This window comes from Rhipicephalus microplus, chromosome 8, assembly GCF_043290135.1.
Source record: "Rhipicephalus microplus isolate Deutch F79 chromosome 8, USDA_Rmic, whole genome shotgun sequence".
Classification (NCBI taxonomy): Eukaryota; Metazoa; Arthropoda; class Arachnida; order Ixodida; family Ixodidae; genus Rhipicephalus; species Rhipicephalus microplus.
In genome coordinates this window covers 87,536,188-87,606,039 of record NC_134707.1, presented here as the reverse complement: position 1 = coordinate 87,606,039, position 69,852 = coordinate 87,536,188, and the positions used below count along the sequence as shown (strand labels likewise).

General features: G+C 46.7%; 2 protein-coding genes across 5 annotated transcripts; both read right to left on the bottom strand.

Annotated features, from left to right (window-relative positions):
- Window positions 1-12,182: 12,182 nt before the first annotated feature.
- Window positions 12,183-20,962, bottom strand: LOC119182871 (uncharacterized). 4 transcript variants are annotated; one of them, XM_075872269.1, is made up of 14 exons: window positions 20,816-20,962; window positions 18,125-18,310; window positions 17,507-17,668; window positions 17,221-17,295; window positions 16,473-16,541; window positions 16,244-16,396; window positions 15,797-15,853; window positions 15,551-15,715; window positions 14,991-15,056; window positions 14,845-14,913; window positions 13,704-13,924; window positions 13,450-13,609; window positions 12,592-12,720; window positions 12,183-12,307 (listed from the first exon to the last, which is right to left on the bottom strand). In XM_075872269.1, the coding sequence occupies exons 1-14, from the start codon at window positions 20,820-20,822 to the stop codon at window positions 12,258-12,260; spliced, it is 1,569 nt and encodes a 522-aa protein (XP_075728384.1). In that variant the 5' UTR covers window positions 20,823-20,962; the 3' UTR covers window positions 12,183-12,257. The 4 variants fall into 4 exon arrangements, with proteins under 4 accessions (XP_075728384.1, XP_075728386.1, XP_075728387.1 ...); XM_075872271.1 differs by lacking the exon at window positions 14,991-15,056; XM_075872272.1 differs by lacking the exons at window positions 14,845-14,913; window positions 14,991-15,056.
- A 25,926-nt stretch (window positions 20,963-46,888) lies between these two features.
- On the bottom strand, window positions 46,889-50,680 carry LOC119176359 (uncharacterized). The gene is made up of 8 exons (XM_037427604.2): window positions 50,568-50,680; window positions 49,923-50,020; window positions 49,499-49,835; window positions 49,108-49,244; window positions 48,376-48,514; window positions 48,224-48,298; window positions 47,347-47,467; window positions 46,889-46,999 (listed from the first exon to the last, which is right to left on the bottom strand). Exons 3-8 carry the CDS (start codon window positions 49,746-49,748, stop codon window positions 46,966-46,968), a joined length of 756 nt encoding a protein of 251 aa, XP_037283501.2. The 5' UTR covers window positions 49,749-49,835; window positions 49,923-50,020; window positions 50,568-50,680; the 3' UTR covers window positions 46,889-46,965.
- Between the last annotated feature and the right edge of the window lie 19,172 nt (window positions 50,681-69,852).

The window sequence follows — 69,852 nt, the reverse complement described above, 5'->3', positions numbered from 1 at the left end:
TGCGTATGATGCACGATGTGGCTCCGCCGGGACAGGTGGGACATAGCTGGAAGGCGGAACTTGGAGAGCCTGTCGTACTTCGTTTCTGACAAGACTGCAAATAGACCCTGCAGTAGGTTGGGACTGTCACTGAATCTTTTGTAGTTCGTCGCGCACCACCGATGGAATGAGATCGCAAAGAGACTCGATGTTGATGTTGCCTGCCGCACCTCCGATCTGACCTATTGACGAAGCGGCACTCACTTGCCGGTCGTACACAGTAGAGCGCTGCTGCAGCACTTGCTCCATGGTTGTGGCTTCGGTCAAAAATTCCGCCACGGTCTTTGGGGGACAGCGAACGAGGCCAGCAAAAAGCTGCTCCTTCACTCCTCGCATTAAATGACGGACCTTCTTTTCTTCGGCCATGTCGGGGTCAGCTTGACGAAAGAGGCTCGTCATGTCCTCGACGTACATCATGACGCTTTCATTCGGCATTTGGAGGCGCGACTGAATCTCTCGCTCGGCTCGTTCGCGGCGATCGGGATTGGCCCAACTTGCCAGCAGGTATCGACGAAAGACGCTCCACGAGGGAAAAGGCTCACGGTTTTCGTACCAAGTACGAGCGCCGTCCTCCAAGCTGAAATACACGTTCCTCATTTTGTCGAAGTCGGTCCAATCATTGTAATCCGAAACTCGTTCGAACTGGGCCAGCCAGTCTTCGACATCCTCCAAGATGGAACCGTGGAACACCTTCGGCACACGTGGCTTCCACAGCGTATGATGCGTAGTCGCACCGCCTTCCTGTGCGTTGGAGGCTGCAGCGCCTTCCATAGCGTTCGGGGGTGCGACAGACGTCATCTCAGGAAGAGGTCCACGTCCTCGGAGTCCCCGGCTTGAGCGGTGGACAGGTCTTGTCACTGCAGGTACAGGGATACCTGGAGGCGTTTGGAACATCGGCTGGGGGTTACCCAGCATCTCCACCAGTTGTCACGTGCTACAAAAGGTCTTCAACTAGGAAGAACTGAGCCGGCGGGGAGACGCACCGAAAAACTGGCAAGATGGCTGCTTCAATAATAAACAACTGGCCAGAGCACGTGCTGCCCCAGAACATCGTCTTCCATTCTCGCGGGCAGCCATGGCTTGCGCTCGCCGTAACTAGCGGCCAAGTGGCAATATATAATTATTTAATAATGCTGCCTCAGCTGATGTGAATGAACAATCTTGGCATTTGAATAAATTGACTCTTGTTGAATTAAAGACTTGAGCATGCTGTTTCTTCATCGCACATGCACACACACAAAAAAAAATCAGGGGTGGAGCAGTTGCACCATTTGCGCCCAACCACCCCTGCTGCGCCAAACTTGCCTATCAGTGCCGTACTGCACTGCAGCATCAGAATTCAGCTGCAAAGCGTAAGAGCGATCAAGTGCCATGCCCGTAAACGTGGCTGAAACATTGTCTTTTTGTTTTATCAAAATGGTTTCAGTTTCGGTTTCATACAGGCTGTGACCGCTCCAGAAACAGCCTTGAACTTTCATTCTAAGGGTGTTGATTGCGATTGCTCTGCGTGAGCAATCAGAGTAGGCATCGGCACGAATAGCTCGTGAAGCTCACGTATATGTACTGCGCTCTCAACACGAAGAGACTGCAAGAAGACTGCGAAGAGACTGTAACACACACACACACACTCTCAGGTAAAGTCACTTTAACAAAAGTAAAAATGAGTGATTTGATACTGGAATATTGCAACGGCTCTCTTCTACATACTGTGTGAGGAAAAAAAATGAAAAAAATATGCTATTATAATACAAACAACTAATATGGATACAGTACGTCCAAAAAAAGATCAAGGAAACAGTCATTTCAGAGGGGCAAAAGCATTTCATTTGAGACTATATTGACAATGTTAGCGGGTAACCTATTCCAGTCTTGGATAGTTTTGGGTAAGAATGATTTCTTCTGTCTGGCGTGGAACCTTGCGTACTTTTCGCTTATGATCCATGCGATGTGACCTATAGTGAGGCTTCATTATATACATGTTTCTCTGTATATTAATCATACCATAGTATATCAAATGAAAAATATTCAGGTGAAGCTTCCTGCGTCGTTATATCAGGGTATCCCACTTAAGTTCTTCCTTGGTTCTTGTTCCACTGAAATTACGGGTGTATTGACGGGACACAAACCTCACACCGAGATTCTGAACTCATTCAAGTTTGTTAGCGGTCATTGTGAATTTTTTTCACCTCGAGGGCAAAGGAATGAACGGTACAGAAACAAATCGCAATGTCACGCAAAGAACGGCAAGCAGCTTTAAATTTTCAGCGCACACTTTAAGTAGAAGGCACGCTCGAAATGAGCATACATGGGATGGGCACGCCCAAACAACTGTCACGGCTCGACACTTAAAGCAACTGGTCTTTCATTCTCAAAGAGAAAGAACAAGACGAGCGCAAACAACTGTCATAATTCTTACTTGTTTGTGTATGAGCAGTGCGCTCTTTTCGTAAAAGCAGCCCAGCAGTGAGTGAAATTACATTCGTGCTCTCTTTAACTACTGTAATTTCAAAGCAAACTTGCGCAGGAAGCACAGGTGGCACAAAGCGTCTGAATCGCGGGGTAAGTGCGCGCGAGTAAGCCACCACGCGAGAGAACATCCGTACACATTTTGGCACAAAGCGTCTGAATCGCGGGGTAAGCGCGCGTGAGTAAGCCACCACGCGAGAGAACATCCGTACACATTTTGACCCCCCCCATGTAGATGCACGCCCATAGTGACGCGGGAGGGGGGAGAAGGGGATGCGTGGCAGGATGACCTTTAGAGCCCGCGCCCAACGTGTGCCCATCGTGCCATTTCGCTACTGATGATGAAAATGCGCTGAAGTTGCGGAGCTGTGACTACCGCTAGCGGTACTTTTTGTAAATAAATGGCTCGCCGTAAGAAGTAGGAGGAGGTTCGCCTTGTAATTTAGTGGATAATGTCCGTGTGCTAAAGAGCACAAGGTCGCTGGTTCGAACTCCCATCCGGGATCTTTTTCGTCTTGTTTCATTTCTTTGCAATATGTTGGTATATGTCAAAGGTTCGTGATGTGAATTAAGGGAGTAGACTTGATGTTGAGATGATACTGTTGATTCTACCGAATTTCTTGCCTGGAAACTGAAGTTCAGATTACAGCAACACACCGGCATATATAGCGGGGAACAGAGCGTCGGCCTTCAATCAACTGACAAGTGTATAAGCGCATTGGCATTCCTTGAGATGCCGTCGAATATTCCAGTCTGATCATGGGATGTCCCACAAGCTCTGGAATAATCTCGAGTGTTCTCGTCTTGCGCTCAATCTTAACAGAATTATCTACAATGGTTGTAAACGTTGCGCTGAGCCTTCCTGACAGGCTTTGTGGGTGAAAAGCGAATGGAACAAAAGTGAAGATAAGAAACGACCATGGAAATATATTTTACAATGTCATATCCGTGTCAGATATGTAGTGAGGAATGTGTAGTGGAGATAGGCTTGTGCTAGCGCTGAGTATGCGACGCTGAATGTGAAGGTACTGTTGACTGGGTGGATCCAGTCAACAGTACGGTGTCACGGGATGCGGAGGCGCGAGGTCTTCCAAGTCTGCTGTTTGCAGTAACAGGGAATACAAATGTCAATGTTAAGGCTAATTGAGGTGGATGGAAGGTTAAGGACGACATGTGCCGTGGATGGTGTCGGCCAGGAGTCGTGGAATCGGAATACTACCGCGAGGCCGACGTGGCGAAGCACTGGTATGCTTCGATGGTGATGAAGCTGGTGGTGGGGTGGCTGACATGTTGGTGGGCGCAGTTTTCGCTGCAGTAACGCCTCATAAGGCCGTACGGCATCGCTTTTGGGCGTGAAGTCATGGCGACTGCCAGGAACCGTTTGATAGTTCTGCAGGAGGCACTTGTCTGTTGACAACATACTTTATGTTGGTGGCAGCAGTGTTGCCACTGGTGCCCATTTTTCGCCATATTGGCAAATTATGGAGACTCGTGGTGACCTAAGGTTATGAATGGCGACACAAGTAATTTTTGGCGATTTTCGACTTTGTTTTCGACTGAGCTATGCATTCTATAATCAATACCATACGGGCGACATTTTTCTATTTTTTCCCTTTTTAGACCAGCCAGTAAAAGGCGCACTTTAGGTGTAATTCAGTAAGTTTGCCCTGCTTCTCCAGTGTATTACTTCAGCAAGATCCTGGCACCACTAGCACGCTGGCGCGACCTCCAGCAATAGTGAAATTTCGGTCTACGGACTGCTTCGCATGCCGAAACACGGTGGTGTTCAACTAAGTACTATAGGTGCTTTAGCAGCTTTAAGCTTCTCCTACTGCCCTGAATTTCTTGTGAACTTTTTTACTGCTATAGAGCCCCCTAGTTTGGCATGTAGGGTTTAAATTTGTTATTAACATACTTTCCAGGCCAGTAAAGAAGTTGGCATTTTTTGGCCAGCTTTCAGAAACGGTCCTGAGGCGAATGTGTAGCGTAAGCAAGACTGCTCAGAAAGCGTGGTGTGGTTGTGGTGATGGTTACACAGTACTATTAAGTTGTTCAATTATTGCACGCAAACCCCAGGTGGTCTAAATTTCCGGAGCCCTCCACTACCGCGTCTCTCATAATCATATAGTGGTTTGGGGACGTTAAACCCCACATATCAATCAATTATCGCACGCACGATTCCACTGCAAATTCTTAATTTAGAGAGGCTCTGCATGTCGTCCCTGTCTTGTTGTAGCAACTCGCCGTATCTGAAACCATCAAAAACTTCTGTTTAGAGGCAGAAGCATTCAGGGATGCTGCTGATGAGTACATGCCCTTTTTTAACAAGTGCTTGATGGTGAAACAGGTGATGCGACTGGCATTGAAAACCGTCAATACTGTTAGGGGTTATGAATGGTACTGTACTCTACGGGGCTACACATAATTAGCAATATTTTTGAAGGGCACACCACACAGGTAGAGTGGCGACTTTTTTTGTAATATCTGTAGTGAAATGGCAACTTTTGGCTACATATTTCATCCGTAATTGTGCGAATTTAACTTGAAAGCCAATGGCAGCTCTGGTGGGAAGCCAGGACGGGTGGCACGAAGTGGCGGGAGCTCGCATTGAAGGTAGGCTTGAGTAGGCCCATGTAGGCGCACGACGCTGTTTGTATTCCTGAAGGTTCTTTTCGGCAACCCTAGGAGAGTCTCGGGAGAAAATTGGTCTCGACATGATCCTGTCAAATGGCTCTATCCACTCGTGAAAAAATTCTTTGCATATGGCCAGAAGAATTGATTTGAGCGCTGGAAATTCGCGGAGCTAATGTGAGCTGCGGCAGCAGTGGTAAAGGCGCCTTGCCTGGATTGCGTTTTTAGATAAAAGCGAAATCAGTTTTAAAAAAATTTAGCTGCTCGCTTTACATGATGTATGATTCCATTTATCTCTATCGCAGTCATTGCTTTTCCCTCACGGGAAAACAGACTGTTTTGTATCGGTAGAGAAACTTGTGCACAAACCTCAAATTGGGACATCTTGAGCTGGTCCTCCGGAATGGGTCTGTGATGTCACTGTATGGATGTGTGACTCTGAGGCATATTTCTCGTGCCAGTCCCAGCTGAGGGTTCGAGTGAGGGTTCCTTGTCTTACCAAGAGATAATTAAAGCTACTGTGCTAAATATTAGAGTGATATATAAAATGAATATGCTTGTAGTATCAGTTCACTGGAAGTTGTATTAATAAGTTATATAAAGTACTGAGCTCTTTTCTTAAATGAACAACACACAACACATCATCAGGTCAACTGTGTCAGTACACAGCGGAAATGCCTGGACTCATTGTCACAAACCGGAACAGAACAGAACAATTACATGACAAGAACTCGCAGACACAGCTACAATATTGCTGACAGAGGATTGTCTCCTGTTAATTCCTTGCATGAATTCACATTGTGTAAAAGTATAACATGTTATAAAAGCAAACGAGAAAAAAAAACATGCACGGAAATGAGCTGAGGCCTGACAATAGCGTATCACAGTAATTATGTTAAGGAAAGGATTTTCGATTATGCTCATGAAATAAAAAAGCAGGTATATGCTCGAGTGAGCTTCTGCTATTCAGCAAAATCACAATCAAAACAATGATTTCAGTGACAAAACATCATCTTGACAATGTACTGGCTCAAGTGACCTTATGTTTCAAGACTATGAACACTGCAACATATCATTAAGAGAAAATGAATGGAAGACAACAAAGCAATGTCAAAAACGTACTGGCCCATAATCACAGTTCATCCATTTACACTTGCCAAAGATCAGTGAAAGTATTTGTGCCACACATTATCTATCGGCATCTCTTGTTTTGGTGCAATGGCATAGCTTTGTCATAACTTCACGATTGGCCATGGTTGTCCAGTTGGCAGCCATGCATTTTGTTTTCAGTTATAGTTTACTCACACTCAGTGACATTGGGTACTGAGTGGTCTGCACACTCGCGTACCCTTGCACAAATAAAGTTTTGTGCGCTGTTCATTCTTTCACGTTCTCGGAAACAGTACTAAGTGCAGCAAATGTGAAAATGTCTGTAAATTATTCAGAACTTGCATGATTATTTTATTAGGGAGTAATGACGGACTGGTTGTGTAGCGATTGGGAAAAGTTAGGAAATTCTAAGCCTCCTGAAAAGTGAAGCAATAGTCAGGGAATCAACTTACAGAGAGACATTTCAGGGAAAACAACTTTTTTAGGTGTTGCTGTTATCTAGGTGGGGTACAAACAAACTCTCATCCCAGCGACAATATCCTCTGAGTAACGACGACTTGAGCGTGTCCTCCAGAACGGGTCTGTTGACGTCACTGTATGGCTGTGTGACTTTTAGGCATTTTTCCCGTTTCACTGCCAGTTGAGGGTTCAAATGAGACTTCCTTATCTTACCAATAGATAATTAAAGCTTCTGCGGTAAATATTAGAGTGACATGTAAAATGAATGTGCTTGTTGCATCAAAACTATTGGAAGTATATTAAGAGGGTACAGAGTGGTCTGCACACACGCGTACCCTTGCACGAATAGAGTTGTGTGAGCTGTTCATTCTTTCACGTTCATGGAAAAAGTGTTCAGGGCTGCAACTGTGAAAATCTCTGTGGAATATTCAGATTTCGTATGATTATTTCATTAGGGAGTAATGACTGACTGGGTGTCTAGCAACTGGGAAAATTCTGGGAATTCTGAGTCACCGGAAAAGTGAAGGAATAGTCAGGGAATTCCCTAACGTAGTGAGGCATGTCAGGGAAAACGACTTTCTTGTGTGTTGATGTTGTCTAGGTTGTGTACGAACTCGCATTCCAGCGACAATATCTTCTGAGTAACGACGACTTGAGCTGGTCCTCCAAAAATGGTCTGTTGATGTCACTGTATAGCTCTGTGACCTTTAGGCACATTTCCCGTGCCAGTGCAAGCTGAGGGTTTGAATGAGGCTTCCTTATCTTACCAACAATAATTAAAGCTTCTGTGTTAAATATTAGAGTGAAATGTAAAATGAATGTGCTTGTTGCAACAAACCACTGAAAGCTATATTGACAGGGTGCCGAGTGGTTTCACACTTGCGTACCCTTCCATGAATAAAGTTGTGTGCGCTGTTCGTTCTTTCACGTTCACGGAAACAGTGCTGCAACTGTGAAAATGTCTGTAGAATATTCAGAATTTGTATGAAGATTTCATTAGGTAGTAATGACTGACTGGGTGTCTAGCAACTGGGGAAAGTCTGGGAATTCTGAGCCACCAAAAAAGTGAAGGAATAGTGAGGGAATTCACTAAGAGGGTGAGTCATGTCAGGGAAAGCTTCTTCGTTGGGTGTTGATGTTGTCTAGGTGGTGTACAAACTCGCATTTAGAACGGGTCTGTTGACGTCACTGTGTGGCTGTGTGACTCTTAGGCATATTTCCTGTGCCAGTGCCAGCTAAGGGTTCGAATGAGGCTTCCTTATCTTACCAAGAGATAATTAAAGCTTCTGTGGTAAATATTAGAGTGAAATGTAAAGTGAATGTGCTTGTTGGATCAAACCACTGGAAGTTATATTGACAGGGTACTGAGTGGTCTACACGCTCGCGTACCCTTGCACAAGTACAGTTGTGTGCGCTGTTCATTCTTGCACGTTCACGGAATCAGTGCTCAGCGCTGCAACTGTGAAAATGTCTGTAAAATATTCAGAATTTGTATGATTATTTTATGAGGGAGTAATGATTTACTGGGTGTCTAGAAACTGTGAAAAGTCTGGGAATTCTGAGCCACTGGAAACGGGAAGGAAAGCGAAGTAATAGTCAGGGAATTCACCAACAGAGTGAGACATGTTGGGTAAACAGACTTTCTTGGGTGTTGATGTTGTCCAGGTGGTGTACAAACAAACTCGCATTCCCGCGACAATATCCTCTGAGTAATGCCGAGCAACGTCACGGGCTATAATTTTGCACACGGCGAATGAGCCAGACAGAACCGCAGTCGGCGAGTAGCCGAAAGGAGTGAAGGCACAGCGTCGGCGCACTCACCATGCGACATTTGTTTCCTCGCGTAGTGCACGACTTGATGAAACATATCTTTGCTTTAGTTGCCAAAGCCATATCGGATCGCACTACGCGTTGGAATTTTTCTGCCCAGCATGGTTGCTGCTTCTTCTCGGCCTAATTTCAACTTGCACCTACTATCGCCGCGTCAGCCTCCGGGAAGCGGATGGGACAAGCGAGTGACAGCGACAGTGAAGATACTCATGCTTACTATCTGAGCAGTGAGGACTTTTCAGATGACGGTTTCCAACCTGTGCTGAGCCGCAAAGCGAAGAGGAAGAACATGAGGACATCCTCATCCTCAGCTATTCAAACTGTAAGTGAAGCGCCAAAATCGAACACTTATACCTTCCTGTTTCTGCCTGCACTTCCTACCGTCAGCATGAAACGCCTTAAGAGACAGTCTGTGTCGAGGTCTCTGGAAACGCTCGAGCCAAATGAGATCACGGACATAAGAGTGAACGCCAGAAAGAATATACTGTGCGTTGGGCATTCTGCGCAGTGTAACTGACTTGGACGGCAACCAGGTGTGCTCTCATGTTCCCTTGGGATGTGATGTAGTAACTAGCGTGATCCACGACATAGATGTGGCTATTTCCAATAGTGACTTACAATTTCTTGTCAAGTCAACAACTGATACTCCAATTGTTGTCACCGGCTAGGCAAGTCTCGCTATGTGAAGATTGTGTTTAAGAGCACATCACTCCCCTCATGTGAAGGTGGGGTACTTCAGACATGCTGTGCGGCCTTTCATTCCAAAGCCTCTCCAGTGCCGTAAATGCATGAAACTTGGACATGTGAGCAGCGTCTGCGAGAATTCAGTGGTATGCCACCGCTGCGCCGAGTCCCATGAAGCGGATAAGTGTGTCGCAACTGTCAAGAAATGCTCTAATTGCAATGGATCCCATGAAACCACATCGAAGGACTGCCCGCAGATTCAGAAGGAAATTGCTATCTTGAAGGAGATGGTGCGCGATCACTCATCTCATCGAGAAGCCGCAGCTAAAGTCAGAAGGCGTCATTCACGTCGACGTCGGTCTTCAAGGATGCCCGCTACCTCCTCGACACGTTTGCCAGATCCCTCATCAGTACCACCCCCTTTGCCTCCCAGACCACATGCCGTGGGAAAGGCTGTAAAGGACAAAGCCTGTGAGCATACCCTAACTGCGACAAAGTGGCCTGCGCTACAAAAGGAAGCAGCATCAAGCGAACCGAAGGAGTTTCATGACGGCCAGTCCGCGATCCCGGTTCGAGATCTTTCCATCCAAGACAGGCAAGTGACTGCAATCGTGCAATCATTAATTGCCACGATTCACACGTTACTGAGCAGCATACAATCTGCGTCTGCTAAGAGTGCACTGCAAATACTGAATGCACTGAATCCAGTTCTTGCTAACATCGTATAAGCACAATGGCTCAACAAAATCTCATCTTCCGCACTGAAGTTAAATGTGCGTCGATTTTTCAGTGGAATGCCAGAGGCATGAAGTCCCGTATCTCGGACTTTCGCCAATTGTTCAGGTCAATCGATTCCCTATACTTGTCATATGTGAACCAAACGTATCAACGCCTTATAGATTGTCCGGTTATGAAACTTTTTGTTCAGCTGCTTGCGAAGAACGAAGCAAAGTAATTAATTGTTTACATTCGCACAGACTTGACTTATCTTTTGCACCCAATAAGTTCAAATGACGACAATCAGTACGTGTGTCTTTGTGTAAAGAAGAATGCAGTTTCGTTCACGCTTATTGGTGGATATATATCTCCGTCATCGCGATTTGACTGCGACAGATTAAAAGACATCCTAATGAGGACCGATAGGCCTTGGATCATTACCGGTGACTTCAACGCCCATCACATGCTTTGGGGGAGCACTAGGATGAATGCCAGGAGCCGGAACATTGTTACATTCGCTTCCGATTACGACCTCTCCATCATGAACGATGGTACCCCAACATATCTGCGGGGTCTCATGTATGGCAGTTGCCTTGACCTGACATTGGTTTCACGGTGCTTCTCTCACAAAGTTAAATGGTTTGCGATATTAAGACTCATGGGAGTGATCACATACCCACCTACGTGACGATCGATGGTATCATAAAAAATTTCTCTTCCGGTGTTTTAATTGGCACTGACTGGTTGATGTTTACATCGCGTGTTGAGGACGCTTGCCAAGAAGGCCTCACCTGCAGCCTGGAAAATACCATAGCGGAAGCTATGCAAGCGTCCAAATGTAAATTACCATTTTCGTCTAAAATAACACAGTTTGACATCGAACTGTAAAGATTACGAGCTATACGAAGGCGTGCTTACCGACGATACAGACGCACAAGATCAATTTACGACCTGATGGAAGCAAGACGGCTCCAGAAAAAGATTCAACGACGCATTCACAAGCTGGAGAGCGAACGCTGGAAAGCATTCTGCGAATCTCTAGAGCCTCATAAACCGCTGTCATATATCTGGAGAACAGTTCGTGGTCTTCGCTCCTCTCCTCAACAACGGCACCCTTTTAAAGCTTTGGCACTCCATCATGGATAAACAGACCTCGAGGTGGCTGAAGAATTTTGCACGAGAGTTGTTGGGAATATTATGAACGAGAGCATCGACGCTGTGATCATTCCTGAGATGCGATTACCAGAAATGGACATTCCATTCACCATGGAAGAACTGGAAGGTGCGTTAGTCGCTTCTAAACGCATGTCATCGCCAGGTCCTGATGGTATTACTTATAGTGCGTTGGGACACCTTGGACAAAAAGCCAAAAAAGAACTTTTAGCATGCTTCAACAACTCCTGGCTCAGCGGCAGTGTTCCCCGAGAATGTAAAATAAGTCGATTAATACCACTTTTGAAATCGGGAAAATCACCATTGGACTTGTTAGCGTATCACCCTATTGCCCTCGCAAGCTGCCTCGGAAAAGTGATGAAAAGAATGGTTCTATTTCGTCTGGAGTGGTATTTGGAACGATACACCAAATACCCTTCTTGCATGGCAGGCTTTCGTCGGGGCCGCTCCTCCATCGACTGTGTCCTTGACTTATCGACATTTGTTCAGCAAGAAAAAAGTCGCAAGCGCATATCAGTGGCACTCTTTCTTGACGTGAAGGGTGCATATGATAATGTAGCTCACGATGCCATCCTCACTTCCCTCGCAGCAATGGGCATTGGTGGACGAATGTTTCAATAGATAAAAGGTTATATAACTGGCAGGGGTTTCTTTGTGCAAACATATGAGGGTACAACTACTGAACATTACACCTACTGCGGAGTACCTCAGCCCAGACAACGCTCCGACAACCTGAGGTTGTCCTGAGGATGACCTACACCGTACGAAAGTATGACCTGAGGAAGCCCTCAAATGAACCTCAAGTGGTCCTAAACCAGTCCGTTTGTCCGGCCTCAGATCGTCCTCAGGGCATCCAGAAAAGAGCACATTATGATGAGTCTAGTACTTTTTGAGGACGAAGCATACAAGACCTAGGCACTCATCAGACCTTACGAAAAGTTGCTCTAATTCTTCTTTTGGAGCGCTGAAATGACAACTGATCAATCAAAAGTGCCTGAACATGCACACTCTTTAAAGCACTGCCTGTGAGGTTTCAGTAACAATTTCTTCAAGTATAGCAATAAAAACAGCAATGCACAGAAAACATGTTTATTTTCAGGAATGAAACTTGGCAGTTTTCACTAGATGAGACTTCTTGCCCTGTGCCTTCAGAGGTCTTCATCCGATGGGCTTGACAACGCGACACTTTGAAGACATTCTGTAGTAATAGAAAGCAGCATATCTTGAAGCACAAGTGAATTTAGAGTATCAATAAGAATATTAAGACAATAACAGCATGCCAGATTTGAAAGCATAAAATGAAAATTATATTACCATAATGTGCAGGTACGAACTAGCCATTATATAATGGTGAAAATGATTTATATAGTTCATGCTTGCATACACATCAAAATTCGAGTAAGGCAAGAAAATTATTTAAACTATAACAGCAAAAGTATCATATGTTATGATAGCTTCAACAGCACAGATAATAAAACTCACCCTCATGGTGAGTGCGAGAAGTTCTTAAGCGCTGCTTCTGGAGCTTTTCCCCAGCATGCCGAAGCCACACTTTAATCACACACTCGATGTCATTTTTTTTTGTTTCCGGAAAATTTCGCCTCACGGCCTCTGAAAAAGTACAAAGTTCATAAAACAGGAATTACACAAACATAATACATTAATATAATGCTACATAGGTTGTTTGAAGAAGTACCTCTAGTCAGCATGATCGACATTTTGATAGGTGGGCACATCATCATTAAAGGTCCTTGCCATCCTTCCCCATGTTAATTTCAAGAGTACTGACATTGACACTATGTGTTGCATTACAAGAAGAACACCACGAAGAAGACATCATTGTAACTTTTTTGAAACCTAGCATGCAAAGAATGATGAGGCGCCTTTGACGAAAATACGTCCATGTATGAAAATGTTGACCAGCTTGTCTTAGGTACTTATTCCTGTTTAGAGATCCTCAGTGATCACTATGAGCTTCCATCTGTTAGTTTTCATCTGTACATAAGATTTCCACTACAGTTAAGAATGCCTAGTAGTGCTACCTGATAATAACTTCTGCAAGTAGTGAATGCTTGCGTATGTGTGCCATGCAAGTATACTAGTGTGCTTGAAGAAGCTGCAGGGTTTCTTACTGACAACAGATATTTCATGCTAAAAATTTTCCACGTTTAAGCACATAATTTTAATTAGCAAGCATCCTAAAAAATTTAATGCTTTCATGAAAAGATTGTTCTTTTGCTATTGACTTCAAATGAAAGATAATGTGGATAACAGACTTAGAAATGTCTGTACTCAAACACGGCTCTTGCAGCACATGGTGTTGTGAAACAAATTACTCACTGCAAATGACATCTGTGACACCTAGATCCACAAACTTCCTTTTGCCTTTTTGGCCTGCCCAGCTGAACTGCACAGCAACCTCAAGGCTTAGCAGAAGCTCCAGCATCCTCCTGGCTGCTGCCCCAAAAGTTGAGCCACCAAGGCCAGCAAGCTGCTGTATCTGTAAAGTTTTGAGGTCATTATTTTTTTTAGAAGAGTAGCTTAATGCAGTGACTAGAAAAAAAAATTATAGAAAAATATAATGAATGACGTACAAGCTTTAGCTTAATGTTGCCATCAGCAGCAAGTCTCCCCTCAAGACTTAGAAATTGGTCAATATCCTTGACCGGTGTCAAAACCACATCATCATTTGTCTCATCTTGAAGCCTCACTGTTGTGTTGAAAAGGTGCTGCTGCATGGCATCAACCTGTCGTCCCAGCTGCTCTAGCCTCATCAGGATAGTTTGCGAAATTCGCATGAGTTGACGCACGTATTCTGTAAAGACGTGTTCATGAAGTAATAGCGCTGAATTGCAACATATAAAATGGCAAAAGCTGAGATAACATTGAAAATGAGAAGTGCTACTAAACACAGCAAAACAAGCACACAGTTGTTTATGGCTTCTCTGCACATTATTGTCGGTTTTAGAAATTTGTGCCTACATGGCTTCAGTTATTTTGTTAGCATGCTCAGTGATGCCTTTTTAGGACCTGAATACGCATGCAGAGTTGACACTGAGATGAAGCACCTTCATTGCGTGCTGTGATTCAGTGTACCCATATATTTACAACCTAGTTTTCAACAAAAACTTGGAATAAGTTCAGAAAAATTGTTGAAAGTTAGGTTATTAAGTGAATTTGTGAAAAATAGAATAAGCAGAAACAGATACTTTAATGTTTTAAGCACTGAAACAATGTGTGACCAGACCATACATATAACAGTTGCCATAGTTTTTGCAGCAAAGTGATGCCACTATCACTTTCCCAACGAAAGCAAAAAAAAAATGTTTAAAATATAACTCTTCATTTATGGGGTAAAAGCGTGCTCATCGCCATCAAAGTGACACACAGTCCTCATTTCCACTGTGATCAAGAGGCATGTTCTCTACACTAAATAGGCGACAACAGTTGTTTATGAATTAAAAGTATTAATTGTGGCACCTTCGCTTCAATTTTTCTGAGACATCAGGTATTTACACTTGATAAAGCAACTACAGTTAGTACATTGTTCCGAAATTGCAAATAAGCAATTATGCTGCTTACGACTGGCACAGCTATAAGACAAAACGTTTTGCTTAGCACTTGCAAAGATTTTAATCTAAAGAGAAAAAAAACTGTATTCCCTAGACAATAAATACAAAGATTGTCTTCACCTCTGAAGTGGCACCCGGGTAAGAAAGCTTTAATGTTACTTACCAGGAGGTGAGCTTCTATTGCTAGAGGGGAAGCCTAATGAAGACCCATGGGTATTATTGTGTGCAGTCCCTACAGAAGCATAGATGAAGGTTTTAAGATGCACTTCTAAAAACTAGCTCTGAACATTTCATCGAAAGTATTCTTACATGAAGGGCCTTGCTGACTACTGTTATGTTGCTGCAACACTTGCCTTTCAAGGTTGTCTGCATGCTCTGTAAGTGACAGTTCCTACAAGTGACAGTTGCCATTGTTTTTGCTACAAAGTGATGCCACTGTCATTTCTGTCTACTGAAAAAAAAATATTTTTTTTTTGATTATGGGGTAAAAGCGTGCTCATTGCCATCGAAGTGACACGCAGTTTTCTCATTTCCACTGCGATCAAGAGGCATGTTCTGTACACCAAAAAGGTGATAACAGTTGTTTATGTATTAAAGCTTTAATTACTGGCACCTTAGCTTCAATTTTTCTGAGACAACAGGCATTTACACTTGATAAAGCAACTACATTTGGTACATTGTTCCGAAATTGCAAATAAGCACCCTATGTTGTTTACCACTGGTGCAGCTATCAGACGAAACGTGTTGCTTAGCACTTGCAAACCTTTATAACGTACAGGCAAAAACACTTTGTATTCCCCAAACAATGAATATAAAGGTAGTCTGCATCACAATAGGTGCCGATCTAAGGAAGCTCTAATGTTACTTACCAAAAGGTATGCTTCTAGTGCTAGGGGAATTGGAAGGTGTGTGTCTACTGGTAGGAGAATTCCTGATGACATTTTGCCCCTCATTATATCCTGCTCTCTGAGCAGGCATAGATGATGTTGAGGGAAAGCCTAAGCCAGGCTCGTGGCAATTATTGGGTGCAGTCCCTGCAGAAGCATAGATGAGCCTTTTAAGCTGCACAATTCTAAAAACAGCCCCTGAGCATTTTATCAAAAATACCGTCTTACATGAAGCCCCTTGCTGACTGCTGTAATGCTGCTGAAATGGTGGCCCTTCAAGATTGTCTGCATAAAAAAGAAAAGGGACAAGAATCAGAGTGATGGGACAGTTATTTTGGCCAGTTACGCGAAGCTCCCACCATCTTTCCATCAACACTTGCTGCAAAGCTTTAGTTGCAAAGTGATGCAAAGCTTTAGTTGTTCCAGAGTTTAGAAGGCTGGAACTACATTTACACTTGACACACCAACTACAGTTAGTAAGTTGCTCCAAAACTGAAAAGAAGCATCCATGCCATTTAGCTCTACCATAGCTTTAGACTAAACATATTGCTTAGCATATGGAAAACTTGGTGCCTAAAGTAAAATAACAACTTGCATACATAACACACAATAAATATGAAGGTAGACTTCACACGTAAAGTGACACCCATGGAAGGCAGCTTTTGTATCACTTACCCAGAGGTCTGCAGTTGTTGCTGTATGAACCTCTGTAAACATTTTGACCCTCAGGTGATGCCATTCTCGGTGAAGGGGCTCTTTGTGATGGCCTAATGCCTGCTGGTGAACTGGAGTCGAACGCAGGCACTTCACTGATATTGGATCTAGTCACTGCAGAAACATAAGTGAAGCTTTGAAATGTAATTCTACACATGCACTTTGAGCTGTTCATCAAACATAGTCTTACATAAAGCCCCTTCCTGGCCTGTGGTGCGATGCTGCTGCAGTGGTTGCCGCCCTGCCTTGTCTGCATACCCTGTTAGAAAACAGAGGCAAGAAAAAATCAGCGGGTAATGGGACAGTAGAATAGTCATGTGAAGATTAGACAAATTTTCCATTGTTTCTTCATGGCTCCTGAAAACCTGCAAACCTTGCATGAAATCAGCTCCGTCTACAACATAATCAAAGTTACAAATCTGTGCAGTGAGAATGATATAAAAAATGAATTTCAAGCGCTAGCATCACTCTGTCGTGGAATACTCAACACCAAGCAAAGGGCAAGTGTCCAAATTCGATACGACCCTGGGTATTTCTCTTCTCAGTTTTAATTTTTTGTGTCTATCAGTTACTTTTTCATGTCCATCAGGCCACTGATGGCCATGGCGACCCCACTCAATGCAAGAACGGGTGTTCAAGAGCTGCTCTAAAACTGATGTGCATGGTTTACGTACAATATCCCCTTTGGCAAAAACTCTTGGTTGGAAGCGAGTACTTAAATGCGTGCTGACATTCTCAGTTATCGCAGGTCAGAAGCATGTCATATGCTATTTGACATGACATTTTGGAAAGGAAAATGAAAAGTAAATAGAGGTTAACATGGAGTTATTAACCAGTTTGCCACCCTGCATAGGGGTGTAGAAAAAGGGGTTGTAAAGAGGAGAGATAAATAAAATAGCAAGAAAAAAAAACAGGATTTTATCCCAGAAGCATATCACCTTCATGTTCCAATGACCGTGGCTGGGTGGGCAGTGGCCGATTCTCTAAATTTCTTGGTCGCTTGTGTTTTCTCCCTAAGAAAGCAAGCCAGAATCAGCATTTCACAGCCCTAAAGCCAGATAACCCAGTGTTACTTTTGGCGGTAGATAACAGAAAACAGTGTGAGCAATTCCGTGGGGCTATCATTGTAAAATAGGCATTGCAGGATGTAAAAAGATTCAATACTATTAAAAAACATAAGTACAAGCAGTTCACTTTACGTAAAGTTCAAAAATGGTGTTATACGTCTTATCATTGAAGCTGGAGGTGATGGTGCCCCTTCATCATCTTCAGACTCATAGGATCTCTTATTTTTTTTTCTTCTGCCTTTCCCAAGTTCTGCCTCGCCGTCCAAGTTGGATCCATTTTCTACCCTTGGCAGATTTGCCCGTGCTTCGGCATATGTATCTGCAGAAAGAAGGGCAACAACTACTAATTAAATGATAAGCATGATCATTTCTCAGATCTGTCACACATAACAAGTAGAACTCCAATTCCTTTGCATAAGTCATTACCAAGCAGGTACTAAGAGTCACCCATGATATTAAAATGGATCATTTAAATTTTGCTGCAATGACAGCTGACATGCAAGTATTCACAAAATATGAGATACTTGATTTCGCATAATTGTTCTTTTTTTCCTGATATTCTCGAAGCTATCTTCTGATATTCTTCGAAGCCATCTTCTGATATCTTTTCCTGATATTCTCGAACCCATCTAAACTTTTAAGAAGTTACTTTGATCTAAAGTGGCAATTAGAGTTACAATGCTGAAATTGCAGTTTATTACATACCTTTTACTTCATTGCTGACCAAATCGCTGAAAAACGTGCAGTAAAACAGCATAAATAAGGAATAATTTACCAAATTCTCGGACAACAGTGCAAGGCACTTCTATCCAGTCAGCCCCTGGAGTCGCTTTCGCCTTCAACAAACTATGTACATATTTAGTTTGTCGAGGCCACAGGCAGCCGTCGCCTTTCAGCCAACTTTTGAGGATGATCCCAGATGTATCATCCTCTTCTGGGAAGAGAACGACAACGTATTGACCTTGCAAAAGAAAGAGAAGCCAAATTCAAATTCTGTATACATTCTGACACAGTTGTGAAAGTTTATTACATGTGCACTGTAGCATGCAAAAGAGGGAAAACAATGCTTTTCCTTTTCAAATACACTTTCAGGCATTTCTGTGAGATGTTCTTCAGAGGCCAATACCGCAGACTAGAAGGCTGAGACACTGAGTAAATTCCCAGTATGGAGGAAGGGCATGGCAGAGAATAAAAATCTTCACACTTGAGGAACTTCCTTCCAATTATGCATGGCTCACCGCACGGGAGATGAGCAAAATTGTCAATAACGACGATTGACCCATCACTTAGCCTACAGCACCCATTTCTCTTTTCAGCTCTAAGAATGACATTGCCAGGCAATGTTACTTTTTTAAACTCGGGGCCTCGGCATGGAGCAACAAGTGGCCCGTCAGCATGCTCTGCAGCAAATACGACATGGCTTTCAGTTTTCTTATGCCTCAGAGGACGGTGTGCCTGCTCAGCAAGCCTGTTGCAAAGTTGCTCCAAGGGAAGGTCTGGCTTTCTCAGCATTCTCTTTAACGAGGACATATGGTTTTCAAATGGGAAGGCACTCCATGAGTCCAAGGGGCCAAGGTGTGTAACATCATCTGCCAAATGACACAGGCCATGCACATTGTGTGAAACATGCTCTTTGCCATAAATGCTTATGAATGTCCGGATAAAAAACTTGAGCATGTTTCCGGCATACTCTATCTCACTTGCAGGTGCAGCTGGTGTGGAAAGAACAGAGATCCCCACATGTAAAGCTAAGAAGTTCTTGTACATGTGTGCAGGAATCAGTGATGACAAAACAACGGGTCCTCCATATAAAAGAAAAAAGCGAAACTCAGTCGCTTTCCACCGATCAAGTTCAGCAATGCTCCTCGGCTTTCGGCTAAAATCACATGGAACACACCGTGCAATTTGAGAATTTTTTTCCGACATCTCAAGACGCACTTTGCTTCCAAGTCTGGTCACTTTTGGGCCACGTACCCACAGTGTCAAGAGCTTGTTCATGACACCCAAGCACACAAGGTGCATGTAATCTAATGGTATATCTTTCACTAGGTCAAAAGGAAGTTCCTCAAGAATACTTTCGCCTGTGTGATGCTCCTCCTGGACTTTTAAGCGAAAGCTGTCATCTGTTCGCTTGCGAGCATTGACGTTTGGGAAGCACACCCTGCCCTCACAGTAGACACCTTTTACGTCACATTTGGTGCAGCTGTAATAGCCTGTGTGGCTTCTGACATATAATACAAATGCCTTTGCTGGTGCATCACATATGAGGGCATACAAGCTAACAGGAATTGCAGTTTCTCCAATGGTAATCCCTGTTGTGATAGCAGCATTTATGTCACAAACAAATGGTCGCAAAAAATCATTCGCGTTGTTGGGCTTGCTGCTTCCGAAAAAAACACCCACTATAAATGGTGCTTTGTCCTCCAAATTACTTATGCGTCCCAGTATGCACCAAAATTGGCCCCGTGAACTTTTTGAAACCGGCAGACCGTCAATGTTGAAGCTAAGCTTCAAAATTCTTGGTAGTTCTGCACAATCTTGCAGCACTCGCTGTAGGCCTGCACTGAGGCCGAAATGATGGTATTTCCCGCCGGCCAGCTGCAACACTTCCAGGCACTTCTTGGGCGTCTGTAACAATGCCCTTGCAGTTGAAGGGAGCGCGCTGAAGCATTCGTGGGACTGTAGTACTCTCAAGAGCGATGTAACTGAAGTGTGCGATGCGCGAGATTGTAAGGCCCACGCTTGCAGTCTCTCACGAAAGGCCAGCAAGCTGTCCACACTGCCGCGTTCACAAACTTGCTCTTCGTTACTCCCAGTCGGTGCCAATTCGAAAGAATCCCTCTGCCTCACCTGCGAGGTCGCCGAAGTCGAAGCCGCAGCGCTGCTGTCATGGAAGGCACGCCGTTCGAAGTCTGTGTGATCGTGAGGCACAGAAACACTGCAGCCGCTGGGGTAGCACGCGTCGCCAGAAATCAAAACGTGTCCTTGGGGCACATCCGTTTCTGGAACGATCGAGGAGTGTGCCGAAGGCCGTTCTCTGTCATGAACACAAAGGCGACGATGGCCGTCTTCGAGGTCGACCGCACAAGCCTCGGAGGGCAAGTCGCTCTCTCTTTCGGCGTTGCGGGAATCTCGGTCAACGTACCGCGTGTCATTTATGACATCGGCCTCACTGTCAATAAGCTGAAAACTAGCATTGACGCGCCGATTAATTTCACGCCGAAATTTGCGATCCGCGCTCTCAGCCATCTTGAACAGCACAGAGCACAGTAGAATGGTGGCTAGACCAAAGAACACCCACCACCAGAACACGTTGTTAGGCTAGTCAGTTGGTTTGTACATACATACATGAATAAGCAGTAAAGATATACAGCGCGAGGCTGAAAATCAACTGTCCTCTCTTTTTTTATTTATTTACCTTTGCGGCTTACAACTTCAATATGAAAATTTAACAGAAGACACTCACCTGGCATGCTTACGATTCTTTGAGGGCTTCTGCGAGAAGCTTCCTCTATGGCGAGAAGTGTTGTATTGGAATGTTGACTCGACCAATGACTCGACTTGACTTACTGCAGGCCCATAATGATGATGATGATAGTTGCGTCACTTTAAAATGGGTAAACAGTGTCGTAGACATCCAGATTTAAAAGCACCTTGACTGCGCATGGTGACCGCATTAAGGTACTGCTTTTTTTTTGTTAGCACCACCACAACTTCAGTCGCCCATTCGTTTTCCCACAGCGTTCTAGTTCCAATGCTGCTCTATTCACGATAACCTAGGCCAGCCCAGTCGTCAGCATGGTCAGTTGTCGTCTGCTCGATGGGACCGTGCGGCATTGCAACACTGGACACTCGAGAATAACGTGCTCGCTATTCACAGTTTTCACGCCTGCATTCATTTTGGAGCCGACACCGTTTATACTCGCACCAAACTTGGTCTGCCGCACGTGCGTTCATTGGGGAAACGGGTCAGACCACAGTCAGTGCGATATAATTCCGTATGCACGTCGGCGGTAGATCACGACCAACGAAAACGTGCAGGCAGAAAGTTTGGCCTACGATCACTTACAAAGTAAATAAATAAATAATAAATAAAAGAACACGTCTTTCTCGTGTTGGCTTGAAGTGCTTCCTCGTGTAACTATCTCATTTTAATGATCGAGAAGTACTTTACTATTATGACTCGAAAGTAGGCATACGAAATCCCGTGGACTTATTCGTTAACAGCCAGAAAATTAACCAAACACGAATTGCGAAAGCTGCATGCACCTACGAAACATGCATATCCTCAAAACGTCCTCGAGCAGACGATATCAGGACAATTCTTCGTCCTTAAAAAGGTCTCAAAGGGGCATTTTGGGGATAATCCTGCAAGTGTCGACTAGAGGACCAAATGAGGACGTCCTGAAACTGCCGAGGACGTTTGTACCATATGAGGACGACCTCAGGTCGTCGAGTGTTGTCTGGGAGGGAGGTGTTTTAAGCCCCACAATGTTCAATGTTGCCCTCATTGGTCCGGTGAAGGTTCTGCCAAAGTCGGTGTACCTACCCATATACGTCGATGATATTTGCCTCTGGAGTGCTGCAGTTACTCGCCCTCAGGTGCGTGCACGAATACAGCGGGCAGCAACCCTCACAACAGCCTACCTTCAAAAACAAGGCCTAACTATATCAATTGTGAAGTGCGCGTTGATGGCGTTTACACGCAAACCAATGACGCCTTACCCTGTTTACATCAATGGGCAGAGTGTCAAATATGTACGGACGCATTGTTTCCTGGGCATAATAATCGACAGAAGTCTTTCGTGGAGCCCGCATTGTGCGTACTTGAAGAAAAGGCTGCTATCTATTGTGCATATAATGAAATTCATGTGCAGGAAAGCATGGGGAACTTCTGTGGCCTCCATACTACAGCTGTACAGGGCCCTATTTCTGGGTCTATTGCGCTACAGCTCGCCGGTACTGATTAACACTTGCAAATCTAATACTCATTCATTGGAGAGTTTGCAGGGTCAGGAACTGCGTATCTGCCTAGGACTGCCCTGATGCGCTTCTACATATGCCACAATCATGCTTGCCAAAGACCATCCGGTCAGGACATATAGAGTTGTGGATTGCCTCAGAGCGCACATTCGACATGCTAACCGTGTCCCCGACCACCACTTGGCCCTTCTACCCTCCGGAAGACCACGTGCTACCTTTTCAGACGTCGTAGCCAAGCATTTAAACAGCATTCCATCAGGATATACGCCAGCTGCGAGAATGGCATGTCCTTTGTGATGCCTCGACCAGCCGCAAATACGTCTAGAAATTCCGGGAACTTAAAAGAAAAGCAGTCACTCCAGAGTAGCATTCAGGCAAGCAACACTGCTACTATTACATGTGTTGTACTTAGAACGCAGATATACACTTATGGGTTCGTCTCGTCCAGCAGCTCATCAGGTGCCGCTGTGATTCCGGCTGCAGCAATGACAATCAAGTTTAAGTTGTCGCATATGACTACATCTACGGCATCAGAGCTTGCTGCTATGAGGGCTGCTTTACAATATCTCGTCCAAGAACGTCCAGGAAAATGGGTCATATTCTGTGATTCGAAGGCAGGGCTTCAGAGTTTGCAGTCTGCCATGTGTAGGAGGAGTCATGAACAATTGGTACAAGAAATAAGACATTGCCATCATGAAGCTCTAGCACGAGGGCATGATATTATATATCAATGGCTGCCTGGACATATCGGTATTACCGGAAATCAACTAGCCGATGATGCAGCCCGCTTAGCCCATGAAAGAACCCGTGTAGTCCCGATTCCTCTATCAAGGAATGATACAGCAAGACAACTTTACCTGCTGGCTCGAGATCTCACACGCACGTTCTGGTCGTCTACCAGCTTCCAAAGGTGTCAATTTTATGAACTGGATACTTCGCTCAAGCTAAAGCTACCATCACAACTTTCCCGCTCCTATGCGACACTGTTATGCCGCCTTTGGTTGGGTGTTGCATTTACAAAGGTGTACTCCTTTCGCATTGGTATGGCAGATACTCCTACATGCGACTACTGCGGAGCTGAAGAGACCATCGAACACGTCCTGTGCAGCTGCGCTTGCTACGACACACAGCGATGCCAGCTCCGGATGGTTTTGAATCGACTTGACCCCGGACAATTTTGTGTGCAGAAGATACTAGGACCTTCGGCGTCTGCCTCAGTTGCGCAGAAAGCGACTAAAGCACTGCTACTTTACTTAAAGTCAACAAACCTGAGCGACTGCCTGTAGACTGTGTGTGCTCCACGAGTGGGCTCGTGATTGTGTGTACATTCTCATCTCTCTGCAACCTTTTTTCTCCCCTTTATCTCTTCCCCAGTGCAGGGTAGTAAACTGGATGTGCGTCTCGTTAACCTCCCTGCCTTTCTTGGCATCTTTATCTCTCTCTCTCTTTATCTCTCCTATCGCCTCATACGGTCTGGTTTAATATAAGGTATGCACAGTTTTCAGTACGTGGCCGGGCGTGAGTCTAGTTTTGATGAGTTCAAAACTGAGAGTCGATTCTTACAGTCTGGACGTTTTGCAATAAAGAAGAGGTGGATCGGTGAAGTCTTCAAAGCAACCGTGCAAGTTAGCGATCCACTGGTATACTGTCAGTGAGCAATTCGTTGTAGCCACACTGATAGGAGGCCCATAAACATTGTGAATTTCGTCCAACTTGCCTTTGTCACGATATTTCTCTATCTTGTTGCATTTGCGTGTGCACAGTGTCAATGAGGGTGAGAAAAGAAACGCGAAAGTATGAGCGTTCGAAGCATATCGGGATGGTGGAGCTCGCCTGCAAGAATGATGATGAAGGCCTCCTTGAGAGACAGGCAGACAAGCAACTTTATTTTCATCACGAGAGGCCAGGTAGTGGGCCAATCAGGTAGGTCCACGCTCAGCTAGCTATTGGCTAGTCTTTTTTCGGAACAGAGAGGCTATGCCTCTCAGTACGTTCATGGGCGCTCAGGACAGCCTGAAGCTGGACGTCTTGTCTGGGGTCTGTGGTTGCCTTCGTCCAGTTCATTTCTCAGTTAAAGTCTTGTAAAGCAGGGCATTACCAGAGCATGTGACTCGGAGAATAATATTCACTACAATCTTGGCAAAGTGGATTAACTTGCGCATGAAGCAAGCTCAGAAAGCCCCTGGACGGGTAAGATCTTGTTTGGAGCATACGGAGCGTGCATGCTTGTGATTTATGGAGCTTGTAATGAGGAAAGGGAAAAGTCTGTCGCTCTCCTCTGTAATGAGATGTTTTCTCGTGAAAGGTAACGAGAGGGTCACTAAGGACGAGCTCTCCCGAACTCACGCGAGAGACCAGCCCGTCGTGGCATGTAAGGCCTTGCCCACAGTCGTAGGTTATCTCGTTTGGGTTCAGGTGACCCAGTAGTACGTCTGGTCCCATGCGAGCTGGAAACCAGACTATGTGATGAAGAATGTCGGAGGGGAATCTGCCGCGGAGAATCGTGGCTGCCTTTGTGGCTATCAATCCCGATGCAAACGCTCTTATCGGCTGCTCGGGAGTCTGTGTAGACCGTTGTGCATTTTAGGTCCAGCATTTTTAGCGCTACAGCAGTCTGTTCTGCTGCATTGACCAAGGCGGTCTTCACAGAAGCGGTTGAGAAGAGTTCTTCTTTGTCATTGACAACTGCCACAGAAACCTTGTTGCCACAGTTATAGTGCGCTGCATTAACAAATATTCTGTTTCGAAGAGCTTCTGTATGAAAGCCCTACTCCTTGCTAATCTACGACCTTTATTGTATTCGGAATGTGCGTATCTTGGAAAACGGTCAACAATAAAAGTTTTTTTTTTTTGTTTGGTGATCCAGTTGTGAGGTTTCTCCCAAATTAAAGATAGGACGAAGGCTTTCCACATCTAGGAGTTCTCTTCCTGTTTTGAAATTTGATAACCGAATGATTTGGGTCGACCTATGTGCTTTAATTAACTCAGAAGGGGTGTTATGCACTCCCAGCTTCATGAGCTTCTCAGTGTTAGTCGTGGTTGGGACACCGAGCACCTTCTTTACACTTATGCATGAGTGTGTCCAATTTATCCCTCTCTGTTTTGGTCCAATTGAGAGCTGCAATTACAGTAATTACTCGAATCTAATGCGCACCTTTTTTCTGGTTAAACGAGTTCATAAATCGCATGCGCGTTAGAATCGAGTACGAAAAAAAAATTACGGTTAATCTATTGCCATTGGCCGTTCCAAAATGGCCGCCCCCTACGTGCGTCGGCATGGCTCGTCGGTCATTTCTGCCTATGTGTTTCCCATGTGCGGCACTCTCTGCCTATGTGTTTCCCATGTTCTCTGTTTTTGTCGTGAGATGGGCTATAGTCTTAGCGTTGCAGCTCTTAGGGTCTAATAAAGGCCCCAGAATTTTAATACATTCTACTCTAGGGATCGTGCGATCATCCTTGGTACAAACGTTAATGGGCGCCTGATCAAGTGGGGTGGGACCCCTGGTACCAGAAAGTTTCTCAGGCTGAACCCTTCTTGTTGCACAGAACCTCCTCGCAATTGAAGGCACATGTGTTGCAAAGTGTTCTTCAGATTTTCAACCCGGCCTGCTTGAGCCATATTTCTAAAATAATGCCAACAAACGACAAGACACAGATTGAAAACGACTCAAGTCTACCGCCGCTGGTGGCACGAACAGCACCTCAAGTAGAAATTGCAAAATCAACACTAGTGGCCTTTGGCCTCCGAAATCGGCCGCCGCATGCGGGTATGCAATCTTTGAGTCCAGCGTTTGCGCCTCTCTTCGGGGGAAGCATTTACATGTTTGTGGCCCCAGGTGTCGCTTAGTACGCACAATGTCGCCAGGTTTTCCTCACAAAAACTTGCGGCGCTTCCCCTTCGAGGCCGGCGCCGAGATGTACACGCAGGCTGGCGCCGAGATCTACATCTATAGAGAGCGGAGATCTGGACGAGTTTTTTCCCGCACAATAGTTACATAGGATATTCAAACTTTTCGAATACTGTTTTTTAATGGAATAGGAATATTTAAAATTTAATATTTGGCGAATATGCAAAACTTTCGAATATTCGCACACCCCTATTTGAAACGTGATCAGCTCTGTTGTTGTAGGCTGGTGGTCAAACCCCGCGAAATCGTATGAAAGTGCGAAGCTGCCATCGACCATAGACACGAACTTCCGCTGATTGTGCCGCATCTGCTCTCTCATTATTATTAACTCTTCCAACGGGTTGCTGGACCACTGGAGGTAGGAGCTGCCAGACACACCATACAGATAGCCTTGCTATAGATACACTTTCAGAGGGGCAGCTACTGCGAGGCGTATCTTCGCGAATTCACTCTTGATCAGGGAATTGTTTGTTGTTCTGTGTGTTGCGAGTCGTGATGGCCCTCACAAGCTCGTAAAAATGGACCACGTCAAGGACAAAAGTCCTCCGCACTTTGTGCTTGCCTTTCCTCAGCTTCCCCTCAGCTTCCACCTCGTATTCCACTCTATCAATTAAAGAGGAGCCAGAGCTCTCCCACTCGCACAATGCCAACTGCTGTATTGCGGGCTGGCTGGTCCCGACGAAGCAGAAGAAGACGACGGCCGACGGAGACGTACGCGGCCGGCGGGGACACCGACCAGCCCGAACACGCGGGTTGGCGCGAAGCGCCGAAAGAAAAGTGCAACAACCGCCCTCCACGGTTACCTAACACACACCGCCTTTATTTTACAGTCGCCTTGAAATCCTAGATGCCAGAGCGGCGCCCCCTGGCACCCTCACATGTCAATCCGAAACGGAAACTGAAAACCCAGAACACAACAATCATCCACTCCTCGAAAAAAGCACACCTATATACTGTTTATATTTATACATGCTCGATACCAACATATTTTACAAGGTATGTACATTAGAACACATGAATATTCAGAGCACGGCACACCGAACTCGCACACTACAAGTCCTGAAAATGCACTGACAAACAAGAAAAATTGTACACAACTGTTCGGAACGAGTTCTACATCACGTAGTTTTCGACCCGACGCGGCTTCTGCCGTTTCCGCTTAGGGCGGGCCCTTTTGGGTGTAGAATCAGGTGTCTTTGCACCTTGAGTGGAAGATTGTGAAGGCTCTGAACGAGTGTTAAAATTTGGGGTCTCATCAGAACTCGCAGCATGAGCTTCGGAAGAATTTTGCGGACTGGAGTCTGGTTCAACGGTCTCAGCCGTATCTTAAGGTTCGAAGTGAACCGTATGACTTAGGTGTACTTGAACCAGCGACACCGACTGGTAACTCCTCTCCCCTTGAAGAAGAAATGCCTGTACAGTGCAGTCCACTTATAACGATACCACATATAACGATATATCGGTTATAACGATGGGTCGACTTAACAGTCTCATTTTATGCATTGGGGCTATGGGGAAAAAAACCATATATAACGATATGTTATCCACCGCATATCGGATACAACGATGAAAAGTTTGCCGTGGACAGCATGTTTCATTCAGAATAATCGTAACATTTAGATTGATAAGTTTCTCTGAAACGAACTATGCCGAGACAAGACGAAAAGTTAGCGTAGGCGAGTACGTATCTGCCGCCACTGCAGCACAGCGCCGGCAGCGCGTCCCGGCCGTTCAAAAAGCCGAGGAGAGCATCGCGAGTTGGGGCGACGCGCTACAGATGGCGCCAGCTGTGTCACGTTTTGCACCTCGCCGCGCGTCGACCGCGGAGAGGCTGAGAGAATTTAAAAAAAAAATGCGAAAAGCAAAGCGCCGCGCTCCGCGGCTCCCCGCCTTCTACAACGGCAAGCCGGCAAGCTACTCGTAGCTTGCCGAACGAAAGCGGGAAAGAGAGAGAAAATAAAAAAAGCGAAAAGCAAAGCGGCGCGGCGGCATCGGGGCGGGGCCTCGTTGGCATTCCGGCTGTGTACCTCTGGCTGTGCTTTCTTCCTCCCACTGCTCCCACCCCGCCGTCGGTCAGTCTCTCTTCCTCAGCGAACCCGTGATGCGTTCTTCGGAGTAGGAAATAAAGTCTTGTTTTTGACATCCTAATATCTACAATATTTATTAATTGGTGAAAATAGCGAAATGAAGCCTGGAGCTACAAAAGGTACGTCCGGCGACGATTTTTTGGCGGCAGTCCAGATATAACGATCACCGGTTATAACGATCATATTTTTAGGTTTTCTCGATATCGTTATAAGTGGACTGCACTGTACATGGAGGCCACATGTAACAGTCTGATGCGTAGTTGAAAGGCGTGGACGGAACGTGATGAGGAAGACTTTTAGGTGTTGAAGGCAAATTCGTATGAAAATTAAGAAGGCGCGAAGCATTCCAGATGTTACCATCACTTAAGCGAAAAGAAGTGGGGCTAACCTGGCCCAAGACTTTGTAAGGACCCCGATACTTGGGGCGCTTGCCTGTCACACGAACCTTGACTAGATTGCCAGTGCGAACTTTGGACTGCTTTGCACCTCGACGGGTGTCGACATAGTTTTAGAACTTTGGACTGCTTTGCACCTCGACTGGTGTCGACATACTTTTTCATTGCTTGTTGACGAGAAAAAACCCTGGTACGAATTTGATCAGGAGAAGACACTGCTATGCTACAAGGCAAAGACACTATGTCGAGAGCAACTTGCGGTTGCCTACCGTGGAGAAGTTGAGCAGGAGACACTCCAGTGGTGCCTTGTGGTGTGAACCTGTACGAAGCTAAACACTCAGTCAAGACTTGCTTGAGGGGACGGTGCTCTAATTGGGCGATTTGGATATGTTCCTTCAGAACGCGATTAAAGCGCTCGATTTGGCCATTTGATTGGGGATAGAAAACTGATGACCTCAAGTGCTGAAATCCTCGTTGTGAAAGAAAAGCCTCGAAATGTTGGGACTAAAACTGTGGACCATTGTCCGTAACTTTGGCATCAGGGAACCCTTCTCGGCTGAAGATTGAAGACAGAAATTCAATGATGACCTCAGAAGTAACATTATGTGTGAAACAAATTTCTGGCCATTTGGAATGGTAGTCGATGAGAGCAACAATGAACCGGGCATTTTGCGGAACATTATGCAAAGGACCGATGATGTCCATGCCGAGTTTCTGCCAAGGCTGATCAGGCCACTGGACTGGGTGCAATGGAGAAAATGCAGGTTTGGCAGTCTTGTCAGCTGCCTGACATATATGGCAGTTGTAAACTGCATGCTCGACCTGCTTGTCTAAGGCTGGCCACCAGTACCTGTCTCGGAGATTCTGTTTGGTGCGGACAATGCCTGGATGGGTCTCATGGGCAAGCTGTATTATCTTGTTTCGGAAAGAAGCAGGGGGAATCACGCGTTCATCGCGGAAAAGCAAGTCCTCGACACAAGACAGTTCCTGTCGGACTGCAAAGTAAGGCAAGAATTCAGAAGCAAGAGCACCTTTGGAAGGCCATCCTTCACGTAAATATTTGAGAACTTGAGACAAAGTGGAATTTGCAGCTGTAGCTGCCTGAAGCTCAGCTTTAGTAATGCAGGAAGTAACTAATGAAAGAACTTCCTTATCCTGCTCTTCAGTAACCGGTATCTGAACAGGAAGGCGCGACAGTGCATCAGCAACCACGTTATTAGAACCCTTACAATATTGAACACTGAAATTATAGTACATGAGTTTGGCACACCAACGGGAAATGCGCATGGGGCGGCGGCCTTCGGATCCTGCAGAAAGAAGAGCAACTAGTGCTTGGTGATCTGTACGTAATGTGAAGTGTCGGCCCCACAAGTAAACATGCCATTTCTCACAGGCAAAAAGACACGCGAGAGCTTCACGCTCTCCTACTGAATATCTGCGTTCAGCAGGGCTCAATGTACGAGATGCAAAAGCGATAGTGATCAGCTGATCACCTTTGAGTTGTTGAAACACTGCTCCCAGTCCAACATCGGATGCATCCGTCGTGATGAGGATGGGAAGCTTCTTATTGAAAATACTAACAGCTGGCTTTGAGGCCAGTATTGATTTATCTCGAATGAAGCTCTGCTCAGCTTCAGCTGACCAGTTAAAAGGCTGTGCTTGTCGAAGTAGAGTACGCAGTGGTTCAACAACATCAGCATAGTGAGGGACAAACTTGGCATAATAATCAACAAGACCTAAAAAAGATTGCAAGGTTTTGGCATCAGTAGGCCGTGAGCATTGATAATGGCTTGAACTTTAACTAGATTCAACAGATGTCAAGCCGCGGGAACTGACATTATGTCCTAGAAATCGTAACTCATTCACAGAAAAAATGCACTTGTTATTAAGTTTCATACCACATTCACTGATGCGGTTGAGAACAGTATGCAAGTCAGCATCATGCTCTTCGTGAGTACGTCCCCACACCAAAATATCATCCAAGTAACAAAGGGCGGCATTACAACCCTTAAGAATAATTGACATCATTTTCTGAAACACTGCAGGGACAGATGCAAGCCCGAAACACACGCGGCGAAACCGAAACAAGCCTTCGTGTGATACAAATGTGGTCAAGTCTCTACTGCACTCGGAAAGTTCAACTTGGTGATAAGCGGACGCGAGGTCCAGCTTGGAGAAACATACCGCTCCGGAGAGCTGATGAAGCAGTTTTTCAATGTGAGGAAGTGGAAACCCGTCTATGACGATCGCCTTGTTCGGTTCTCGTAAGTCGACGCATAGTCGAAGGGATCCATCTTTTTTCTTGATGACGACCAGTGGAGAAACCCAGTCGGAAGCAGAGACAGGCTCGATGATTCCGCTGGCTTGAAGGCAAGACAGTTCCGCAGAGACTTGCTCACGGAGAAGAAGAGGAATGCGGCGCAGCTTGGCACGCACAGGGCACACACCTGGTCGACGCATCACTTTATGCACAAAACTACGCACACAACCCAGTTCACGTGTGAACAGGTGGTGGAATTCAGAAGGTGCGTTGGCCAGGAGATCATCTTGGACGTCGACTTGAGCACACGTCATAGACGCACCGACGATGTTGATGGACAAAGCCCTGATGGCATCACGTCCCAAAAGTGAGCTGCCATTGGCTGTTACATAAAAAGCAATGGAAGCAGTGCGACTGCAATAGGAAAATTCGTTGTTCTTAAACAAAAAACCACCCACTGACACTTGCACAGGAGCTGTAGTCACTGCAACTTCGGTAGCAGCAGGCGCAGATCCAGCGCTACTGCTAGGCGATGCGTGCGTCGGGCTTTTAAAAAATGACAATAGCTTTGGCTGGGAAGCACTTTTGAGAAAATTCAATGCAGCAATGTGCTTTTTGCTAGAGGCATGACTTGAAACAGCTCTGTGACCCATGTTGCTCAGCAAAAACATTTTTTGACAAACTGTACACATGGCTTTGTGCGGATCATTTTCCACAGGCCTAATCCAAATTGCATAGTCGGAGACACTTGGGTTCACCCAGTCCGCATTAGAGGAACACTTCTTGCCTTCTGACATCTTCGATGAAAAAAATATTTTGCAGCGCGCAACACCGAAACGCAGCACTGATAAGCAGCGCGCGACACTGATGATCGCACCTGAAATGCTGCAGGTCCGATGGATTTTTTTCTCTCCGGAATATGCCTTCACACAAATATACAGATATGTTCACTTCAAATCACTGAAGCACTTAATCGAGGACAACGTCGCGCACCACAATTTGCGCTACGCAGGAACTCCGGGAAAACGTCCGCGTAAACGCAAAGCTCACAATTCACACATTTTCAGTCGTAGGAGAGCCTAGCCACACTGTACAATAAAGGGACGTCGCCATGCTGGATTTATTGCGTGCGGATTGTCGTGGCTCGGCTCGATATGCTACGTTACCCAGCCTCCGCAGCCAGAACGCACAAACTAATTTTAGTAGAGGTCAGTGCGTGCAAACAATGGCGCAAAAATAGGTGACACCGAAAACCTGCCGTGTTCCACTTCGATTACGTAATTCTTTCTTTCTTCTTTCTTTCTTTATTTGTTTCTTTCTGTGCCAGTACAAAAAATGGAGCGAAGGCAAAAGGCTGAAAGCCTGACAAAGGGCCTTTGCTCCAAATACAGTGAGACAGACAGACTGACATAGGAATTTTGCAGGATACAGAAAAAATTTGAGAATATACAAAAATACATAAAGTACATGTGCAAATACTGTAACACATACAACAGTAATAAAGTGTTATTTATAGTAAACAGAAATATACATAAGCATCTTAATGTTTTAAATACCAATAGATATAAGTTGCGATTTCTCATCGCTATTGCAAGAGATTTACAAAAATAACAATATACACAGGGAAGCACAGGAAAAGAACACGCGCATAAAAGGCATCAGATACAACTTAGGCATAGAGGACACATAGAACGATAGTCAAGAAAATTCAATGTTGTTCTCGATCAGTACCATTCTGATGGTATGCTTCGAAACTGTACAATTTATATCTAGGAGGCTGTCGATTTTGTTTAAAAACGTGGGTATCTGAAAAGATGAGTGTTGTCGTCCATAGATTGTTCGATTCTTCGGAGTTCTTCTAGCGTAAGTACGAAAATCGTACAGAGAACCACAAGAATCAAGTGAATGATAGAGTCTATTGCATTTTATGCACTGAAATAACTTGAAATAGTAAATCTGGCTTGCTTTGAGCATGCGATATTTCGAAAATAGCGGTTCTGTCCACATGTCACGTATAGGGCCACGAAAGTCTTCAAAGATTCTCAGAACCCTCTTTTGTAGAATAACCAATTTAGAATAGTTCATTAAGCGCAGTAAGAAAGCTGTGAGTAGAAGAGAGTATAATAAAGGATGTTTTTTTAGCCACAGTGGTATGAGAGAATTTAACCTGTATAAGCAGCCAATACTTTTACTTAGTTCTGACTTTAACTTTGCTATGCGCTCATTCCATGATAGGTCTTCTTGAAACCAGACACCTAGAAACTTTTGGCTGTTAACTTGTTCCAATATGTGTCCCTGGTAGGTAATAGTCATAATAAAATTTCTTGGTTTATTCATGGGTGCAAACAGAATGTACTTGGTCTTATTTGCATTTAAGCACAACTTATTAAGTTTTAACTATGACGAGAGTCGATTAAAAAAAACATTCACGTTCTCTTGAAGGTCGGCAAGTGAAGAACCCTCGAAAAAAATGTTTGTGTCGTCCGCGTACATTACTAGTGTGGGGCAATCTGGAATGTGGCAAAGATCATTGATATAAATTATAAAAAAGAGGGGACCCAGAATGGATCCCTGCGGCACTCGTTTCTCGACCACGACGTAGTCTGATTGCACGTTATTTATCCTCACAAATTGGTGTCGATTTGCTAAATAGCTTTTCAATAGGTCATGTGCAATTCCTCGTATACCACATGAGCTTAATTTATGCAAGAGGATGTCATGACATACGGTATCGAACGCTTTGCGCAGATCTATGAATAGCCCAACTGTATATAATTTTTTTCTCAAAATTCCCTATTATGTGATCTTTTATTTGAAGTAATGCAAGCTCTGCAGACTTATTTTTTTGGAAGCCAAATCGCGCATTATTTATAACAGTGTACTTATCGAAAAAATCCTGGAGCCGCTCGTTCAATGTACTTTCGTAAACTTTCGAAAGAACAGGTAGCACTGATATGGGCCGATAGTTGGTCATGTGTTTCGGATTGCCGCCTTTAAAGATCGGACAAACGCGAGCAATTTTCAGCTTATCTGGGAAAATGCCCGTGGAGAAAGATAGATTGATAATATATGCTAAGGGAGCAGATAACACATCGGCCATGTGTTCTATCGGCACAGGTTTTATTTCGTCGTACCCTGCTGCACATTTATTTTTTATTTTCCTAATGCTTTATTCAACTTCGGTGCATGTGACAGGGGTTAACACAGTTGTATTGGGAATACTATAACTATTTGACAACAGATGTAAGACCTCACTATTGTTGTCATCTTGGGTGTCACAGCATGTTACGAAATACTTGTTGAATGCTGTTGCTGCATTTTCATCACTAAGGACACCCGCTTCTGTCTCTATGGAAGTTACATTGCCGCGAGGTTTGTGGCCCAGCAGGTCTCTGACCTCATCCCAGATTTTCCTTGGGTCATTGCTTATTCTGCTGAAAACATCTGCATAATGGTTTATTTTGGCCTGTTTCAACTCATAATTAAGTTGATTTCTCTGTACTTCTTGTATACCTTTAGCATATTCATGTCGCGGGACTTGACAAATGCATGGAACATGCGGTGTTTCTTTATTTTTTTATGCAAGGCATTTGAAATCCAAGGTTTTCTTAATTTTTTGCTGTGTTGCTTCTTCATAACCTACGGAAACGCAATGTCGTAACATTGTTCTAGTTTTCCAAAGAATATCTCATATGCATCATTTGGGCCTGCTACCTGAAGCACACGCTCCCAGTCCTCTTCAATAATTCGCTGACGAAATACCTCCAGCGTATGGTCATTGATTTTACAAAATACCACTTTTTCATTATTATTAGCTTGATAGCGATCACGTGATATAGGAAAGGCTAAAAAAATGGGCAGATGATCGCTTATTCCTAAGGAAAGTGTCCCAGCGACACACGATAAAGAGCATAGGTTCGTGATGCAGATATCAAGCAGAGTTGCCGTTTCAGCCGTCACTCGCGTGACTTTTGTGATAACGTTATCACAAGCGAAGTAGTTCATAACCTCTGTTAGCTGTCGAGCTGAGGCATTCAGTGAAAGCATATCAACGTTGACGATCACCGATGATCGCAAAATCTAAACCCGAATGGCAGGAATAATTCAGCACATTTTCAATCGACTCCAGAAATGCTGGCTTGCTACCTGTGGGTGGCCTGTAGACCACGTAGACCACGGTTGTAAGTGCCCTAGGCAGGCGCATCATTAAGCATTCAATGTTTTCGTTCACACTGGAAAATTGAGGAATATTTTCATGGTTAATTGTATCCTTGACGTAAATGGCCACACCACCTCCCCGTCCTTCAGTACACACAAGGCCATTATAAGTATAACCTTGAAAATAAGGAGGATCTTCGCCACTCGTTAGCCAGGTTTCTGAAAACATAAGTACATCAAAAGCAAAAGAAAGCTGAGAGAAGTAGTCATCCAGCTGATCTTTTTTATTACGTATGCTGCGTACGTTCACATGAAACAATGTTAATCGCTTGTGAGCGTCGTGCAGCAGTGAATTGAAAGAGTCAAGCTCATAATAGCACACTTTTGCCATTTCAGTAGTGTTTCGGCAACATAATAACCCCTAATACAGTTGTCATTAATTCAATCTGCGACAGCTGTACTGTCACTGACAGCCTCTGCTGTCATTTTACTTGGATCGTTGGTAGTAGCTATTCTGAGCACCTGCGAACTTTCGTTTCGACGGGCGAATACCTTCCCATTTGTTGTCCAGACAAACTTCCACTTCATCTCCCTTTTACGTTGTATTGTGGCACCAAGCAGTCGTTTGCCATTCCTTGTCAAGTGTTCATTAACGTACACTGGGGATGACACTTGACTTCCCAGTACCCCACTGTCGATTTTAGCTTTCTTTGCCTTGCTTAGCAAGGCATTCCGTTTAGTTCTTCTCACAAAGTGAACAACTATGTTGCTTACATCATGCCGAGAAGTGGGCACTCTATGGCATGTGTCAACATCATCCCCAGAAATTTCTTCATGCACAATAACTCCAATTTTCTTAACAGCCTCGAAGGGTTCTATATCAGCAGGAACGCCCTTGATTTCCAAGTTATTGGAACGCTGGTACTGCTCGACCTCTTCGACCCTGCTCCGCAGTTTGGAATTTTCTACTTTTAGCTCCTCGTTTTCTTTCAGTATCTGACTAAGGCCCTCTTTGAGGTCCTTTACTTCTTTCAAACTGTCCTTAATCTCTCGGAGCTCTTTTCTTAATTCGCGGCGCAGGTCGTCGATGGCCTTTGCCGTGTCACGCAAATCCTTCGCCATCCTAAGGTGGGAACAAAATATATGCAATGCACTCAGACAGAGCTGTAATCAATAAAAAACAAAAAACAATGAACTATGTCCGGCGGCAGTGCACAAAGGTAAGAAAAAATAGCGGCTACAGTCTGGCCGTGTACATTTATCTCACCTGCAAAAAGGTGTTATTTTAGTGCGTAGTTCCAACGTGCACTGCTGTCGGACTGCAGAAGATGCGATGTTCCCGCAGGCTTTATATCTCAGAGGGACACGATTGCCCTCTGGTGACGACGTTCTTGCGATGACGAGATCTTGCGATCTTGATCACAGAGCGGGCGACAGTTGTCTGCCGGGTCGTCAATTTCCTTGCTAGCGGCGATGTCAGATGCTCGCTTGCGCAGATGCTCGCAAGAAGTGCCACAAAGCGTCAGGCTGGATTGCTAGTCTCTTGGCACCCACTCAGTGGTAAAACCTCGGCGACACGTGTTTTACGAAACACGAAACTATGGAGGAACCCGCGAAGCAGCTGCAGTCCGCACGGCGTAGACTCAGTTGCGCATTCTGGCTCTTGACGTCGTAAGAAAGCATAGTCTTCAATATTGGCTACCAAAATGCATCGCCTCCAAGATTGGCTACTAAATTGCATCGCCTTCAAGATTCCCTACACACACACACACACACACAAAAAAAGAGTGAGCGTGGAATTTAGACACCTTCTATCGACTTTCTATGGAAATTTCATTTCCCTGATTGTAGCATTTCGCCCAAAGCGAAATGCTACAATGTGCGAGTCATTAGTAGTGTGGGCAGGCCCCAAGATAGTTTTCCCTGACTTGTCTCGCTTGATTGACGAATTCCCTGACAATTCCCTGACTTTTCCCGGTGGCTAAAAATTCCCTGACATTTCCAGGTTTTCCCGGTTTTTCCGGTCGCCAACCCTGTTACTTTTTTTGCGTCCATGGCTCCGAAACGCGTGACCCGGCGCCGCAAAATAAAACGAACACGCACCAGACTTCACGAGTTTCCCGACGGAGCAACTACTGCCACTGGTTAAGCGGCGAGAGCGGACCACTCCGCCGCCCAAGCAAACAGGCTCAAGCGTGCAGAAACTCGATTTTCCTTCCTCCTCAACTGTCTCTCGCCGAAATCTCTCGCCCGCGCTCTTTACCACGCGGCTGAGGCGTCCAAGGTCACTCTAGCGACGCGACGGAGCCTCTCTCTCAGAGAGAGAGAGAGATTAATGAAAGAGGAAGAGACAAAAAGGACGCTATTTTCTGCCTCCCGTCGCGGGGGCACGGCTCAGCGCCTTTAGGGATCGGGGAAGGGGAAGTAAAGATGATAGGAAGAAGAGAGGAAGGAAAGAAAAAGTGAATGTCATGGCAAGAGAACGTCTTGTCAGTACAGTCAGTAGTGCGAGTGAAAAGAGTCCGTCTATAAGGCGGCGAGGTCCGCGCAAGCACAGAACTCGAGGAAGGCTCGGAGGGCTTTCGTCTTCGAGCGCGCGGGAAAAAGTATGTCTTCCATTGTTTCGGCAGGTAGTCCAAGCAGACGATAGCGGCTTACCAGTGCGCAACGCTCAGTGGCCAGGTCAGGGCAGGAGCAAACAATATGCTGCAGCGTTTCGTCATCACCGCACCTTCGGCACGCTGGCGATGAAGAGCGACCCGCGGAATACATGCGTGCCGCAGGCCAGACGCTGCCAGTACGCAGGCGAAGCAACAACCGCCGCTCGCATCTGTCCAGGCCGGTCTCCGGAAGGGATGGTGGAGGTTTGCCGCTTGCCACCCGTGTGTCAGGGTGGGCCGTTGGTAAGAGCTTCCGCAGTCGCTGCCGTGAGTAATCCGACTGGGTTACCGCCTTAGTGACTGGCGTGTCGCAGTGGTGTGCTGCCTTAGCGGCGGCGTCAGCCTCCTCGTTGCCAGCTATTCCAACGTGCGAGGGAAGCCAGTGGAGGGACAGGCGCACACCACTCTCTTTGATGGCGGTCAGTTTTGCGTGCAGCAACGCCACAGTTATGCCTGCTTGGTCTGGTTGGAGCAGCGCTTGTAGGGCTGGTCGGGAGTCGCACAGAATCGCCACAGGCAACTGGGGTAACGTGGCAGCAAGGTGGTCGGCTGCCAAGTGGAGGCCGGCCAATTCAGCTGCAGTGGAGCTGGCGTGAAAGGGAAGTCGGCAGCGGATGGTTGTCCCAGTCGATGGTATGACGCAGGCAGCCGCGGCCGAATGGGGGCTGTCCCGAACGGACCCGTCCGTGAATACCAGGAGCTGCCCCTTAAGTCTTTCATGAAGTTTCGCCACGGCTGCCTGATGGAGCTCGCATGCCGGTGTGCGCCTTTTTCTGAGGTTGTCCAGAGTTAATTGTACGTCCAGAGGCTGCTGGTGTGGTGGAGGGGGTTGGATTGGACTGGGGGGATCGGGGACCAGCTCTTCATAGAGAGCGCAGATCTGTGCCATCCGTGACGCTGGTCGGCTCCGCAGTCTCCGAAGGAGGGCAGCGCCCCCGAGGGCCCTGTGAAGGCGATCCACGTGATGCAGCGCCTGTCGTAGCATCAAGAGTGACAGAGGCCAGGTCTGGGCCTCCGCCAGGGTTGCAGCTATGGGTGACTGACGGGGAAGTCCCATGAAGCGCCGAATTGCCATGCGATGTTGCCGCTCCAGTTGCTCCTTGCGGTGTGGCGCTAGCTGCACCAAGGGCAGTGCATAAGTTTGCGCTGTCGTTGCAGCCCCTTCGTAGAGTCTTAGAGCCAGCCGTGAGGTGCACCCTTGGCCCCTGCTGAGCAGTTTGCTTACGGTAGTCTCGACCCTGGTGGCCTTGAGGACGGCGAGCTTAACGGCTGGTATCCAGGTAAGGCGGTGGTCGATCCTTAGCCCCAGGTACGTCACTGCATCGCTCCACGGGATAGGTCGGTCACCTAGCACAAGCCTTCGGACGGCCCTCCGCGCAGTGGCTCTGGGGTGAACCAGCAGTGCCTCCGTCTTCGTGGGCGAAACGTTCAGTCCGATTGCCTTGAAGAAAGAGACGACGGCATCCAAGGAGCGCTGCAGGGAACGCCTTATGGCCGTGAAGTTTTGCCTAGGCCCCTTAACCCACAGTGCCACATCGTCTGCGTACAAGGAGCACTGCGTGGGGTAACGCTTGTCTGCGGGCATCGCGGTCGGCAGCCCCGCTAGCACCAGGTTGAACAGAAAGGGGCTCAGGACGGAACCTTGTGGAACGCCTGCTGTCACTGGCCGTGGATCGCTGAGCGCGCGTCGTACTCTAACCCGGAGGGTGCGTTTTGCCAGAAAGGCACTGATAAAGGTACGTAGGCAGCTCACGATGCCGAGTGTGTCCAAAGCACTCTCTATCGCTATGTGAGGCAAGCTGTCAAAAGCGCTCTGTACATCCAGCAGGACGAGGAGGGCCACTTCGCCGTTGCGCTTGGCCTCCTCCAAGGTAGAGACGACGTCCGCGATCGAGTCTGCTGTGCATCGGTGGCGTCGGAAGCCCGTCTGCTGTTCTGGTAGGAAATCCTTTGCCCCCGCAATCCAATTTAGGCGTGCCAGTGCTATGGCTTCCATGAGCTTGCAGGCAGCAGAGGTGAGAGAAACGGGTCTGTAGGACGTAATGGCGGCACAAGGGCGGCGAGGTTTCCGGATCGGCACCACAACAGCGGTCAGCCAGGCTTCAGGTAGGTTGCCGCTCTGCCATATTTCATTAAAAGTCCTCAACAGGTGTCGTCGTGAGGCCATATCCAGGTTGCGCAGCATCTGGTATGTGATGCCGTCGGCACCAGGGGAACTGCGGCGCTTGGTTCTGGCTAGAGCAACGTTCAGTTCGTGTTCGAAAATAGGGTCCTGACACAGAGATGCGATCTGGCTGGCCGTCCAGGCAGGGTGATGACCTTGCGGTGGCTTGGGAGCAGGCGTGGCGATGAGGGCTGAAGGATTGGCTGGTGGGAGTTCTGTGAAGCGATCGGCCAGTCGCTCTGCCAGTTCTTTTTCACTAATGCCTAAGTAGATGGCCACCGCAATGACGGGTTGCCGCACCATTGGTCCAGTGACGAGGGATCGTAGAAGTCGCCATGCTTTTGCGCCACCTCTTGCCTGACTCAGGGAGAGGCAGATGCCTTGCCAGCTTTGCCGCCTGCGACGGTTGGCATGTCGCCGACATACCGCATCCACACGATTGAAGAGTGTACGTTGAGCTGGGTCATGGGATTTTAGGTACCTTCTCTCAGCCCTGCGCCTCGCAGCCCGTAAGTTCAAGTGATGGAGGTCTGGCACAGGGTGGTGCTCTGGCACCCTGGTCTGGATAGTTGCCGCCTGCGCTGCCACTGCTACCAGATTCAGGAAATCCTGATCCTCTGGGACGTCTCGAAGCTGCCTTCGAAAAGCCCGCCAATCGATCGTACTACACAGCCTCCTCCTTGGGATCTTTCCGCCCACAGGTGAGATGACGATCGGCAGGTGGTCTGAACCCCAGGAGTCAGGCTCCACTGCCCAATCGTACCGGTCCCCTTCACTGGCCAAGGTGACGTCAATGGCGGAGCATGACGGTCGTGCTGTTCTGCGGACGAAAGTGAAGGATCCGGTGTTCAAAACTTGTAGGCCCAGTTGATGGATAACGTCCACCAGATCCCTTCCTCGAGAGGAGCAGGTGCTACTCCCCCACATGGTGTGATGAGCATTCATGTCCCCACATATGAGGTAGTCTCTTCCGAATTTAGCCGTGAGCTGTAACAGCATGGAGGCGTCCCACCGCTGTCCAGGTCGCACATACACAGAGGCCACTGTCGTGTCCACACCGCGAAGCCGCACCGTCACGGCACAACACTCAAGAGCCCCTCCAGTGACATCAGCCACGTTTATGTGCACATGTGGTAGTTCTCGTCGCACGTACACTGCACAACGTGGTCGACCCTGGGGATGTGCACTCGCTATGCACGGCGCGTCCTGGCACGTGTCTAGAGTACACGACGTGATACTTTGGTAACCGATGTATCCGGGAAGTCGCAAGTCGGTCGCTGCTACGTACACTTCCTGCAAAGCAAGCACATCATACTCGCTCTGCAGGAGATGTGAGGAGAGGTCTGCATGCCGCCGCCGCAACGAGTGAGCGTTCCATTGAAGCACACACGGGCGGCGGCGGCGGTGGTTCTCTGCAGCATGCGGATGAGTGTCAGCCATGGTGGCTGCTATGAGGGTGCGCGCCACCTGCCTGAAGGCAGATGGAGCGCAGCTGGTTTTCAGGAGGCAGCAGGTCCGCAACTGCTCTTAACAGGAGCCTCAGGTTTGCATTTTCCTGGTCCACACGAGGCTGGGAAGGTACCTTCGCGGGTGGACGAGTCGTGGTAGAGTCTGGGTGCTTGAGACCAGCCGAAGGGCCCCGTTGTTGTACGCCTGTCTGGCCTGGATGGGTCGAGCTGACCGTCATCTTGGATGGTGATCCCACTGCGGCAGCATAGCTCTTGCCCGTGGTCTGCTTCAGCTGAGGACTATCAGTTACACTAGGGCTTGCCCGCAAGACTGCTTGAGCCTCGCGGTGAGGCAGGTAGGTGGGAGCTGATGCCTTGATGGTGGCCAGGCGCCGCTCTCTTTGCCAGAGCTGACAGTCTGCGGAATCAGCTGAATGTGGCCTGCCGCAGTGCAGGCATCTTAATTTGTTGGTGCAGTTGGCGTCTTTCCCATGGTGGCCACCACATCGCAGGCACCGCTCTGGTCCTCGGCAAGTGACGGCGATATGCCCATAGCGTCCGCACCGCCGGCACTGAAGCGGGCGAGGTCGGGATGGCCTCACTTCGAACACCATGCGAAAAAGGCGGACCCGGGTGGGAGGCACGGGAGAGGCGAACCGCAAGACTAGTGATGTCCCTTGTCGCCTGGCTGCAATCACCGGCACATCGGACGACACGGCGGCCAGGAGGGCTTCGTCGGTATAGTCGCCATCGACGCCTTGCACCACGCCACTGCTTTGTGAACGGTCAGCAGGGAGGCGGGCAGTCACGGGTATTCCTGCGAGCTCCGATGTTGCTAGTAGGCGATTCATCCATTCTGGTGTAGATGCGTCTGCTGCCACGATGTTCTTTTTCGTGTTTACTCTCACCTCCTTGACTCCGGGCAGCGCAGAGAGAGCTTGCGCAATGGCAAGACGAGAGGTGCGGTGAAAGGAGGCGCTGGCGTTTGCTGGTCGAAAAAGAATAGTGCCCGAGTCTAGCGACGATGAAGCAGAAGCCGGCATGGTGTGTTCAGTGGCGCGTACCCCTGCAGGAGCGGTCTGAGTCGCAGTGGGCGCATTAGAAGTCCCTGGAGCAACGTGGGCAAGCATAGCCGTCGATTCAGTGGCGGGACGAGGACCAGTGTGGGCAGCGGGTCCTTGAGATGTCGAGGCTCGCTGTCGGCGCTTCTTAGACTTGGAGAGGACGGTCTGAAACTCAGACTGACTGATTTCGTCAGTTGCGTGTGTGACGGCGTCTTCGTGGGCAACCGCATCATTTGACGTTGGGGTAAGACACGCAACTGTGGCACGTTCAGGCGCTGCTGCGTGCATCTTCCGCGAGCCACCCTCATCGTCGCTGCCCGACTCGCTAGGACGCGAGCGCTTACGCGTTGACGTAGTATCCATGTCTGCAATATCAGGTTCCTCGTCTAACGGCAGTGGTACGTTCTGCGGAACGGTGACGTTCACGCACAGAATTGACCCGGCATCTTCGAGTTGGGCTGTATGATGCGCCGCTACAGCGGTCGAAGATGCTGTGGTGCTAGTGGTAGGGCTGGAGGCCGCCGAGGACGTCAGGCCCCTTGCAGTTGTCTCGACGTCGGCAGCAAGCACCGGTAGGCGAAGTGATGTCGGTTTCTCGCTGACGACTCTGCACAGTTTCTGTGCCTGTTCATGATGCAACCGCACCGCTTTGGCACTGGAGATGAGGTTCCACAGCACGCGGGTGCACGCGACGCTCGCTGAGCGTCTGTGTGACGATGTGGGAACCAGGGAACGCGACGGGCGTTCCAATGGCGTAGCCGAGAATGGAGGGGACTGCTCTGCCATGGTAGTCGGGATGACAGCTGCCCCAGCGACGCGCAGGAGCAGAGGACGCTGTCACAGGGCTCAGGTCACCGAAAGCGGTGGCAGGGATCCAAGGGCATAATCTGTAAAGATTACTCTCCTTGACAAGACTCGAACGGGTATGAGAGTCCAGGAACGCGAGGAGCACTGCGCGGAACGCGGTCGCGTCTCTCGCGGGCTGACGCGGTAGCGTCTCTCGCAGAATCGGGAGCACCGGGCAACACGTCTGCTCTCTGTGAACGCTCGAGAGAGACTCCCTCTCTCTCACCGAGCGCGGGAGCGCGCACGAGAACTCTTCGCCCGAACCTTCCCAGGATGAGCGGCGAAGCGCACTTGCAGGGGCGCTTGACGCGCGGGAGTGTTCGAAATATGGCATGTGGCGGTGATCGGCAGTTCGATACACGCGTACAACAGCGCTATACTTTTTGCATGGGATTTCCAAGGGGATGTTTAGACTGTTGGATATATAAAATAATTCGATATATTCGGGTTCGGTATATCCGGGATCGACTGTATAGACCAGTATCACAGCATTGAATATCGAACTCAGCTGTCAATGCACACGTCTGAAAGTGGTCCCACCACCTGCCTACTTATATGGTCTTTCCTTTCATTGATCTTTAAGCTATTTTGAAGCAAAAATTTTTAAGTTCAAAAGTATTGTGTGCGGGTGCAGCATATTTATACTCAATGTGTACTTTCAACTTGGTTTAGAAAGACATGTATTTGTCGTGTAGTCAGATAGATTTTAAAATTTTTTCATATGCTGCTCAGATAATGGCCGCATAATTGTACTAAAAATAATTCGATCGAATGTGCTATATATATATATAAACTTGATTGTAATTTCGCAATTCTGCAGCCAAGACAAATATTTGAGCTATATCTCGGAAGCACAGATAAAATAGTTAAATTGTTTACAAATGTCTTACTGTAGTCATACTGATTCTGTTTTTGAACAATATATTAGCTAGAAATAGATCAACTTCAGGTGCACTGCACCCATCCACGTGTGCTCTAAAGGGGGGGGGGGGGCACAAATCCAGCCCTATATAATGAATTACTTCTCCTTGAAATGGACATTTGAGAGTGCATCTTCTGCCACTTTTGTCGTGTCATTCAGTTAACTATTAATGTTGCTGTGCTGTGACAGACTTAGATTGAAGAGTCGGCATGCGCCCTATCAGAGTGTCTCTTGGCCAGCAACTCACTAGCCCGAAATGTTAGTTCCCACTCAGTAGGGGCACGAAAGAACCCACAACGTCTACAAAAGAAGCGGAGAAACCTCCTTCTCTGGAGGAATGGCCCACCCTCCCGACCTGCTCAACCTGCCAAGGAATCTCGGCAGGTTGCGGTCACACCAGAGCCGTCTCCAGCCATGGAAGATTTGCCTAAAAGAGATCAAGTGAACTCGGTGCTGCGTTCCCTCATGGAAGCCATCCGAGCGATATTAGTAGACATGAAAACAGCATCTGCTCGAAGCGCACTTGGAGTATTGGACGCTATAAGCCCAGTGCTTGAATCTCTCAACTAGGAAGATGGCTACGCACACCTTATCATTTCGTAAAGAAGTCAAGGCTTCATCTGTCATCCAATGGAACGCCAGAGGACTAAAATCACGCCTTTCAGATTTTCGTCAGTTTGTGTATAGGAACGTGTTTCCACTCATCGTCATTTGTGAACCCAATTAGTCAGCACCAATAAGACTTTTGGGGTGCGAAGCTGTCATGTCTTGAACAAACAGTGCGTGCAGCAAAATCATCATCTTTGTTCGTCGTGAAGTGACGTATGTTGTGCAACCACTTGCGCCTTACGATGACAGTCGGTATCATCGGTAGCCCATCACTGTGAAAAAGAAGAAACTCATGTTTACTCTCATAGGTGCTTATATATGCCTTCGAATAATTTCGATTTCAGGAGATTAGCGGATATATTGAGAGTGTGTCCTGTACCATGGGCCATCATAGGTAATTTCAATGCACACCCATCACGCATGGGGAAGTACGCTGACAAATGCAAGAGCACCCAGGTTAGCAAACATCAACTACAACTATGGCCTTACTCTCCCCAGTCAAAAATATTCAATGGGTCCAACTGGAAAATTTCCATTTAAAATCAATGGGTGTTGGACCAGTAGGATTTTCGCCACCCATTGAACATTATCCCGTTCGAATCAATGGGTAAACCCTTATATTCCAAAGGGGGATCCAAGTGGCTCACCACTTCAATGCAACTGGTTCAACAGGGGACCCCATTGGCTACCAGTTAAGTGTGGCTGGTGCTGAGCAATTGCCAGTTAGTTGCAATGGTGCGCACCATTTGAAATTGGTTGGTGACAAACTGGTAGCCCCTTTGGCCTCACATGGCCAGCCCATGAAAACGAAATGGTACGCTGGTGGTTGTCCAATTGGTGTGAATTGGCTAACCCGTTGAATCTAACTGGTGGTCAATTAAATATCCCGTTGATTTCAAATGGTCAACCCATTAAGACTAAATGGTACGCAGGTGGTTGTCCACCTGGTGTGAATTGGCTGACCTGTTGAAGCTAACTGGTGGTCAATTGGAAACCCCATTGACCTCAAATGGTCAACCCATTAATACTAAATGGTATGCAGGTGGTTGTCCACCTGGTGTGAATTGGCTGACCTGTTGAAGCTAACTGGTGGTCAATAGGAAACCCCATTGACCTAAAATGGTCAACCCATTTATACTAAATGGTATACTGGTGGTTGTCCACTTGGTGTGAATAGGCTGACCTGTTGAAGCCAACTGGTGGTGAATAGAAAACCCGTTGACCTGAAATGGTCAACCCATTGAAAATTAATGGTAGGCACGTGGTTGCCCGGCAGGTCTCAGTAGACTAACCCGTTGAAGCTAACTGGTAATCCTGTGGTTCCAGATGTTTGGCCCACTGATCGTAACTGGCATTCCAAACAGCCCCCAATTCATTCTAGTTGGTAAGCAAATTCAATGTGGCTGGTAACCACATGACTTCCCACATTGTTGCAAATGGTCAGCACTTTGATGGTAATTGAGACTCCAATGATTCCATATGTTTCAATAAAAGGTTGAGTTGGGCTAGTTGATACATACTTGGATACATGCAGCGCGAACTTAGACAAAGAACACAGACAAGCGCTCGTCTGCGTTGTGACTCTCTGGTCTTCGACCAAGCTGCACTGCATGTATCCAGATGATTGGCCCAGTGACAAAAGCTGGTGTTTAGCCAGTCACCATTCTACCTGGTAAGCCAATTTAATATGGCTGGCCATTAGTTTCTGGTAAGCACTTGGTTGACGCTAAATTGCTAACTGCATTTCAGCCAGCCAGTGGTTGGTATACAGAGAGAGCCAACTGAAGCTAAGTAGTAGTGTAGTAATTGCAGTCTCTTGGCTGACCTATAAACATGATTATCACATTTCTGCGGATGCAAGTAGAAAATGACAATCCTGTAGAAGGCTGGCTGTCATCACACTGCACTTCATTAATTGCAATTTCACAACACAGTGGAAACAGCACAGGCTGGATTACCTAGTGTGAATGTGACATTAATGCACACTCAAATGCATGCACATACAAGATAAAAACAATGGTAGAGAAAAAAAAAATATGAAAGAATGAAAATTTATTCACACATTCCATAATATTTACACTATTTAGAAAATGCACCAATGGTCCTCCTCTGTTAAACTTCCGCAACGCCCTGGTTGTCCTTCGCCCTGCAAATGTTTTGCAGAATTTATACATTTAGTCAGCCACACAATGGCTTACATTCTTCCAAGTCTAGATGTGATTTAACATAAAAACATTAACATAAAAATAGCTATGCATGTTGAAGGGGTACAACAGCTGTGCCAATTACGCGAATTTGATACAATTCCCCGCTTTTGCGCCGAGCTGCCAAAACCATATTGCGCCACGCTGCGCCAAAATGCCAGACGAGCCTCCAAATTTTCTCAGTCTCTTTCTGTACATGCATGTTGCAAGCAGATGAATATGGCCAAGTTTCTCTTAAAAAAAGGGGGGGGGGGGGAGTCCTTTGACACAAAGAACACACTTATCTTACCGCTTGGCAAGCTTCTCAATATCTGAAAGCTTCTCAACAATGAAGTGGTTCATCTGTTTGACTGCCAACGGCAGTACTCCTGCAGGCACGCCTTGATGCTCCAGACGTGCTCTGTAGCAGTCTGAAACAACAAAAATTATCAATAAATAGCCTTGAAGAAACCAGCTGCTTAAAGAACTAATAGCATCGATATTACTTTAAGAACACAAAAGTTCAAAATTGAACTTTTAGTCATATTTCTTGATGCAATGAAGTGTTATATGCTGAATGGCCTAGAATATGCCTTAGCAGCACAGGCTTGAACAATACAGAAAGCATTCTCCAGTTAGCAAAAGTGTTCCGTTCCAGCATTTATTAGAAAAAGGAAACTGCGAACTTAGCGTGCACATGCACAAAAATAATCTAAAAAAGTAACATTTCACAGCTCTCCACTCGCACCATGTAACTGTGTGGATTTATATAGTGCAGGAAGAAAGCAGAGAACACTATTTCTTTTTTTGTCATTTTTTATGAAAGAGATATAAGTTATGATGAAAAAAATGCTGGCAGTCTACACACTAGCTCTATTGTTGGCTTTTCTTTTTTTCGACTATCTTTTTGAACTACCAGTGCATTTAAGAGACTTAAGACTTTCACCTGCCTGCACTCCTGACTAAAACAAATGAATTTAATAGTAAGTAAGAGGCAAGGTGTTGGGTCACATTTTTACAACTACATAGTTTATGTAAAATTGTGTTCATAACTGAAGTCAAAGCAGACAGTAAAGTTTGTAGTGGCTTCAAAATAGACTCAATTGCAACCGAGCTTTGCTGTGATTTCATGTACTAAGAATAAGATTGGTTCAATATGCATTCCAAGAGACTGTCTGCACACTTACCACGCATTACGTCCAACTTCCACGGTGTTAGGGGAGCCTTGCGTGGACGGTTAGGGTACCGTGGACAATGTTTTCCTGCATAACAGATATCCACAACAACGAATTCCCCCGTTACCAACTGACACACACTATGCTTTTGTATTATAACCAACCATGCAGGGAGCGCTCCTTAAGGTTGTCTTTCGACCAGATGGTGACTAGCAGGTCCTTGACAAATAAGGAATCCTTATGATGGGACTGCACATGTTCCCATGCACCTTTCTTGACCATAAGCCCTCGTCCAATGTCCACCTGCACGGAACATATGCATTCTGAAGGCATCCATGTGCAGTGCAACCTGTATTGCATATCATAAACAACAAAGGTCTATTCATTTCACCAGCACTTTGTCAGCCAGTTTTGTGGTGCTGCACTCTAGCATTCTTTCTATGAACTGCACATGGTGGTGTCAGCACCACAGTATTCATTGAGAGAAAGTGCAGCCTTTGTGCAAGACCAGTTTACAAAGTGCCTGCACCTTCTCAGTGAGGTTGTGCTGAATCCGCGCAGCACGAGATGGCTAAAACAGCAGCAGACAAGGCCAAGTGTATTCCTTAATATTTCTGTCCAACAAGTACGTTAGTGAAGTTGTTTTAGTAAGTTGTGTTGCTGACAACGAAATTCATTTTTTTTGGTTGTTCATAAGTTCTGCTTAAAATTTACACATATCTATAATGATCACTGAACTCTTTTTGGAATGTCTTGCTCAGCTGTGCAGAGACAAACTTCTATGACAAGTAATCTATAATGCTCAATCTTGCTTTATATTATTTTAACATGCTTTCAAAAGAACAGTTGTTTGTAATTTGGACAGCTGCACATTATTGACATTCCAGATAGAATACCATTGTTTCACTGTCATTCGGTTGCGGATTGGATGAACCTGGGCGAAGGGCTCGCTCTGTCAAGGTGTCTTGTAGATCCTCAGACACGGAGGGGCTCGACTGGCTGCCATCCATGATCCTTTTCATAATTCTGCAGCCTGCATTTATACATGAGGTGCCGTGCTGTTTGCATTGCCCAGAGAGGAAAAAGAGCTGACAAAATATTTTCATTAAATTTCATCAAACAGCTGTAAACAATAGCCATTTGCAGTCTAAACTCGAAATATCTTCACTTAAAGACTGCCGAACGTTTTATGGTAACAAGCTGTACACACTGCTAAATGTCAGAAGAATGGCATTAATGCTTTCACAGCACAAAATCAGTACAATGAAGACATTTTCTGCTTCATACCTTTCATGTCTTCCAGTGCAGAAATAACCTTGTCCTGAAGCTCCATGTTCAGTCTTCTGAGTTGAGCCATCTCCCTGTCTTTTTCTTCATTTTGTTTTCGCAGTTGGCGAATGATGGTAGATTTTTTCTCTACCTGCTCTTCAAGGTTATCAATGGTTTCATGAGCCCCCTGAAGGCGCCCACTGTCCATTGCTTCTTTGTGGTGCTTTTTAGAATGTGGCCCATCTTGATTTTTCGCCTGCCTCTTCATATTTTCTTTCTTGCTTTTTAAAAGCTGAAGCAGGCGTGCCTCTGCACCACTTGTTGTTTTGTTTTTCGTTTTTTCTTTGATAGGGCTCTGGGCGAAAATAGAAAATAACTTGTTACACACTGTTTACACAAGTGTTGACAGGACCTTTTGTAGGAGGTTTAGATAATAATTTACCTCCGCTTCATTCTCGTAGTCCGAAGACGCCGGCGAATAAACCCTCTTCGGAATACGCGTTCTCTCTCTGGCCTCTGTCTCCGCGAAGTCCTCCGATTCTGGAAAACGTGAGGGCGGATTGCAACATTAACATTTACTGAGTTAGTGTCACATCATCCTCTGACGCGTGCACATTTCACGATCTCTAGCATGCACTTTTATTAGTTTTATTGCATTGTAAATTAACCATCGAACCTCGTGTGAATGCTTAAGTACCGTTGTAACACAACGTCATATGCCGCGAGCGAAATAGTAGCGTATAGACCTTGTCATTAGGTATAAAAGCTGCAGTGCCACAAACAAAGGCGCGTCCTACCGCAAAAGGGCCTTATATACTCCAGGCTGATATACCCGACGCTGTTGGTATCTCTCTGCGGCCAGGTAAATACCAGCGTCATCTCCGTAGAGTTTTCAGGTATATGCATAAATTAATAATGACACCATACTTATTTGCGATTGCACGCGGTAAATTAACAAAATGAACTATGCTAGTGGAGATTATCGATAAAATACTTTGTAGTTACTAACGGTGAACAGTGCTTAGCAGTCAGCCAGGCCAAAGAGAATGCATTTCGCCGGCAACATATCAAACAAAAGCAGGCTTACCTCCCAGTGCCAGAATCCGGGCCCTATAGTAATCGCTGTCTCCACTGTCGTCCGTCCATTTGACTAAATAGAGGGATTTGGACTTGAAGTCTTGCTGGTGACGGGGGAAGAAATCTTACAATGTATCGTACTTTTGTAGCCGAATCTCAACACTGTGGACCAAGAATCAGTTTCTCGTTGAATGCAGATGGGACCCCGCTTTTCAAATCAAGTGGGACATCAATTTGGCCCATCCAGCTAATTGTTAATGAGCTCCCTCCACAGCAAAGAATGTCCAAATTGGTCCTGGCCGCATTGTGGTTCTGGAAAGAAAAGCCAAACATGGCACTTTTCCAAGGTACTTTTGTTGAGAAAATGAACGAGCTGTGTGAGAATGGCGTTGAATTACAACGTCAAGGAAGGGTTGAAAAATATAAGGTCTATTGTATCTGTTCAAGTGTAGATTCTGTTGCTAGGGCACCGATGCAAGGTGTAACCCAATTTAATGGGTATTTTGGATGTAATTGGTGTCTCCAAAGAGGTGAGAGAGCTGGCGGGGCAACTAAATACCCAGTTGAGGAAGTTGAACCCACAGAAAGAAGTGAGCTCCAAATGCTAAATGACATGGAGATTGCTTTGAAAGGGGGGGTGCCTGTGCAAGGAGTCAAAACAGTGTCACCGTTGATAAACCTGCCCCATTTTAACATAGTGTGGAGCTTTGTGCCAGACTATATGCACTGTGTCTTGCTGGGGGTAGCGCGCCAGTTCCTAGAATTGTGGTTCAATTCTGATAGTGCCTGTTCAATAAGCCGACATCAGCACATAGTGGACCGCAGGCTTATGTCTATTAAGCCACCAATGGATGTGAAGCGATTGCCGAGGCCGACAAAAGAGCGGAAATGGTGGAAGGCCAAGGAACTTGAGAGCTGGCTACTTTGTTACAGTGTCCCTGTTTTGCATGGCATTCTTGAGAAGCCATACATGCAACACTGGGCTTGCCTAGTTGAAGCCTTGCACATAATGTTGCAGCGTGCAATCAGCCCAACTGAGCTCACCATTGCCGAGGGGCTATTGTTGGAGTTTCATGTGCGTGCAGAACTGCTGTTTGGCAAGTCAGTCATGACATTCAACATGCACCAACTGACTCATATAGCAAAGAGTGTGCGCCACTGGGGACCACTTTGGGCACACAGTGCGTTCCCATTTGAAGCTGGGAACGGCAGCCTAAAAAAAGCTGTAAAAGCAGCTAACGGAATTCCCCATCAAGTCTGCCGAGTCCTACAGATGGAAAGCATGGTAGTAGAACTTCAACGGCAGGCTATCAGTCCAAGTGTAGCAGAGTACTGCTCGTCTTTTGATGGCACAAAAACGCAAAAAAGCGTACTTAGTAGTGGTGGCTACCGTTTTTTCGGACACGGTTCCCGACGTGCATCAGCAGGTTTGCAGCCATCTTTACATGACACTACCCTTGAGTTCACCAAATACAGAAGAATGTTGGCGAAGGGATCAATTATCACTGATAGCATGTATGCATCTAACAAGAGGACCAATAGCTCTGTTGTTGAACTTCAAAATGGGCATTTTGTTATTGTTGAAGAAATATACCATGGCAGCGACAACAAAGCATATATATCTGCAAGGAAATTAAGCTGCAGTCCAGTGATGTACAACTTGGTGGCCATGTCACATGTGCTGAAAGTAAATCACAAGGCAGCGAATACATCACTGGTCGAATGCTCTGAAATCAGAAAGGTGGTTGTGTTTGTGGAACTCGAAAGAGCTTCCTATGTATGCTTCCCTCCAAGTTCCTTTACATTGTAATGTATTTGAAGTGAAGAACCTATGCTGTGTAAGTTTTAAAGGAACCCTGTTTAGTGCACACTATGCCTCAAAACATGAGCGTTTTTTTATGTGAGTGGCCCTTGAAATGCCTTGAGGCGATCGACGTGAAATCGCCACCCGTGACTAGTTAGCTCTTCTAGTAGGCAAGATGTTTGTCATGATGACTCATACCATTGAAACAATTCCGTTTGAGTATATATAATGTATATAGTTCATCAAAAAGTATATAGTGAATCCAAATGTAAATTAATAAACATTGAGTATGTTATGTATATATAACATTGCCACGTCTATATATGGTAATAGAAGATTTGTACGGAGGATTCGCGGGTGACCTGATCATCTCCAAGCAAGCTCACCTAACATCATTCACTTTCTGGATATGGTGATGATTTTTTGTTTCACGATTATGTTTCAATGCATGGTGACAACATGGTGTACCTCATAAAAATTGTTCTTTAGAGCAGTCATGCCTGTGTAGCTCATGAACATACCAAGAAAATGTTTTTAAATGTGCAGTGAAAATGGTTATGTGTGGGCCCGCACATGAGAGCCTCCCCGGCTGCATATTTGAGACCACTGATATAGAGGGATTTATCGTGCTGTGCAGATTAAATTGATTGACCACATGGCTGTGACAAATTGTGAAATATCTGTCTGTAAGCCAGCTTGCTCTCTAGGTTTGATTGTTTTTGGAAATATTTTTTTTTCGTTAAAGTCTAGTGTTTTGCATATTGTATTAGGTATCTGAATATTACCGAAAAGAGATCGGTGGGTCTGAATTTCTTTAAATTTATTATGTCTCTTTTTGTGTGTATTAATGTTTTATATTTGCATTGTGTACTGAATGTTTTCCTATATTTATTCAGTGGGTGCTGTATTTTTTTTATTCTTACTGCTATTGTATTCTTTATTTTAGTGTGTGTGTCGGGGTACTGCAATATTACATGACGCTTTTTATTCTTTTTCATACAAGTTCAGTCTTGTACACTATGCATAGAATGTGTGCTTGTCATTCATACATAATTCATTGTGCCACTGTGAGCATCCTTAAAGGCCAACTCCAGCGATTTTTCGACCATGTCAAGGTAATGGTGTTTCTGTGTTCCTGAGACACTCTTGTCACGAGCCCAATAGCTGAAATGCTCAGGAAATTCGAAAACAATTTTTAATAAGCAAAAAGGTGCAAAACCGAAACCCGACCGGGCGCCCGGTCTGCATATGATGTACTATTTGTTAAGAACTGGAGGCCGTATACTGGTTCTGCCGGCACGTAGTATGAAAACTGTGAAAGCCAGACCAGCGAAGCACCGGCAAAACACCACAGAGGAAGGAAGAAAGCTCTCCCGTGCTATGGTCGTGCCAAACACCACCGCTGTCGTCTTGGGGCCAGCACAATAAACAATGTAGGGGCCAAAGTAGCGATGCCATCGCCTGCGTCACTTTCGTTGACATGACAAACTTGACATCGCACTGACAGTGTTGCCAATAATTCTGGCAAGCGAGGCGAGTTTTTCGAGGCAATCTTTAAAATTCATTTGCAAATAATCTGCGCATCTCTCAAGCCTGTAATTGGCATAAATGACAGGAATGTGCGTAAGAGTGTACCCAGCGAATTTGATTGAGATTCGTTGACCTCGAAAAACCACCGGAGTTGACCTTTAAGCATCCTTAAATAAGTAAAGACATGCTGTTCACGTGTAAACTGTTAACCTGTATGAAACCTGTTTCTCAGTGCTTTACTGAAATGCCAGTTGTATGGCAATGCCTTTTTCCTCCTTTGGAACTAAAATTCCTTTTATTGTGATTCAATTTACTGTTATAAGTATTTGTAATATTTGAAGTATCTTGTACGCCTTGTGTTGCAGCACTGGCCAAGAAATTTTTTTACACCAAAATATGTTCTGTGCTATTTAAATCCTGTTTGCCTTGAAATAAAATTCTTTTTTTTTCAATGTTATTGTTGCCTTTCATACCTTCTTTCGGATATCTTGTTAGTGAGAACATCTAATTGTTTTCTCTTAGTTGCATAACCTTTTCTATCGTATGAATATTAAAAAAATTCAGTCATATCCTGCAGCAGCATTATATGCAGTGACAGGTAGCCCATAAACACGTGACATCAGGTGCTCACTGGTAGTTAGCCATATTCCCTAGTTTGGGAATAAGACATCGTTGGTACATTGTGATGCTGCAAACAGTAGAAGGTGCGGTTCCAATGTGTACTAGTACTTTAACTGCTGCATTTTCATGATGCATATATGGAAAGCTTAATCAGATGCCCTGATACAGTGGTTGTTTGTAAACCAGGCAAGTGTTGTAAACAAGCTTAATTTAATCCAAGGTTTAAGTAAGTGACCGAGCTCAGGGATTCCAAGCTGAAGCACTAGCTCGAATTCTGTTTGGGTAACACACATAAATGAATTGCTTTATATGGAGGGTTGGATGCATCACCGTAGATTTCCATTTATGACTTTCAATACTGCTCAGGTAGAGAATTGTAAAAAATAAACTTCAAAGTTATGCATGTACTGCAATTGGGGTGTCCTATTGGACTCTCCCATTGCAGCTTGGGTCCCATTGACGTCCATTTGAGTCCCATTGCAACCAACTGGAACCACCTATCATGACAGCAGGTCATCCTGTTAGAACTTCAAATATGCAGAGTTGGTTAAAATGTTAGAAGCCGCTACATGGGAAGTCCAATTGGACAGTCCCATTGCAGCATGCACTTCCAATTGGGCACCAGTTAGACACCATTTGAACCCCACTTAGCCCCCTTTGCCACCCATTGCTCCTAACTGGAACATCCAGTTGGACCCATTAACTATTTTTGACTGGGTCCTGAATGACGGTAGCCCCACTTTTCTTTGAGGGGTGCCCCACTTTTCTTTGAGGGATGATATACGGCAGCTGTCTCGAACTTGCTTTTGTCTCCCAACTCCCTCGCGAGATACGTCAAGTGGTTTCCAGATGTTGAGACATGAGGAAGTGATCACATCCCAATGTACCTTGACATCAAAGGCTTGTCTAGTTGTGGTCCACAGACGACCATTCGAGCAATCCAATGGACCTACTTCAAATCTGACGCGGAAGATGCTTGCAGCGATGGCCTACAATGTTGAATAGCGATGGCCTACAATCTCTTGATATACAAGGGCTGTGACACAGTAGATGCCATTGTACGTGAGTGCCAGCGGTTCGAGAGCCGCTGCATTGCCGACGCATTGCCGACGACAAGCCGACGCATTGCCGACGACAAGCCGACGCATTGCCCATCTGTTCTCCCAAAGAGGCCCTTCTGCCACAGACACTGCTGACTGCGGAGCACATGAGGAAAATAGTGTGACGTGAACTCGAAGCTATCTTTCTTGCTTCCTTGTGCTCTCGTTCTTGTGATGCCGGCTCGAAAATGGTTCCACTAGTGCTTGCCATTGTCCGTCAAGAGCTCTCGACTATTGGCTTAGACTCTGTGCGCTCCACCATTCCCTCGAGATCGATTCACCGTGGGCCGCCACTTGCGTCCACCCAAAGCCACAGGTTCCTGACTCTTCCTCGCAATCCCGCCGAGTGAAGGACTGCTGAAGACTGGCCCATTTGTTTCAACTCCTGACGTATTGGTTACTTGGCCTGATATTGCAGCAGCAGGTGGTATTGGCGTCGCGCATCTTGTGGTTTCAAGCATCGTCAAGAGACAACGAATGGTCAATTCCAACCTCGCCGTGAGTCTTCTCAGACCACCAGTGATGACGTTTCTCCCATGCCTTATCGTCGATCACCATCACCGTGTGGTCACCAGCCCTGCTTGCTGCTTTCTCGTCGCCCATCCTCTTGCTCTCCCCAGTTCCGCCGTCTTGCATCCCAGACTTCCCGCCAGTCTCGGGGCTACTACACGATTCAGCTTCCGGAGGCGATGCTGCATCGACGATGTGCCAACTAAATCCTCTGACCACACTGCAGACTAGATGCAAGCTTATCAACGTTAAAGTAGATGACGCTCTTGTTGTTGCTCTTGTGGACACAGGCACCCAAAGTGATGCATTCTATGATGCCTTCAGTGATACATTCTGAGCTTCGTCGCCGTCTAAAAAAATTTTAACACTGCCCACAGTGCCACTCATCCAGGTCGCCGACGGTGAAACTTTTCCCGTGCTTGGGATGTGCTTTGCGCGTATTTGTGTTTCTGACCGCGCCACTACTGTACTATTTGCCATGCTCTACAAGTGCAGCCGTGACCTCATCCACGGCATGCACTATTCCCCGAGCGCGACTACCTGTTGGTTACAATCATGGACATTTTGTTGGCCCGAAATGTTGCTGTTCCTCACATGGTTGTAACGGTTACGAATAATCGAATACCTCTTCCTATACCGAACTTCAGCTGGTGCGCGCAAGTTATCCAGGATGGCATGTTCTTTTCTTGCAGGACATTCTGTTTCTGCGTTCACTGCAGACGCTCCATTTTCCCCTGTCCCATCTTCCTCACAGAACTCAGCTGACCTCATTCCATCACAAGGAGCCGATATACGGCGTATCTTGAAATTATTCGGGGACATCTTCAGCTTTGACGACCGCTCTTTAGGAATCCTCACTCCCGTGACAATATGTATCAAAAACATACTCCGGAACACTGAAAATTAACTCAATAATTGCGCACATGAGCAAAACCGAAACCGACTGCAGACCAGTCTGAATCTGCCTCTAGCCCTATCCGCTACTACTTAGCCAATATGGCATCTTGGTACTGAAAGGTTCTTACAGTTCCATTCGTCGACTCCGGACTTTTGCTGCCTTGTTGACGGCTGGTCGATTGCGTCGTCGACATCCACTGTGAGCTCCTAAGCTCTGCACCGAATGAGCCGCTTGTCCTCATTGCCAGTGTCGTAGTCTTTGTTGTTATTTTCGGCTCGGGTAGATTACATCCTGAATTCAGGAACAGCGCAACCTACAAGTAGTTACTTCGTAACTACGGAAGCGAAAAAAACAAGGACAGAAAAGAGCGCTGACTTTCAACAAAGATTTAATATCGGAGTGATGTACATATATTGCCACCTGGCCATGAACTGCGGCGAGCACGAGCCCGCATCGAGGAGAAAAACGAGGAAGAAGTTGTTGGGCTAGCGCGCTCTCGCCGAGGCTTTTGTTTTTGGTTGTGGTGTCCCTGACCTGCGCCTCTGTGACTACGCGGTATTCTTTACCTGAAGTCCCTCTTGTTCACGCGCGACAACTGGTGGAGTCGCTGGGTATTCCCAGTCAATGATCCAAACGCCTCCTGGGAGCCCTATACCCGCAGTCGCAACACCTGTCCACCGGGCCAGCCGGAGAATCCGAGGATTGTCCCCCGAGCGTGAACCTCTACCGGAGATGGCATCAACTGCACCACCCCAGAGCGGTACGGAAAATATTCCGATGGCTAATTACACGCTGCAGAAGCCACGAGTGCCGAAGGTGTTCCGTGGCTCCATGTTGGAGGATGTTGTGGACTGGTTGGCTCACTTTGAACGCGTTGCGGCTTTCAACGAGTGGACCGACGCCAACAAGCTGCGGAATGTATATTTCAGCCTTGAGGACGGAGCTCGTACTTGGTACGAGAACCGCGAACCCTTCTCGTCGTGGACGATGTTTTGTCGTCAGCTGCTGGCAAGTTACGCTGACCCCCATCGCCGTGAACGAGCGGAACGGGCCATCCAATCACGCATCCAAATGCCGAACGAGAGCGTGATGGCGTACGTGGAGGACATGACGAGCCTTTTCCGTCGCGCTGACCCAGGTATGGGAGAAGACAAGAAGTTGCGCCACCTAATGCGAGGAGTTAAGGAGCAACTCTTCGCTGGTCTCGTGCGAAGTCCCCCGAATACTGTGGCAGAGTTTTTAACTGAAGCAACGACAATGGAAAACATGCTGCAGCAGCGATCAGCTGTGTACGACCGCCACGTGAATGTTGCCTCGCCGGTGGACCAGATTGGAGTTGCGGGGAGTAACGTCAATCTCGAAGCTCTCTGCGACCTCATCAGATCGGTGGTACGCGACGAGCTGCAGAAGATTCACGGGCCGCCTCCACCTGCTGCGGGATCCATCTCCAGCCTCATCAGGAGTGAAGTACAGCAGGCTTTGCAAGTCCCGCTGTCCAACGATGCTTCCCCGCCTGTACCGATCGAGCCTCACCGCGCATCTTATGCCGAGGCTGTGAGCTGTTACGTCGCTCCTGCATCGTACGCCGAAGCTGCGAGTCGTTACGCTCCTCCACGCCGTTTCGTACACCCTGCACATCGCGATCCACTCCCAGCAGTTCAACCAGTCCAGCATTTCGAGAATCGGCAGCTCCTCCCGCGGAAATCGGACGTATGGCGCACACCGGACAGGCGGCCGCTGTGCTACCACTGTGGCGAAGCCGGACACGTGTACCGCGAATGCCAGTACCGTCGCCTCGGACTTCAGGGTTTCGCCGTCGACTCACCCAGGCCAAGATTTGGCGAAAGACCCAGAGCGATTGAGGAGTACCTGTCCGAGCAGCGCATGCCACTGCTCCCGCGGCGCCAGTCACGATCACCATCTCCAAGAAGGTCTTCGTCAAGTGTCCCGAACTACCCAGGGGCGGCGCCAGCACGGCCGCTCAGCCCTAGGCGGGAAAACTAACGACAGCGACCTTCGGGGGCGGGGCCGCTGATAAACGACACGAACAAGGGCCCCAATCCATGCGAGTACGTACCAGCAGTGGTTCAACGACGACAGCTCCCGAATCAGAAAGCCGACTTTCCCTAGATATACCTGTAGTGCTCGACGGCCGCCACGATATTACAGCTTTATTAGACACAGGGGCCGACTACTCCATCATGAGCAGAAAACTGGCGACGCATCTCAAGAAAGTGGGTACGCCGTGGTACGGGACACGAATCCGTACAGCCGGCGGGCACGTCGTCACCCCTCTCGGTATCTGCACGATTAGAGTCGGCATTCGCAAACGCACATTTCTCTGCAGCTGCCTTATACTTCCTGAATGCTCCCGAGACCTCATCCTAGGCGTCGACTTTTTACGTGAATACGGCGCTATCATTGACCTCCGACAGCGCACAGTGACGTTCTCTACAGACAAAGCAGAAAAGCCTGATGACAGCCATCTCAGTTCGCTTCGTGTTTCGGCCGACATAATCACGTTGCCTCCACGTTCAAGCATCCTGGTTGAAGTCGTGTGTGACGAGATACGTGACGGTGAGGCAGTCGCCGAAGGCAACTTGACACTTTTGTTTAGCATAGGTGTCTGCGCAGCCCGCAGCCTCATTACGCTTCACGACAGACGTGCCACGCTGCTTGTGACAAATTTTAGTAATGAGCAGCGGCACCTGTTTCGACGCACCGCTATCGCTTTCGCCTACCCCATCGAAGACGTTGCTGAATGTTTTTCTGCCGCATCAATAAATAGTGGGCTACAATCGACATCGACCGGCGTTTCTAAGGCTCTTGAAAAGGTGGACATCAATTCGAGCCTCACGCAGAAAGAACGCACAGCGCTGCAGGAGCTGTTGCTTGAATTTCAAGAGTGTTTCGCTTCATCCTCAAAGGTGCGTCAAACGCCCCTTATGAAACACCGGATTATTATACACACCGATGTCTCGCCCATAAAGCAACAACCCTACCGAGTTTCTGCCAAAGAACGTGACGCGATCAATGCTCAAGTCGAAGAGATGCTTCAGGATGATGTTATACAGCCGTCCAATAGTCCATGGTCATCGCCAGTCGTTCTTGTAAAGAAAAAGGACGGAACGTTGCGTTTCTGCGTGGACTACAGAAAGCTGAACGACGTGACAAAAAAAAGACGTGTATCCTCTGCCACGCATCGATGATTCACTAGACAGACTACGGCGAGCAAGGTATTTTTCATCCATAGACTTGAAAAGCGGATACTGGCAGATTGAGGTTGATGAAAGAGACCGAGAAAAAACTGCTTTTGTTACACCGGACGGCCTGTATGAATTCAAGGTGCTTCCCTTCGGCCTGTGTTCTGCACCAGCGACATTCCAAAGAATGATGGACACTGTTCTTACCGGTCTGAAGTGGAACACCTGCTTAGTTTATCTCGATGATGTCGTCGTATTTTCGGTCACTTTCGAGGAACACTTGAAACGTCTGCAGGCTGTTCTGGAAGCACTCCACTCTGCGAACCTCACGCTGAAGCCAGAAAAATGCCACTTTGGCTATAAAGAACTTAAATTTCTGGGGCATGTTGTGAGCGCAGACGGTGTTCGACCTGACCCCGACAAGACAACCGCCGTAGCCTCCTTTCCCGTTCCCCGTGACAAGAAAGCAGTACGCCGCTTCCTCGGTCTGTGCGCCTACTATCGTCGCTTCATCGCCAATTTTTCTAGAATTGCCGAGCCTCTGACTCGTCTCACACGTGACGACGTACCATTCGTTTGGAATGAAGAACAGAACGCGGCTTTTATCGATCTACGTGAGCGTATGCAGGCACCACCAGTTCTTGCTCACTTCGACGAGGATGCTGCCACGGAAGTTCATACCGACGCGAGCAATGTAGGTCTCGGCGCCGTGCTTGTCCAACATCAAGAAGGCACCGAGCGCGTGATAGCTTACGCCAGCCGTGCCCTGTCTCGCGCCGAGATGAACTATTCCACCTCGGAGAAAGAGTGCCTAGCAGTAGTGTGGGCCACTATGAAATTCAGGCCTTACCTCTACGGTCGTCACTTTAAAGTAGTTACTGATCATCACTCATTGTGCTGGTTAGCCAATTTACGAGACCCGTCTGGGCGTCTGGCACGATGGAGCCTTCGTTTGCAAGAGTTTGACCTTACCATTGTCTATAAATCAGGCCGCAAGCACGAAGATGCTGATTCCTTGTCACGTGCACCTACCGGAGTTTGTGATCCCGACAATGACGATGACTGCGGCTTTCTCGGAGTCCTCACTGCAACAGACTTGATCGCACGACAACACGATGACGTCGAGATTCGCGCAATCATTGACCAACTAGAAGGACGCAACACACCCGTACCTCGGCACATCTCTCGCAATCTCTCTTCGTTCTGCCTGCGGAACGGTGTCTTGTATAAATCAAACTCGAACGGCAATGGAAAAGCCTACTTGCTAGTGGTCCCATCTGACATGCGAGACGACATTCTTCTGGCCTGCCACGACGAACCCACATCCGGGCATCTAGGTTCTTCACGAACTCTCGCCAGAGTTCAACAGGCGTACTACTGGCCGAGACTTGCTATGTACGTCAAGAGATATGTGAAAAGCTGCCGTGAATGTCAACGCCGCAAATCTCCGCCACTGAAGCCTGCAGGCCTGCTGCAACCAATCACACCACCAAGGTCGCCGTTCGATCAAATAGGCATGGATTTACTGGGGCCGTTTCCTCTGTCATCTGCCGGTAACAAATGGATAGTTGTAGCGACAGATTATCTAACGAGATACGCCGAGACAAGAGCCCTGCAACGAGCTACAGCTTCCGATGTTGCCCAGTTTTTCGTCGAACAGATCGTTCTTCGCCATGGCGCCCCGTCTTGCGTCATCACTGATCGCGGAACAGCTTTCACGGCTCAGCTCATTGACGATGTATTCAAGCTAAGCTTCACGAGCCATCGCAAGACGACGGCGTATCATCCGCAGACTAACGGCCTGACGGAACGACTTAACAAGACCATCGCCGATATGTTGTCCATGTATGTAGACGTTCAACACAAGACGTGGGATCAGGTCCTTCCATACGTAACATTCGCCTACAACACTGCCATCCAAGAAACGACACGATTCACACCGTTCCGTCTCGTCTATGGGCGTGAGGTCCAGACCATGTTGGACGCTATGTTGCCACACGATTACGACGGGTCGCTCACACCTGACGCTGAGCAGCTTGCTCAGTTTGCCGAAGAAGCTCGACAGTTGGCACGCCTGCATATTACGCAACAACAAACTGCAGATGCACGCCGCTACAATCTTCGCCATCGACAGGTCGAATACCACCCAGGAGATCTAGTTTGGGTATGGACTCCGGTTCGCCGCCAAGGGTTGTCCGAAAAGCTCCTGAGTCGCTACTTTGGACCCTACAAAGTAGTGCGTCGCATCAGTGACGTGAATTATGAGGTGGTTCCATATGGAACCATGTCACCCCAGCGTCGAAAGCACTACCCAGAGATTGTTCACGTTGTACGGCTCAAGCCGTACTTCGTACGTTAGTGGGACCGTGCCTCAGCCTTGTTCTTTTGTTGTTGTTTTTTTTCTTAAGTGTGCCCACAGTGTGCATGTCTGCTTTACTTCCGCTTATCCACTACCATTCGCGCGAGCATCGGGGCGATGCTTTTTTTTTTCAGTGGGGGAATAATGCCACCTGGCCATGAACTGCGGCGAGCACGAGCCCGCATCGAGGAGAAAAACGAGGAAGAAGTTGTTGGGCTAGCGCGCTCTCGCCGAGGCTTTTGTTTTTGGTTGTGGTGTCCCTGACCTGCGCCTCTGTGACTACGCGGTATTCTTTACCTGAAGTCCCTCTTGTTCACGCGCGACAATATAGGCGAAAAATAAGAAAAATGGGCATGCGTAGAAGGGTGCAGGAACAACAACGGCGATACACTGTCAGCAAAACTCTTGTCTCTTGTTGAAAGGGCTGAGAAAACAAATGCATACGTAACTTAAAAAAAGATCGAGATACGCAATCTCCTTTTTCAACAATGCAACCGATGGGCAGCTTGCACATTTACCGTCAAACTTGTTTATTTGATAAGCTTCAATTATCTCACGCGTGGCCTGCGAGTTGTGCTTGCTTAATACCTCGCAACGCTCAAAAACTGGCACGCAGCCACAGTCTCTGTAGTGGATTCCGAGGTGTCCTTGAACTGCGTTGTGAACATTGTTATTGTGCTCTCTTAAACGGTCATTAAGGCACCTTCCGGTTTGCCCTATGTATACCATTCCGCACGAAAGCGGAATGAGATATACGACACCAATGACACAAGGTACAAAGGGCGTTCTGTGTTTCACAGTGCACCTTCCTTTAATAGATTACATCCATTTTGTTGATGGCGTCGTAACTGTGGGGTGGGAAGCAACCATTCTGGCACGAAGTGAAAGAGCTGTAGTCCTACCAGGAACTGCGGTGAAAGGATGCGACAAGTCCGGGCAGCATCAATCCAATCTTCTCAGATTGATGGCCACTTTCCAGGCCTCTTTACCAACAATCTTCGGGATTTTCCATTACGGCTCGTGCGACGTGTCATGAGTCTACTGACCAATCCTACACATGAACGTGACGTGTTTCGGGGCCTCGCGTGTCGACGCCAGATTCTATTCCAGCACCCGAAACGTGCCTTGCGCCCACTTACTCATGACATGAGGAGTGTTTAGCGCAGCCACTATTAATTTGCACACGTTACCGCCATGCGCGCGCGAATGTGCCGAATGCACAATTTTTCCAGTCACCCACTTTATCATGATTGGGCAAAATTCTTCCGCCCACTGACAGATGGCATGGTATTCCGAATGGAGCCAGATTGTCTGGGACACCATATAGTTTGGTACGTGAAAAGGAGCCACCGTTAAGGGGGGGGAGGGGGCCATTATCCTTGCAAAGGTCTCTATCTGGACTATTTGTGCTGCCTCCAAAGACTAAATGCAGAGTGGTGGCAGCCTTTTATTATTTTTACTCGAGTGCCACGTTTTGGAGAAATTCTCGGACGACTGTCTGGAGGGGCTGCCAAGAAAGCCGTGCGAACTTGTCTTTTCTCGGACATGTATAGTGTAGAGACACGGGACATTGTACTCAGCGAGAACAGTGAAAGCAACAGTCGAAGGGGAATAAAATATACAGGAGAAAAGAAAGGAGCTGTCGCAGACCACAGAGAAGTTACGGCCCCTCGTCCTCTTTGTGTTGCGCCTGGTGTGCATTGTCGACTCCTGGGCACGCTTCTCTCCATGGTAATGAACGCGATCATGCGGTTGCCCGAAGTCTGTCTGGCTGGGCACCATCGGAAGAGCTGTCCAACCCAGACGATGCACCGACAGAACCACCAAACTACTATGTGGCAATTCAGTACTACGGACAGAACTATTACGCCTATCCCACTCATAATTGCTCACTTGAAGAGGCCAACAACCAATTTTTATGCTCCCCCCCCCTCCCCTTTCTTTAGAGCAACATAAAGCTTACTACTGGCTGGTGTCTGAGCACAAAATGGTAACGTGTTGAATGTGAAGCATTTATGATATCTGTGGCAATTGTAAAGCTGTGTCGACACAACCAGTGTTGCAAACAATGGGAGCTGAGCAGAAGTCTAGCAGCGGCACACACTCCACACGTGCATGTGCTGGCACTCGAGATGTTCCACAAGTTGCCTTGGACGCAGTGCCACTTCTCAAAGATGCAACTGTTTTTACCTGGCCTGTAGCAAAATATAGAGTGGGAATTTATAGCAATATACATAAGAAGTCAGGTGTGAATCAAGGCATTGGACTATGTGTAGGAAAGCGGTTGAAGCACTCCATAAACCGGTTTCAAGACTCTCCCTCTAAACGTCGTGACACACGGGTCTCTAGCAAATACAAAACATACAAACATAAATCATACTCTTAATTACAAAAAGCATACTTGAATCCACTAACATAAGTCACTGTGTTATTTCCACCATGATCTCATCATGCAATTCGCCCTATTGTCAGTCCTTTTAGTTGCACAGATGCCGTCACTAGGCTGCAACTGTAAAATAACTCATTTCCTTTCTTCTTCATGCTAAATCTCTCATCCTACAGTATATTCATACTACTGCCCATGTGTGGATCCCTACCAACAGTACCACTCCATGTCGGAATACTCTGGACCATGGGGCATTGCTCCGCTCCCATCTACAACCCCACCCATTTTTTTAGGTCTGTGCTTCTCAGCCTAAACAAGCAGCGACAGTGACTGGTCGAGCAAGCTCGCAAGTTTCGTTGAGCAATTCCTTCCTACCTCGCTGAGTTGTGCAAGGCATGTGCGCTTTGGACTAAGGGCTCCATCTAACAGATATTTCCCTATAAGTATTAAGATATGTGAGAAGGACTTCTTAGAAGTTTAATTGGTCGGAATATTCAAAGGCTGTTTATTCCCCCGGGTCATGACATGTGTTCTCCATTTTCCCATTGATCATTGTCAAGATTTATCTCAAACGCTTGCAGCACATGGAGTTGAGAGAGGGACGCGGGTCAGAGGTTACATGGCAAGCCAATTTTAATATTTCACAAAACGGCAAACAATAACCTGACACTCAAAAGTCACCCCAATAAGAAACATGTACACGATGATAGGCTATACAAAGAAATTGGTACTGATATCAATTCAAGTCAAGTTCAGTCCCGAGCCCTAATTTCTCTCTAGCCAAGGTGGCGTCTCGGTGGCTACTCTCATGGGCTCCCGCAATTGTTGAACATTTTTACTGTTCAGATGCTACTCTCGGAATTAAAGTGAAGTGGTACCATTGCCGAAATCCTGGAAAAAATCTCTGAACGAGCCGCTCGTCTCCATTGCCGTTGTCTCGCTCTTATTGGTCATATACGGCCTGCTTGGTAAAACCCAACTTGTCCATGGCCTCATTGATGACGTACTGCGATGACTGGTGCGGGCCGCCATCGTTCTGGCTTGAAGTGCAAGACCTGTAGTCCCCCACGAAACTGTTGTGCAAGGTTGCAGCAAGTCCGGGCAGTCTCTCTCTTGTCCTCTGAGATAGACGGCCACTTCCAGGACCTTTTACGCCGACATCTTTCAGAACTGGGCGGCTCTACTGCTTCTGTTGCTGTAGCGACGCTGCCCTTCCTGATCTTCACAGTTCGAAGCTTCACAGCACAGTGACAAGTCGTCCTCTGTGATTTTTCATTACGGCTCTGGTCGCGTGCCACGAGCCTTTCTCTAACCAACGAGCGAAATTATCGAAGTCAGCAAAAAGTTGATTTCTCTTCTCACGACAAATCACTTTAGATGCCTAAAAATCACACGTCAGCGACCCATCTATCAGCTATATGCTGATTTTAACCTGGCTCGCTCGGACGTTATAGCGATCGCCGTGGGAGGCCGTGGCTTGTCCACGCGTGCGCGCATGATCACACGGAAAAAGTTTCGTATTCAAAGGGAAAAAAAAGTGCTCAAGGTCACGAGGCGTGCGTGATGCATTTTCTTTCCCCTGCCATCCCTCCCTGCTTAGCCTCCTGAGGTTTCGCCGGGACGAGAGAAGACAACATGATTGCAGCGTGCGACGATTCTTTGTAACTCCGCCCGGACTGGAAAGGTACCTAAAATTTTTGTGGCGTTGAATTCGTGAGGCAATAAGCTCTTTTAGTGAAGCCATTCCATGGTTACTTAAAAATGTGTTTTAGGGCTCCATTAAAATAGTCCTGTTGCCACCAAGCAGGTGCCAGCTTTCAGGTAGGTCACTTGCCTGCATCACGACAGATGACTAATCTCAGTGATTAAGCTAATCTACAGAAAAAAATAGGGGTGTTTCTCAGGCATAATCTTAGCGCATGCGGCTGTTCCCATGGGTTAGCTTCGACAAACGTGGTGTTTCCTCCACCTGGTCGACCGCACCAACATCATTGCGGTTGAAAGCTGGCACGGCATGTGAAGAATGCCCATGCATACGAAGCCATCCTCAGCCTAATTCAAACGAGAGCTGTCATTCCCGGAAGGTGCCAGCACGAACGGTGGGCTGTGATGGCGCGTTTCACCGTTTCACGTTGCTTTTTTTTCTCCCTTTTTGTTTTCAAGATTCCTGTAAAATGCCTTGCTCTCTCCGTGCTGCACACAAAAAAAAATTGCAACTGTACAGCTGTATTCGAAAACTAGAAAGCATTTTGTTTTTAGTGATGGCGATACAATTGCAGAAAACTATGCCCCGCCGTGGTGGTCTAGTGGCTAAGGTACTCGGCTGCCGACCCGCAGGGCGCGGGTTCAAATCCCGGCTGCGGCGGCTGCATTTCCGATGGAGGCGGAAATGTCGAGGCCCGTGTGCTCAGATTTGGGTGCACGTTAAAGAACCTCAGGTGGTCAAAATTTCCGGAGCCCTCCACTACGACGTCTCTCATAATCATATGGTGGTTTTGAGACGTTAAACCCCTTCGATCAAATCAACCAGTGCAGAAGTGCGAGGTATCGATCGCACAGAGAATGAAATTATTCTGTATGCAATAATACATCTGCGTGCAAATATTTTATAAGTGGAGTAAAGAGAGACAGAAATAAAAAAGGTCGATAATATGCATTGCAACTATTTACTCAACCAGTGAAACTTAGCAACTCATGTGGAAGCTTTGAATCTCCTAATAACAAATGAAGATTAATCCCGATTGATGTTTTAAAGTAGCACATCACAAAATAAGAAACACGCTCCAGCAGTAGCCTTCAGAAAGTTAGTTTTAAACTAGATTCAAGTCATGATGTACGAACATGCGAAAGTAGCATGTGGGCATACGTAAAGGCACAGCCACAGGAAAGTAAGGAAAAATAGAACACGGTGTCGCTGACGAAGTGCTGCAGAGAAGTGCACTTTCAATGCAAGTAGCAAGATATGGAGACATGTAGATTGCCCCAGAGCTACCTAAGCTTGAGGGAGCACCATGGACGGCCTTATTAAGGGAACCTTAGTAAGGGGCACTCCAGAATGCCGTATAAGGCGGCCTCCAGAAGTTAAGGGGCCCTCACTGAGGTAAGGAGCATTTAAAAGTGCGGGTGTTTTTGTAGAGGCTACTACAGGTTTTCCCGCTCACTTTAATCCAAGTGCCATTGCAATAATCTGAACGCCGAGCTATTTAATCCATGTGCCAAACATTTAATCCAAGCGCCAACATATTTAATCGAAGCGCCAACTCAATGAGGCCGCGTGCCAGTGAGTTTAATCCATGTGCCACAGTGTTTAATCCTATTGCCAATGACATTAATTCAGGTGCCAGTCAGTTTAATCCATGCACTAGAAACACATAGTTTGCCACTTTATATAGTATAAATGTCAAAATAATGTAAACATGACGTCACAGGAAGAACTTTTCTCTCACCTATACACGTTTGTGCTTATGAAATGAAGTGCGCAGTGCTATTTCTTCTTAACGTTTGGTGTCATAGCTTCAAAATAAAAAAAAAACAGTGAGTAGTAATTGCATTTATGGGTACTAAATGTATTTGCTCATAGTGTCTATGTTAGTCTATATTTCATCGCTACTGCATTATTCCGGCTAATCATGTACACCATCGCATATGCATAAATTCGCCTCGTATGCTCTGCAGACGGCATTAGGCTGCTTATTTGATGAGGCTTTCGCAGTCGTGTGCTCAGCCCAGTGAGAACAGTGACCGACAGATGACATTCATTCGTTCTCAAAATCAGAAATAACCACTTAAAAATACTAAACTTGCATTTAATCGGATTTATGTGGAATTAAGTTGTTATAAAAGCATCAAAGGAGATACTCCAGTTTTCATGTAACACACGACACTTAGTGTTGCTGAAGCTCGTTTGCTTGAAACACGTGCGTTTTCATATGGGCACATTTGCAGACGAGAAGAGAGCTTTGCTTGAAGTCATGGTTGGACGCAAACGAGGACCACACTTTGAAACACCGACAAACCTCGTCAAAAAGAAAAAAACAGCCGAATATCGCTGGTCGACAGGGCTATAGGATTGTGGACGTCTACAGGCATGGCGGTGACCTAAAGCAACTGGCCAACGCTCTAGGCATCAACATTAGAACAGCAAGATCGATTACTGCTACCGACAGAGAAACATCAAAGCATGGTGGGGGTTCAAAAAGGAAGTTTGGACATGACATTGTGAGTACTTTGAGACGAATTGTCGACAAAGACTGCAAATTTACATTAAAGCAAATAAAGGAGGCCCTGGAGGAAGAAATGCCAGGAGTAAAAATCGGTGCAAGCACAGTCGATCGGTTGCTGGATGCCCACTGCTAGTCGATGAACCTAGTGACGCAGAGGCCTACAGATCGCAAACGTGATGATATCACGCACAGCCTGCAGGCGTTCTTTGCTGCTGGATGCGGCTCGCCACTCCATGCAAAAACACAGCACGTGGACAGCGTGGCTTTCTTCGATCAGCACAATTTATCTTTCGTGGCTGCCGCTTCGCGTGAAGATGACTTGTGAACGTTCGTCTCCGAGTCTTATAAGACAGTTCTGTTTTAATAAATACATTCACCTGTGGCTATGTTGCATTTCTTGAATAATTATAATGAGTAGTAAGCACTCTTGCTTTCCCAATATATATATTTATTTTTTAAAAGAAGTTTTTTCAATGGGCCAAACGTACTTGGAAAGAGAAGAAACATAACTGGTGGTTGTCTTAATTTTATTACCAATGGTATCGACCGGTGGACTGGTCTTCGGCAGGGTTTGCGCAATCTTCCAATGTGCGATGAGAGGCATAATGCCGCGTAAAAAAAGAAACACATACAGAAAAAAAAACTAGGCCCAAGGACAAAG

Excerpts from the sequence above, each read along its gene's own strand:
- LOC119182871 (XM_075872269.1), bottom strand. Across the intron at positions 16,542-17,220 it reads ACGGTCATTGGAACATGAAG|GGTATGCAGACAAGGCAGGG; the intron begins GTGATATGCTTC and ends GTTTTCTAACAG. Across the intron at positions 14,914-14,990 it reads TAGTCAGCAAGGCCCTTCAT|GGACTGCACACAATAATACC; the intron begins GTAAGAATACTT and ends ATGCTTCTGTAG.
- LOC119176359 (XM_037427604.2), bottom strand. The coding sequence starts at position 49,748 with ATGAAGAGGCAGGCGAAAAATCAAGATGGGCCACATTCTAAAAAGCAC. Across the intron at positions 47,468-48,223 it reads GAAGTTGGACGTAATGCGTG|ACTGCTACAGAGCACGTCTG; the intron begins GTAAGTGTGCAG and ends TTGTTGTTTCAG. Across the intron at positions 47,000-47,346 it reads ATTGAGAAGCTTGCCAAGCG|GGCGAAGGACAACCAGGGCG; the intron begins GTAAGATAAGTG and ends AAACATTTGCAG.